We start from the raw sequence: 72,089 nt of genomic DNA, 5'->3' as shown, positions 1-72,089 counted from the left end.
CAGTTCGATTGAAATGGACTTTCGGAAGTCTTTGCTTTCTTCGAAACAGGTTGCTCCATTATTATGTTGTTGTCGTGCGCTTATCTATTTCACTGATAAACACGTTGTCTACCACCAAACGCTTCGTCGCTCTCAGCACACTACACCATCCGAGTCAAGCCGAGTTGAGGCGAAGCGTACCGATGCACAGTGCACAGAGCCTATGCACCTCGCTCTGCACGCGTGAGAGTTTGGGCGTTTGAGAGGCCCTGCCTCAGTCACTTTCACATTGTCAAAGCCAAGGTTAAGACAGACAGGGCAACGAAAGTAACAAAATTGCTCTAGCCTATACCAGCAGACATAGTGCACTGGAAACACTAGGTCCCGCCAGCAAAGGCATATTAATCGCTTATAAGAAAGATAGTTCCATTTCCCACATCTGTTTCGTCCTTGTTAAACAATTATGAAATGTATTAGTATCAAAAAATATACAAAGTTATAAGTGAAGCCAACTTAACATTGTGATACATTCAATTTCTCTAGTCCCTGTTAAAACTATCGTCACCCAGCCCAAGATCCTATATCGTGGACTACCATGACCAATACCATGACAGCCCCTATGGCGTGAAGACGTTGCTCCTTGTCCTTCCTCCTTTAATAAACGAACAGAGCTGGCAGCATGGTCTTACAGACCGAAGGTCAATGTTTTTTAAAGTAGCGTATTTCTTTTACTGAAATGAATGCATGATACTCAGTCGTATTTCAATGTTTTGTGCACGTATATAAACTTAGTGTCAGCTTAGCCAGCGCGCAGACATGATATGACGCGAATACAGAGCTGATGAAAAGTTCGTATCTCACAAGATGACCTGACGGCAATTCATTTTGTACACTACTGTCTGGCTGGAATTATTTTTAATTTACTCTAGATTACTCTACATTTTGTTTTTATATAAAGTGGAACAACAATTCCAATGAATTAGTTTTTCGAGCTGTCAGTATTTTACTGAAAACTAATTTTAAGGAGTAGAAGAAACTTTTATTACAATATCATTGTCATATATCACCTAAAACTGTCATTGTCAGACTCATTCTGACTTCATCATACCCCACTGAACGACTCACTTGTCTAACAATTTTTTTTATTTGCTTTACGTCGCACCGACACAGATAGGTCTTACGGCGACGATGGGATAGAAAAGACCTAGGTATGGGAAGGAAGCGGCCGTGGCCTTAATTAAGGTACAGCCCCAGGCTTTTGCGCTCCTAACCACACGGCCAACTCGCCCGGTCTAATAATGTTTTAGCACGCTTCTATTTTGTCTTAAAGTTTATCATGTGGTTGTAAACTTTACTCATATTTTGCAATTTTCAATACATACATTTTAAGTCAATGTTATTTATATGCAGCTGAAGATGACCTAATGAGGCCGAAACATGTACTGTTATTTTAATCTGATGTTTTTTTCAATTTTGAATTGTTAATAAATTTGAATGTATTGACTAGGTGATACAATTATGCTATTTTTTTAAAACTTACACAACACAATCGTCAATACGAAGCCAAAAATGAAATTTATTGCATGTAAATGCCTGGTAAACAAGGATAATATTCAAATTTCAAGTTCACTTAGAATAAAAGGAAATATTTGAGTGATTCTGTTGTAAAACATTAATACAGTACATTAATGTTAAGCCAATGTTATTTCTATGCAGCTGAAGATGGCCTAATGAAGCCGAAACATGTACTGTTATTTTAATCTGATGTTTTTTCAATTTTGAATTGTTAATAAATTTGAATGCATTGACTAGGTGAAACAATTATACTAGTTTTTTTAACTTATATAACATAATCGTCAATACGGAACCAAAAATGAAATTTATTGCATATAAATACCTGGTAACCAGAAATTAGGGAATGGTGAGAAATTAGTGTTTGACAGCTATTAGATCAGGTGGGGTCTTCCGTTTGGGCCTCAAGAGAAAGGGCCGGGCATGTTATCCCTGGGAAGGTGGCTCCTTTCCTCACCAGGGGTGGATAACACGACCGGGTAGTAGTTATGCATAATCCCATCCATGCATTTATTCTGCGAACTGAATGCTCTCTCCTCAGTTGGTGGCTATCCGTGACTGGGAGAGATGCGTTCATTCATTTATTCATGCATGCATGGCAATTTAATTCGGTCATGGAATCATTCACTAAAAAAACTCATTCAGGCATTTATATACACATATGTATAGTGTCTGTGAAAATGGAGGAGAACTCTGTACAGACTTATGACAAATACCTGGTAAACAAGGATAAAATTCACAATTGAAGTTCACTTAGAATGGTAGGAAATATTTGAGTGATTATGTTGTAAAACATTAATACAATACATTAATTTTAATCCAATGCCATTTCTATTAAGCTGAAGATGGCCTAATGACGCCGAAACATGTAGGCCTACTGTTATTTCAATCTCATGTTTTTTTTCAATTTTGAATTGTGAATAAATTTGAATGTATTGACTAGGTGGAACAACTGTACTAGTTTTTTCAACTTATATAACATTATCGTCAATACGGAACTAAAAATTAAATTTATGGCATATAAATACCTGGTAAACAAGGATAATATTCACAATAAAATTTCACTTAGGATGAAAGGAAATATTTGAGTGATTCTGTTGTGAAACACGATTGCTTATATTCCATCTTAAAAAGAGGTTTATGAAAATAAGTGTGTAAAATACTATTGAGAATGAAACTACACAAACATGTAATTTAAATTTTATCATCCGACATTACTCACTCGCTTTTAAAGGAACTTTCACTTATTCCAAGTATCAGTTTCTAAGGAATTAAGCTCAGACGTTATTGATTGATTATCATTAATTACAGTGAACCTGCCAAAGTGATCACCTCTAATCGGCGGTCACCTAACGAAACTGTCATTTATGTTTTTTTCTATAAAAGCATTGTGTACAAATGCTTTCATTTAGCGGTCTGCAGCCACACACACACATCGTACACTGAACTATAATTTTGTACTGAACGCTATTGGGAACTGTACACCCCTTTGCTCATCTCTAGAAGCGGGCCTCCTTCACGGCTAACCACCGAATTCATGCAGAAGAACTTTCACTTTTGCGGGGTGCAATAAACGCATTTTCCTCAACCTCACTATAATTCTGTCACCTACCAGCAAAGAAAGTTGTAAAATATATCGACAAAGAATGTAGTGGCATTATTGATCTGAACTGGGTTTGTTTTAAATACAGAGCGAGTTGGCCGTGCGGCCCTGGTGACCCGTATGAGCCACCTATCTTCGGAGAGATAGGTGGTATATGATGTACCGATACCGGTGCGCTTAATTGCGCTCCTCTGTCGGTCTGTTATGAGTGTATTCAGGCTATAATTTTAAATAGTTGAAGTTACCCATTAAATTGTTTAAAAACATCGTGTATTTTTTGTACTGTGACTCTGTGTAATATGTATGTGTGTGTGTTGTTTACCAGGGAACAGCGGTACCCTACTTGCTTTTTTTTGCTAGTTGCTTTACGTCGCACCGACACAGAGAGGTCTTATGGCGACGATGGGGCAGGAAAGGCCTAGGAATGGGAAGGAAGCGGCCTGGTGTGAAAATGGGAAACCACGGAAAACCATTTTCAGGGTTGCCGACATTGGGGTTCGAACCCAGTATCTCCCGGATGTACCCTATTTGTGATGGCTGACACGTTGAATTACAATGACATCTATATATACAGGGTCTTTATTTATGCTTGGAAGGGACTTTCTCGCTCGACCTCGGCCGACAGTGACGGTTCAGTTGCCGGCAACCGCGCGTGCGTATGTACGGCAGAATACGGTGCTCAAAATCATTATCATGCATTTTACTCACGATGTTTACAGTTTATGCTGAAAAAGTTCCCCATGCGCTGCCAAAATAATCGGCATCTCTAATGAAGTTTTCGGTTACTCTACCAAGTTCTTCAGCACTGATGGATGCAATTGCAACTCGTATATTGTCTTTAAGTTCATCTAGTGTGTGAGGGTTGTTCCCACAAACTACATTTTTTAACATTCCCCACAAATAAAAATCACATGCCGTTAAATGTAGGCTACGAGGGGGCTACAGATTTTTACTTATGATCCTCGTACCAAACACGCTTCAGTAAGGAGGTAACGACCTTTACGTCTATTTTTATTGTTTACCGAACCTGTAGGTTTGAATCTCTTGGCCAGTTGTTTTATTGTCCGATTGACAGGAATGAGTCTCCCTGGAAATTTCGCTCGAAACTTTTGTCTTGTCCTAACGTACGATTTTCTGCACTTAATGTAAGCATTATGGAGATATACATGTTCACGTAACGAATATTTCACATACATTACAGCACTGTACACGATCACAATAAAACACTATACAATACGACATACAGTACGCAGTAGCTTCATTGAACACCTTACTATCTCGGAGTTCAGCTCTCAACAACTGCAGAGTGCCGGAAACTGCGCGCGCCAGCGGCCGGTAGCGACCTGTCATCGGCGGCCAAGTTCGAGCGATAAACTCCCTTCCAAGCATAAATAAAGACCATGTATAAGATAACATGTCCTGACTGATTGACTGACTGACTGATTCATCGTCGCCGAGCCAAAACTACTGGGCATAAAGAAATGAAATTTTGAGGATACATATTTATTACAATGTAGGTGCTCGCTAAGAGAGGATTTTAGGATATCGGTCGCTAAGCGGGTGAATTTTTAAAATGAGTGTATCTATATCTCAAAAACTTAATGGTGTAAAGACGTGAAAACTGGTATTTGGAATCTCCTTTAAATATAAAGAAAACGTACTTTTTTGTTTTCGGAAGTTTCACTTAAGGGGTTGTAACAAAGACTGAAAAACTCATTGAATTCCTTTTATAATGATACGTATACCTCAAAAACTGAAGATGTTACAGACCTGAACATTTGTATTTGGAATATTCCTTAAAAACAAAGAAAAAAATATTTTTTTTCTTTCGGAAAATCCACTTAATGTTGGTGAAAAGAAGCGAAGAATGTGTTAAACTCCTTTTATGAGGATACTTATACCTATGTCAAACACGGAAGACGTTACAGACGTGAAAATTAGTATTTGGAATCTCCTGTAAAAATAAAGGAACATGCACACATTGTTTTCTGAAAATCGACTTAAGGGGAAATGTCAAAGGGGGTGAATTTTTAAAATGAGCACTTCTACAGTATATCTCAAAAATCTAACACATTACAGGCGTGAAAATTGGTATTTTTAATATCTTTTAAAGATAAAGTAACACGTCTTTTTTGTTTCGGAAAACGTTTAAGGGGTGGGGGTTGTAAAAAGTACTGAAAGATTGGTTGAATTCTTTTTATGAGGATACTTATATTCTCAAAAACTGGATATGTTACAGACATGAATATTTGTATTTTTAATCTCCTTTAGAAATAAAGAAACACATATTCCTTTGTTTTCGAAAAATCCAATTAAGAGGGGGGGGAATAAACTAAAAAATTACTTGAATTATTTGTTTAAGGATACTTATATTTCGAAAACGAAGGATGTTACGGACGGGAAAATTGGTATTTGGAATCTCCTTTATTAGAAACAAAGATAGACGTATTTTTTTGGCGGGGGACGGGGGGTGGAATCAACTTAAGGGGGCGTAAAAAGAGTTGAATTCTCTTTATGATACAAATAAGAACTGGACTTTAAACAATACATCCCTAAGGGGGTTTTGACGGGGGAGGGGGTGAGGAATGGTGACAAAAATATGCATTTATATAAATCCGTTTGAATTATGAAATTAAAATTCCAAATGCTTGAAACAAATTTAACCGCTCGGAGAGTGAAATGGGGGTTAAGATCGTCCTCCGAAGCGGTTTATCGTACGACGACAAAATTCCAAATAGAGATGTATATTTTAAATCCTACGTCTGAAATAGGAAATATTTTTTAACGTTCAGCCCCTAAAGTGTTAAATGAGGTTAGCTCCGTAAACGAAATTATTCATCCCTCCAAAACCGTTAGACGTACAAAGTTGTAATTTTACGAGAAGGGTCTTCTATTTTCTAGGTATAGAATATCGTGTACTTCAAAATCAATCAATCAATCAATACTGATCTGCATTTAGGGCAGTCGCCCAGGTGGCAGATTCCCTATCTGTTGCTTTCCTAGCCTTTTCCTAAATGATTTCAAAGAAATTGGAAATTTATTGAACGTCTCCCTTGGTAAGTTATTCCAATCCCTAACTCCCCTTCCTATAAATGAATATTTGCCCCAGTTTGTCCTCTTGAATTCCAACTTTATCTTCGTATTGTGATCTTTCCTACTTTTATAAACGCCATTCAAACTTATTCGTCTACTAATGTCATTCCACGCCAACTCTCCGCTGACAGCTCGGAACATACCCCTTAGTCAAGCAGCTCTTCTTCTTTCTCTCAATTCTTCCCAACCCAAACATTGCAATATTTTTGTAACGCTACTCTTTTGTCGGAAATCACCCAGAACAAATCGAGCTGCTTTTCTTTGGATTTTTTTCCAGTTCTTGAATCAGGTAATCATGGTGAGGGTCCCATACACTGGAACCATACTCTAGTTGGGGTCTTAACCTCTCCTTTACATCCTTACTACAACCCCTAAACACCCTCATAACCATGTGCAGAGATCTGTACCCTTTATTTTCCTTATATTAACACCTAGATACTTACAATGATCCCCAAAAGGAACTTTAACCCCATCAACGCAGTAATTAAAACTGAGAGGACTTTTCCTATTTTTCCTATTTCTCCCCTAAGGGGTTTAGATGATGGTTGACTCTTAAAAACACAATATCCATTCTTCCGAACCCGTTTCAGACACGAACTTAATTTTCTTATGAAGGGTGGTCTTCTATATCCTAGATGTTAATAGATATTTAAAAACATTCACCCCTTAAAAAGTATTCATTCCTCCATTACTATTCGAGGTAAAAAAATCAAAATTTCATAGGTTGGTCGCTTTTACATCCTAGGTGTTGGATAAGATAGGGTTTAAAACGTTCAAATTCTTCCGTATGGTGTTCGAATGAGTGTTAGATCAGAAAATAAACAATCATTCCCCCAAAACGATTTGACGTACGAACTGAGGGCCTATTTTACAGGCTCAGCTGACAGTGGACTCTCCAAATTGTAAAACTTGAATTACGTAATAACTTTCAGTGTAAATCCGTAGCGAAGCACTTGTATCTTAGTAGTACAGCGTATGATTGGACACGCGTGGTTGCCCATCCGTGTACCAACCACGCCGGGTATGCTTTTAAGAATGTAATGGCATATGCCGTATATTTTGCGCTCATTTATTTGTGAATAAATTTTATTGCAGATGTTGGGATTTGACGTTTGCAGCATTTAATTCGCCTTATAGCGATGTACCTGCCTCGGTTTTAGTTCCAGTGGTTTAGAAGGCTTAGGTTTTTAAGAAGAAATGAGAACCTTTTATGTAAGCTTGGCGGGTATTTGTGGTAGTAGTATGAAAGAAAAGGGGCGAGGGGGGAGGGAAAGGTCTGTTTCGGTCTTATATTAGTAGGCCTATATGGTGGTGTTTGGGACTGGGGGTGTTCTGTTCGGGGTCGTGAGGAGATTCAGCGATAGCAATATTGTAGCAGATTGTATGGATCTTGAATTGGTGGATGGGTATGGGACGGTGGCGGGAGGGTGGTGTAATTTTAAGGTTTAGGGGGGTAAGCGGGGGTGTGTTCGTGTGGTTAAGGTGGCGTTGTTGTCTGTAGTGTTTCTTTATTGCCTGTTTTAAATATGGGCAGCCAGGGAACGAAGCGGCATGGCTGCCCTGGCAGTTGGCACACTTCGCCTGGTCCCGAAGTACCTTACAAACAGAGTGGTGGTGAGAACCACTGCATCTGTTGCAGTGGGTGGATTCTGAGAAGTTAGCTGCAGAATGATATAGTTTGAGGCAACTAAAACATTGCGTGACAAGGATGGGACGTTGTAGGGTACGGGTTCGAGTCTCTGTGTTGGCTTTTTAGTGTTGGGCGTGTTTGTGACTTAGGGGCGGGATTTTTACGCCTGCTCCTAGTCTGTGTGCTTGAGTCCTGTGTGGCCGGATTTGGGGCTGATTTCGAAGGTAGTTCAACCTCAGTCCTGTCTGCTGTTTGTGTTGTTTGGCTGGAGACGGGGGGGGGGGGTGTGGAAGTTTGTGGAAGGGGCTTGGATGGGATTGGTAGTACTGGGTATGGGTCTGTTTCGATTTCTGATTCTATGGTGGTTGGTATGGCTTCTGTGGCTTCGTGACGAATTTTGATTGTTTCGGTTTGAGTTTCCGTATTTTTTGTTTTGGTTGGATTTTTGAAGGGAGTGTTATGAGTGCCGGTTTCAGTGGTTGGATGTGGGGAGGGAGTAAAAGTAGGCGTGCGATCACGTAGATTTGATGGATTTATTTCTGGGTTAATTTGGATTGGGTTGGGGATACCTGTGTGTTGTAGTTTATTAAGGATGTTGGGAACAGATCTAGTTCTTATGGGGGGTAATGATTAGGTGACTGTTGTGGGTTTCTTCAATGACAGCAATATGGCTGATTATAGGTTGAATTGCTTCGATAATGGTTTGGCGAGTGAGTGGTATGGGTCCTGGGTTCGTGAGTGGAAGTATGAGGAAATTGCCTTTGTCAGCTAAGGGAAAAGGAAGGTTTCGTTTGGTGTATTGAAAGGAATGTTCGAAGTTGTGTTCTTCTTCTTCTTCTTCTTCTTCTTCATCATCATCATCATCATCATCTTGAGTTCCTTCTTTTCCTTCTTCCACTTCTTGAGTTACTGTTACGTAGTGGGTTGAAAGGGATGGGGTAGTTGGGCTAAGAGTATTATCGGTTGGATTGGTGGTTTGGCGAAGATTATAGATTGTCTGGGCGACTTTTAGAATTTCTATGAATTTTTGATTGTCTGAATAGTGGTTGTGAATGAGGTAGAGAAAATAATTTGGATGTTGATCTATGCTGTAGATAAGGTGAGTGATAGGATGCAGGACAGCGGGAGTTAGGTGCCTGTACTCAATTTTTGTGGGGTCTTGTTTCGTGGTCCGGGAATAACAAAGTAATTATTGACGTCACGAGGTTGAGCTTGGTTGAATGTGATGGTGAGAGGTTGGGTGAAGTATGAATATGGGCCCCAGCTACTCAATACACCGGGGTTGATAATATTCTTGGGTAGGTGCTTATTAATGGTATGGGTGGGGGTTCCTTGATTTGGTATGGGAAGAAGAACTGGAACGGTCAAACTCCTCGGAGGACCAGCTTCAGTGTTTCTTGGCGCTACTTAGTGAGTAACTGTCGGGGCTGGTATAGTTATCGGATCTCGCCGTGACAAGACCCGAACGAGTTATTTCACTAAGAGCTAGAAAAATTACTTTCTTCTGTTGCCCGGATTCTTGGTGGGTAGTTGGCGATTGTTTACTTAAACAAGCTGTGTTTTGCGGGTGGCTTGTGTTGGCGAGCTAGGAGTTCGCGGCTGGCTGGATCTTCACTGTAGCTGGATCTTCGTCTGGGCGCTCTATGCGACTGAGTTCGGTACTAATGTACCGAGAAGCTGAATAATGTCGGTAATGTGGCTAGCGGTCTGGGAGCTAGTCTCTTGGCTGTCGGACTTGATTACTGGCGATGTGCTCTGGACGATCGCTGGGTGCATAATGCTGTGTGTGTTGCAGTCGGCCGTGCGGTTAGCAGCGCGCAGCTGAGCTTACATTCGGGAGATAGTGGGTTCGTATCCCATTGTTGGTAGACCTAATATGGTTTTCTGTAGTTTCCCATGTTCACACTTATCCACAGTATTGAAGAACACCCAAAGCATTTTCTTTATCTCGTACCCACTCACCTAACAGACAACCCAAAATTTATAGAAACCCTAAAGAACGCCCAAGCATACTCTAAACATCACCAAACCACCAACCCAACCGACAATACCCCCAACCCAACTACTCCGCCTTCAATCCACCCCACAACAGTAACCAAATACGTGGAAGGAAGAGGAATAAAAAGAATAAGAAGAGAAAGAAGAAAAGGAAGAACATCCCTTCCACTACACTAAACGAAACACCCCATTCCCAATAGCCGACAAATGCAATTTCCTCATACTACCACTCACGAACCCAGGACCAACACCACTCGCCCGCCAAACCATTATCCAGGCGATCCAACCCATGATCAGCCAACATATAGCCATATCGAAGAAACTCACAATAGCCACCTAATCATTACCCCAATAAGAAACAGATCTATTCCCATCACCCTCAATAAGCTACAGCACACAGGCATTCCCACCCCAATCCAAACTAATCCACTACTAAATACATCAAACCAGCGCGACCACTCATCTACATCCACACCCGCATACCTAAGCACAGAAACCGGGACTCAAACCGCTCCCAAAAAGCCAATCAAAACCAAAAACAAGGAAACTAGACCGAAATAATCAAAATCCGTCACGAAGCCATCGAAGCCGTACCTACCACCATAGACTCAGAAATCCAAACCGGCCTAACTCCACCCCCGCTACTACCAACCCCACCTTCCAATCGTCCCCCCCCCCCCTCCACGCCCCAACCAACCAAACAACACACACAGCAGCCAGGATAGAGGCTGAACTATCTCCGAAATCAGCCCTCGTCACACAGTGTTTCAATCTCCTCAAGCTGTATCATTCTGCAGCTAAATGCTCAGAATCTACCCCTGCAAAAGATGTGGTCGTTCTCAACGTACCTCGGGACCCGGCGAAGTAGAAATGGCTAAAAAATAACGTAGCAGTTACTTTGTCACAGTTACATGCCTGTCACTCTTACAAATGTAACGAGGACAAAAAAGAACAGGTTACCGAGTAACTGAGAAGTGGTAACTGTCACTAGTAGCAGCTTACAGACACAGAATGTGACCTTCAGAGTTCAGATAGTCCGCATGTTTTTCAAGTGAAATCGCTTTCGTAGAAGATTGCTTTAGGTCAAATATAGTGTTCCCATTGTTGCTTTCACGGCCTGTACTTTTAGATATGATACTGTATAGGCTTTCGGGCTTATGCCGTGTCAAGAAAATAAGGTGAAATTCTTTACGTTTCGCAGAGAACTGTGCTCTGCGTCATCAGATGCGTTGATACGGCATAAGCCCGAAAGCCTATACAGTATCATGTCTACTCTATGCTGTATTGAAGTTGCTGTTCCCATCTGGTAACTAAAGTATAAACTGGTATGACATATTCAACTGCTCAGGGGTAATCGTTGACTCAGACATTGCGCAGGGCTACCTACATTTTAATATTATTGTAAGTTTCACCCGTATAGTTTTTCTTGTACTATAAATAAATTAGTAAGCTAACTTTACATATTGATATTATAGATAACATTACTTCATTTTTTGTGTCGAGGTTTGGCAGACAGATCATCATGTTTTCTTGTCTTCTATCCTTGATCGGGGCATTATCAAATTCACTCCTCTAGATTTCAGAAGAGACGCTATGTTGTCTTAGATTTCAGAAGAGACGCTATGTTGTCTTCTCATTTCATCCGTTGTCTGCCTCTCGTTAACTTTATAGCAAATAGGAATGCGTGTTTTGCTGCACCGACTTTCAACAGTATAGTGGTGCGTGCGTGCATGTGCGAGTGAATGAATAGGACTTCTCAACACAGCTGTAAGGAGACAAGCTTCAAGCCGTGACCAGGCTGTGACCAATAACAGGTGAGTAACGTTGGACGTTATTTTTAACTGTTACTTTTCACAGTTACTTTATTGTATCAGTGACAGATGAAGCAGTTACACAAAAATAACCCTTTGTCACACGTCTACGGCGAAATGTGCCAACTGCCAAGGCAGCCATGCCGCTTCGTTTCCTAGCTGCCCATATCTTATACAAACAATTAAGAACCACTACAGACAACAACCCCACCTTACCCACACAAACACATACCCCTCCCTCCTAAACATTAAAATCACCCCACCCCCCGTCACCCCCATTCAAGATCCATACAATCTTCTACAACAACTACTGTTAAATCTTCTCATGACTCAGAGCAGACCACCCCCAACCCACAATCACCACCATAAATACTAATGTAAGGCCAAACCAGTCCGGCCCCGCGGTGTAGGGGGCAACGCGTTCGCCTGTCACCCGGCGGCCCTGGGTTCCATTCCCGGCCGGGTCAGGTGCTTTTAATTGTAATGATTAATATCCTTGGCCTGGGGACTGGGTGTTTTGACGTCCTTAATCTTCCTTTCCTCACACACAACATTCCACACTACCGCCATTCCAATTACACGCGGGTTCATACAATATGGTGCCAGTAGGTGCAAAAGATCCACATTGGTCGACACCCCCAACAAATAGCATTTCAAAAAAATGGCCAAACCAGACCCTCGCCGCCCCACCCCCCCCCTCCTTCACACTAACACTATCCGCCAAGTCTCCACAAAAGTTCTCACGTACTATAAAACCTAAGACTTCTAAAAGCACTGGAACCAACTAAACCGAGGCAGGCACACCGCTTAAGTCAGAACTAAATGCTGCAAAAATTGAAACCCAACATCCGCAATTAAATTTATTCATAATAAATTAGCGCAATATATACAGCATAAGCCATTGCATTCTCGAAATCATACCCGACGTGGTTAGTACACGGACGGGCAACCACCCATGTCTAACCATATGCTGTACTAGCTGATGTGCCCGTGCTTCGCTACGGAATCCTACATTGTATACAGAATTGTAGGTTAGGCAGAGTACACGTTGTGAGCAAGACTGTATTAAATTGCATAGCTCTTAACGTTATCCTGGAAACGCGACGGAGAAATCACCAAACGTCTTTTCTCATATTATGAAGACTGCGTTAGGGAATTTTCATTGTAATGGTAGGCAAGTGGGCCTACCATCAGTCACAATCAAGTTGGGGAGTTTTCATTATAATGGCAGACACACACTCTCCACTTGCCTTTTTACATCGTCAGAAAGACTGTATTAGTGGTTTTCCGAACTGAAATGAACATAGGTCATTACAATGACGTCAGCAGGAATGGCGCCAGTAAAAGCAATGATTTCCCATGAAATACCCGATCAAATGAAATATCACACATTTTCTCACTTTTAACCAACAGTACTACGCGGCCAATCTAACAGTCCAAAGTTCCAGAGCTGGAATGACCAGGCCGCAGACAGCCGTAATCCATGAACACTCTCAGTCTTTTTTCGGAGGGGAAGGGGGGTCGAATAGTGGAGAGTCCCAGGGCAAAAACCATGCCCTTTTACTAACCTGTTTCCTAGGAGTACCCGATGAGTCGGAAAATCTCAGTTCACTACACTGGCGGCGGAAAAATCTATCTGACTTGGAGGCAATTTTTTCCTCCAAGCCAGAGGAGAAACCCCCCCTTCACTGCCAATTTTGAATAAAATGAATGTAGAATTTAATGAAAGTGAAGAGGAGGAAGCTCTTTTTAAGAAACGGCTCTTTTCAGGGTTGAATTTTGAGTTATTTAGTGAATTGTGGTGCTATAATTTGGAATATAACAATTGTCATTCTAGACCAGGCCATACTACTACTACTACTACTAAGTGAGCCTCTGCCTTAAAAGTGCACCTTGTTCATTCAAAACAGCGCGTCAGAGTAGGGATGGAATAGCTGTTATACTATGATGATCCAGTGAGTTACGTACCAACAATACGGTATCAGAAAATGTATGAACCAGAGGAATGGCATGTTAAAGAAGAAAGTTTTCTAACTCCCCAGCTATTCCCCGCCAATATTCAGTCAGGCTTATACTCGGTACGAAGCAGTAATCCCATCTATCTGAGTTGAGCGGCAGCATAAGTGACAAAGAGCATCACCACAAACAAGGGTCAATGTAATGTTATTGTTGATCAATGTTATACGCTTTCAGTATTGTAGGCCTTCACATTCAGTTTTCTTCCGACTCTTAAATACCACTCTTAACATGGTCGGTACGGTAAAACTGAATAAAACATAAATGATCGGAAATTGTATTCTCTATAAATTTTGTTATGTAGTACTTTTCGATAGGACCAATAACATAGCTATTTAAAAATTAAATTTTAGGCACCTTCCCCTAAGCTACAATTTCACACAGGGCGAATAAAATGGTTTATAACTTAGATTACAGTTTCTTATTCCCCGACTCTATATACCGACATTCATTAAATTCTGTTAACCCGTTTTCTAGTGGCTCGATGTTGATATGGACTTGGCAAAAAAAAAAAAAAAAAAAAAAAAAAAATGAAAATCTGTGTTATCAAAGCCAGTACGGTAACAATGTATTACATCAATGATCGGAAATTTCATTCTATGTAACTTAAGTTATGTAGGCCTAGTATTTATCGATAGGACCACTAATAATATAAATATTTGAGAATTATATGTTAGCCCTTCCCCTAAACTACCATTTCACTCAGCGTGAGTAAAATAAAGTATTGCCTGGATTATAGTGGCTCATCCCCCGACTTCACATACCGATTTTCATTAAATTCTTTCCAGCCGATTTCTCGTGATGCGTGTACATGCATACATACATACATACATACATACATACAGACAGACAGACAGACATTTCGGAAACGTAAAAAGTGCATTTCCTTGTTACTATGGGCGTGACCGATACATAAATATCATTCTTTTCAAATTCTGAGCAATGTACAGACAAAACTCTTATTATATATATAGATTATTAATAAATCACTGTGTCAGCACTGTCAGGATACGAGCCGAGAAACCTGGCAAAATTTCATAAAAATTAAAATAAACTAATATTATATCGACCGTGCGAGTTGGCCGTGCGCGTAGAGGCGCGCGGCTGTGAGCTTGCATCCGGGAGATAGTAGGTTCGAATCCCACTATCGGCAGCCCTGAAAATGGTTTTCCGTGGTTTCCCATTTTCACACCAGGCAAATGCTGGGGCTGTACCTTAATTAAGGCCACGGCCGCTTCCTTCCAACTCCTAGGCCGTTCCTATCCCATCGTCGCCATAAGACCTATCTGTGTCGGTGCGACGTAAAGCCCATAGCAAAAAAAATATATATATCGGAACCTAGAACTAATATAAGTATCATTAACAAAAATAAAACTATTTCTTCGAAATCAATACAACTTTTTTCAAATAATGACCGACAGAGGAGCGCAACGAAGCGCACCGGTATCGGTACTTCTCAAACCACCAGAGATAGGTGGCTCATACGAATGACCCGTGTTCACACCAGGCAAATGCTGGGGCTGTAGCTTAATTAAGGCCACGGCCGCTTCCTTCCCACCCCTAGGCCTTTCCTTTCCCATCGTCGCCAAAGACCTGTGTCGGTGCGGCGTAAGGCAACCTGTAGAAAAAAGGACCACGCTCTTTAACTCACAGAAAAATACCTTCAGCTTGGTCATAACAACTCCGGAAACCGTAAAAGTAGTAAATGGGACGTAAAATCATTATTATTATTATTATTATTATTATTATTATTATTATTATTATTATTATTATTATTTATTAAGTTTTTTGCAAGCTGCTTTACGTCGCACCGACACAGAAAGGTCTTATGGTGACGATGGGATAGGAAAGCGCTAGGAGTGGGAAGGAAGCGTCTGTGGCCTTAGTTAAGGTACAGCCCCAGCATTTGCCTGGTGTGAAAATGGGAAACCATGGAAAACCATCTTCAGGGCCGCCGACAGTGGGGTTCGAACTCACTATCTCCCGAATACTGGATACTGACCGCACTTAAGCGACTGCAGCTATCGAGCTCGGTATTTTTTATTTATTTACTCTATAACAATTAGAGATGCGTTCTTGATTCTTTTGATACCTCGATACCCAACAGGCATCGATATCGAACGATACTACCACAGACTAGCTCGATGCGTTTCGATACTTTTTGTTAATAGAATATCAACATTTTAACGAATATTGTGAACTTGCGAGAAGTAGCAGATTTTAAAGTGGTCGCAATGAACACTCATGTTTCACAATAGCAGGTATAGCAAGAAACTGGACTCGTTTTTAGTTCTACTGATCCAGTAATAAAAAGGGCCTTCCTCCAATTTCTGCAGATGTTCTGGTGCCAGTATGTATGAAGTACTAATTTCTTTAAAAGTCACGTATCAGGGCAATAAAACATGCCGAATTGTAGCTTGAGAAGGATGTTTTCGAACGTGATATTGCACTAATTTGTAGCGTTATTTATTTTCACACTGGCTAGCTCTGTCTACAAAATAACATAGATCTGAGTGCAACCAATTACAGAGACTTTCAGTAAACGAACGCTGTGGTCTGTTTAGACTATCAAATGACAAGCAACTTATCGCAAAAATATCAGCGCTTTTCAGCATGAAACCTGATTTTGATTTTAGATTACTACTTCAAAATTTTAAGTCAGTTGTTGAAATGGCGCATGGCTTTTAGTGCCGGGAGTGTCCGAGGACAAGTTCGGCCCGCCAGATGCAGGTCTTTTGATTTGACACCCATAGGCGACCCGCGCGTCGTGATGAGGATGAAATGATGATGAAGACGACACATACACCCAGCCCCGTGCCAGCGGAATTAACCAATTATGGTTAAAATTCCCGACCCTGACGGGAATCGAACCCGGGACCCTTGTGACCAAAGGCCAGCACGCTAACAATTTAGCCATGGAGCCGAACAAGTCAGTAAGTGACGGAAGCCGGTACGTTTCATAATCTACCAATTTGGTTAATGAGAGTGATTTGTGGAACTATTCCCAATTTAATTCTGTCTGTGATAACTATGCCCTTTGTCGCATTTGTAAAACGAGTTTCTCGCGAAGAGGAAAATTTCACAACACAAGCAACGTGGAGAAGCATGTCTCCTCAATTCAAAAAAATGTTTTTACTGAACACGAAAATTCCGACAACAACAAAATTCGAAAGAGTGAAAGTATAACGGAAGGAATTGCAATGGAAAAGCCTGTGCCCGTTCATTCCCTTTTCCCATTTCGAAGCCACTGCGCTCCTTATCACTGTCATCATTCATCATCATAATCATCATTAGAGTACTCATAATACTAAACGACCTATTTTCACATCTATTCTGGACGGTAAATCCAAATTTAAACCGGGAGATAATCGAACGAAGGTATCGTAATTGCCAGGAAAATAGCTTGCATGATATGAAGAGACAACCAGCCATTTAGCATTATAGAAGATCAAGGATTTAAGCAGTTGATTCAGCAGCTTGAACCTAGATATACTTTGCCTACTCGTAAGCACATATAAAATGATATCCTCCCAGAACTGTATTATGCCGGGCTGAGGTGGCTCAGGCGGTTGAGGCGCTGGCCTTCTGACCCCAGCTTGGCAGGTTCGGTCCTGGCTCAGTCCGGTAGTATTTGAAGGTGCTCAAGTACGTCAGCCTCGTGTCGGCAAATACAGTAGAGACAATACGCGACACTTCCGGATTTAGCCTTGTTAAAATGGGAGACAATTCGCAAGTGGCGCTCCTAGTGGCGTGACCTGGAAATTCGCGCTAAATTCAAATATCAATGGAAATGTATATACGGAAATGGAAAAATAAGTTACGTCTGGAAAGAAAGTGCTACTAAAATATTAACTTCAAAGTTGCTAAAGCAATTCTGGATAAATGAATGAAGAATTATTTAACAGGTTATTATTTAAAGACTGAAATTAGACATATAAACAAGATGTGAAATGGACTGCTGTGAAAGAGCTTGGTCTTTCATTTATGCAGTACTTTTTTAGCTTTAGCATAACCTGCCTGAACTTTCATGGCTAGATTTGTCTTTTTTCTCATTTAAATCATTGTATCATCACATTAGGACACCGGTTAATAAAAATATCGGCTTACACACATGATTCAATGAATTTACACTTAACAGCTGGACAATTATCTTTTTAACTTGAAGCCTACTAACAGTAAGAAAATCTATAAATTTAGCCTCAAAAACATTCAAAATTTTCCTATAAGCAATACTTGCCATTACATTAGGGTAAAGCAAATATGCATAATCATATTGTTTCAACAAAATATGTATATTTCTTAAATCACCCATATTTTCTTCAGTGCTTGACAACGCGTTACGGCATTCCAATTGAGGTATCTCGGAACACAACCATCCACACACATATGCACATGCATTTTTCTGAATTAAACCAAAACCCACAGATCACACCTACAACAACACATCGGTATTGAAGGTTAACTTCTGCACTATGCAATAAAATAAGCGTATTATATTTTAAGGCAGTTAAAATATGGATCGCGCGGGTCAGAAGTTTAGGAAATACTCTAAAAATCTCTTTGTAACTGGAAGAATATATATGCAAACACAGTATTTACTTACATTTTCTTGTCACGGGGGAAACGGAAGAAAGACCGCGAATCCTTCTGCACTTCATAGTTATTGCAGCCAAACGTGGCACATATCCTTCCACTCATATTGACAGGAGATATAAAGGAATGACTCACGCTACTATTTACTTATATAAACGCATAAATAACGCCAAAAACTTCACAAACAAATACACGTGCTCTTATGACAGAATCAGTAACTCCGCCAGACAGAGCTCTAACCGCTGTCCCTCGATATCTAGCAGTGTCGCGTATTGTCTCTAATGTATTTGGTGTCGGTAGATTTACTGGCACGTAAAACAACTCCTGTGGAACTAAATTCTGGAACCTTGGTGTGTCTGATAACTGCAAACATTTAGTTAGTGGGACGTAAAGCCAGTATTATTATTATTATTATTATTATTATTATAACTGTATTAAGAAGTAGAAACAAGAGTAAACGACGAGTTCCGAGATGCAGATCCAGATAGCATAGCTACAATCAATAGCAACCGACGACTGCTTAGGCATCACCCTTCACTTTGTAGACCAGGATTACAAACTTCAGCATTTATGCACCGAAGTGATACCATTTCAAAAAGTGAGACAAACTGATGAAAATATTGCAAATTTCTTGAAGAATACATTTGAAACTTGGGGTTTAATGGATAAAATAGTAGCTGCGATTCACGACTAAGGTCGTAACGTAGTGTCACAACTTTGCAAAATATTCCCCATTAGCCGTGTAGGCCCTATAGCTCATTACTTGTTCTGAAAGATACTTTTCAGTTTAAGGAATAAAGAGAATCCCATTGCGGTATGTAGAAAATTAGCAGGAAGTTTCAAATATTCCTCAAAATTCACAAGGATTCTTGAAGTAGAACAGAAATACGATTTCTCTTCCACAACACCACCTGATTCAAGATGAACATACAAGATGGGATTCAACCCTTCATATGCTATTTAGACTTCAAGAACAGAAGATAGTCATCTCACCCTTTTAATAAACTTGCAGTATCGCATCGGAAACATGTCGATTTATTGGTCAGTACATTAAACATTTTTGTTGAAGCTACACTCGCCTCAAGCGGTTCGACAGTGACAGTGTCCGAGACAATCCCCATTGTGAACAGCGAATCAGGAATTGTGACAGTAAGACGGTCATTGTTGGATGCTAATAATATGCGGTAAAAGAATCCATTCAAGAGAACGAAATATGGCAACGCTGTTGGACATCCGCTTAAAAAGGACAAGTTTTTCGTAGTTCGAGTGCTCTTACTGCTGCTACAGACAAATTGCTGCAACTTGCTAATCAACATGACGGTCCTGAATCTACAACGGAAGAGGTAAGCGTTTTATCCCATTCTAATATGGTGTGTATTCAAATCTTTGGCGAAATTATAGGTTGCACTTAAATAATCTCTAAAAGTAATACAGTAAAGATTTTTTTAAATTTTATTTCAGATGGCCCATTCTTCGGAGCGAGTAAAATGGTATGTGGTGCTTGTACGGCAACATTATACAAAGCAAAAAGCAAAGTCACCTCCGTACAGGCCATGAAGGCCCCTGGAGGAGTAGAAGGTAAAGTCTTCTACCACTGTTAACCTCGGCACCTGATGGGGTAGAATGGTTAGCTCTACGCCCGGCCGCCTTTGCCCCCAGGAATTAACCTGGTACTCATTTTTGGTGTAGGCTGAGTGAACCTCAGGGCCATATGCACCTCCGGAAGTAGAAATCTCATTTCTTAAATTTTATGATTTCCTGACGGGAATTCGAACCCACGTCCTTCCGGGCGAACCGAGCACGCCTTTACCGCCTCGGCCAGGCAGCCCCAGGCAACATTATACACAACACAAAAAAAGTACCGAGCTCGATAGCTGCAGTCGTTTAAGTGCGGCCAGTATCCAGTATTCGGGAGATAGTAGGTTCGAACCCCACTATCGGCAGCCCTGAAGATGGTTTTCCGTGGTTTCCCATTTTCACACCAGGCAGCCCTTTCCTGTCCCATCGTCGCCGTAAGACCTATCTGTGTCGGTGCGACGTAAAACAACTAGCAAAAAAAAAAAAGTGACAGAACAAATTCATTGTCAGTTGACACTTTTGAAGATAAAATCACCACATAGGCTTAACTGAAAGACGATCCGTTTCAAGTGTTTACGATTATTGGAAAACATATACTGTAATCTTCACAAAGCTGTGAAACACTTATGCAGTATAGACCTACCACCAGCAACAGCATTTTCTGAGATACTGTTTAGCATAGCAGGACTCGTATGGTAGAAAAAGAGGTAGGTTGTTATTTTTAACAAAACTTATAACTGTTACTGTTTAATCATTCATTTGATGTTTTAATAGTGTAGAATACGGGCTAGGAGTGGGAAGGAAGCGACCGTGGCCTTAATTAATTTGCCTGGTGTGCAAATGGGAAACCAGGAAAATCAGCTCCAGGGCTGCTGACAGTGAGGTTCGAACTCACTATCTCCCAAATGTAAGCAGAAGCTACGTGAACCAAACCGCGCAGCCACTTGTTCGGCGAAAGACGAAAATTGGAGGAGAGTAAAAGACGAATCGAAGTTCCACCTCCGCGTTCGAGTTACTACCTCTTAACACGTGTAATAATCTGCAACGAAACTATAAATCCACTCTGCGTCGTAAATACCTTAATTAAAACAAATAAAGATATTACTGCTGTACTCAACTCAAGTACAGCGATCTGCGAACTCTCAGCCTCAAATTATTGCTCATTTCTGGTTTGGAACCCTGCTGACTCCCACTTCAAGTGAATCACCCGCCCATTAAGTCATTGCTATGGTTACGAGACTCTCTTAGTGTTTCACGTGATTTTCTACTTAGCTCTTGAATGTGTCTCCTTCCCCAATAAACTCTGTGCTTTATTTTTTTTTCAAAAAGGGCGTAACCTCCTCCTGAAACGAGAACGTAGTAGTAATCTAGCACACAGGTGGCTCTTTCCAACGTCCGCTGTATTCACCACTAAAAATGATGTCCGACTCGTTGACTGAATGGTCAGCGTACTGGCCTTCGGTTCAGAGGGTCTCGGGTTCGATTCCCAGCTAGGTCAGGGATTTTAACCTTCATTGGTTAATTCCAATGGCTCAGGGGCTGGGTGTTTGTGCTGTCCCCAACATCCCTGCAACTCACACACCACACATAACACTATCCTCCACCACAATAACACGCAGTTACATACACATGCCAGATGCCGCCCACTCTCATCGGAGGTCTGCCTTACAAGGGCTGCACCCTGCTAGGGACAGGCACACGAAATTAAATTAAATTACCATTAAAATGATTAACAGTCTTCCTCATTATCCCAATAACCTGTGTCATTAATATAATATTTCTTTTAATTAAGCAACTATACATGCTACTTGAGCAAATTTTTGTATATTTAATGCATTTATGGAATAATGTTCAGACTTTTATAAAGCCTAGAAATTACCTCTAAAAAGTCCGGCTCCATGGCTAAATGGTTAGCATGCTGGCCTTTGGTCACAGGGGTCCCGGGTTCGATTCCCGGCAGGGTCGGGAATTTTAACCAATATTGGTTAATTTCCCTGGCACGGGGACTGGGTGCATGTGTTGTCTTCATCATCATTTCATCCTCATCACGACGCGCAGGTCACCTACGGTAGTCAAATCAAAAGACCTGCACCTGGCGAGCCGAACCCGTCCTGGGATATTCCAGCACTAAAAGCCATACGCCATTTTTTTACCCCTAAAACTTGTTAAATTTTCATAGACATGTTTTGGCTTTTATCCTATATATATATACTGCACATCCCTCTACATAGGGTTGGCGTCCGAAAGGGCATCTACCGTAAAACTGGGCTAACTATCTACCAATTGCCCATCCCAACAAACTGGGAAAAGGGCCAGGAATCATAATAAGAACTATTACTTCGACTACTAACTGAATATTTACACAGACACTCTCCAATTTCCTGATCTTTCCCCAATTACTTGGGGTCGCACTATATACGGATTCAGCCAAGTTTTACGGTCAGATGCCTTGCCAGACGTCAACCCTATGCGGAAGGAAGTATGCACTCACTATTGCGTGTTTCTGTAACAGTTTGTAGTGTAATGTATTGTATGTAAATGAAGATGTGTATGAAGACGAGTACAAGCACCCAGCCTTCGAGCCAGAGGAATTACCTAGATCCCTGGCCGGGGCGGGAGTCGAACCCGGGACCTCCGAACCGATGATCACTACGTTGATTACTCGGCCAAGGATCCAGGCTGAATATTTCTAGGATTCTTTTGATGAAATTATTTAAAGTACAATGTCCTCCGAATAACTATTCGTTCAGGAAATACACTGCCGAAATAAATGCAAGATCCTCAAGGACAAAGTCATTTTATTACCAAGCGATGTCACAGGTAGTTCATCATTGCAGGAGTATTTGATTACAAATTCAGACCAAATGAAACACTCCTCGCAGTAAAGGGTGCGCAAACAGTCTCATCAATACACAGTGTACCTCCCTCTGGCGGCAATGCGGGCATGAATTCGCGCATGCAAACGATTATAAAGGTGCCAAATGACATCTGACCGGGCGAGTTGGCCGTGCGGTTAGGATCGCGCAACTGTGAGCTCGCATCCGGGAGATCGTGGCTTCGAACCCCACTGTCGGCAGCCCTGAAGATGGTTTTCCGTGGTTTCCCCATTTTCACACCAGGCAAATGCTGGGGCTGTACCTTAATTAAGGCCACGGCCGCTTCCTTCCAACTCCTAGGGCCTTTCCTATCCCATCGTCGCCATAAGACCTATCTGTGTCGATGCGACGTAAAGCCAAGAGCATTCCTTTCTTGTAGTATATGCATTCCCGAAGTTCCCGCGCGAAATGGTGCGTTTTCTCAATCTGTAATCTGCAGCTTACGGTTGTCAGATGAAGTTTGTTAAAACGCGGACTTTAGCTTTTCTTTGATAATTTCGGAGTGAAATTACTAATTAATTTAGTGCATAATTTAATTCTAAGGCAGTCATTAATAGCTTTCCGTGGGCTCAGTGTGTTCTACATGCTTTAATTATAGACAACTGAATCATCATTTGATTTGATTAGTTTCAAAAGCAGATAGGTCACAAGTACAAAAATGTTTAGGAGACATAAAAACACCCTAACTCTACTGCATGAAAGACGTAAACCTTGCAACTCTGGCAAGATATTTGCACAAGATAAGTGCATACATACCTCAGATATTAAAGATCATTAGTTTATAATTTTTTAAATAATTGGGAATTTTATTTTGGATGTATCTGGTTCAGAAGCAAGCTGTATGGATGTTTTTTTTTGCTAGGGGCTTTACGTCGCACCAACACAGATAGGTCTTATGGCGACGATGGGATAGGAAACGCCTAGGAGTTGGAAGGAAGCAGCCGTGGCCTTAATTAAGGTACAGCCTCAGCATTTGCCTGGTGGGAAAATGGGAAACCACGGAAAACCATCTTCAGGGCTGCCGATAGTGGGATTCGAACCTACTATCTCCCGGATGCAAGCTCACAGCCGCGCACGGCCAACTCGCCCGGTCTGTATGGATGTATCCCATTTTGAAACTATAAATATAAATACTTCTTAATAGTTACCATTGTCGAAACATGAACAAAAGATTAACGTTTAGGCAGTAATGTAAAATATAAGTTGCAGAACAGTCAAGCTGAAAGTTATAAGCATGGAAATGCTATGTTTATTCACATTTCTTGGCCATAGCTGCTTACCCAACCAAATCAGTAAGTTGACACGCATTTGTGCACATAGAATCTTGCTGAGTAGCATCTTCAGCAGCTTCTATATCTGTTGTCTGGACTATGATATTGTAGTACGACAATGAGTCCCGTGACAACCAATCAGGACCAAAACGTCTTTCGAGTAATTCTGAAACATCGCAGCATTTCAGCTGAAGACATCTTAACACCTGTTGGTATCAGAGTAGAAGAAAGTTCAGACTGAACAGCTGACAACGGTCTGCGTATATGGTCTTACAAGTGAAATAGTGACTTCGCTGGTTTTGAAACTAACTCCCAAATTCACCTGCTTGTAACAGCATGATGTAGGTATCTAAATATGAACTGTTGTGCACTTACAGGATTATAGAGGACTATTTGGAGGGAACAAACCCAGCAACACCACAATTTTACAAAAGTGATATAGCTGCCTTTGCAACTAAACGACTCATTTCATGATGATACACTGAAACAGTGATATTTATATGTGACTTCTACATCTAAAATAATATATAGGATTCCATCATAACGAGATATGATAATATGAATATTTTGTAAGTAGGTGTATGTTTTTCATAATAATATTAGCCATTCATTTTCTCTTTAAGATGTTAGAAATAATGAAAGTGTACCAAGTAGCATTAGAACCGATTGTAAACTGGGCACGCAATAGCATTATAAGAGTTCAATTACATCACTGAGCATATAATTATGTTCAAAATACACTGAGCTCGAGGAAAGTGAAAATCCTCAGTTTTGAAAAGGTCAAGCAGAGAGAGGTTGTGGGTAAATAACCTGCCACGACGAATATGCACGAACTTAGCCGACGACGGCTCCTCAAGTGTGAGGTGCTAGAAGAAAGTACTGCAATCAAGGTCAGCCCTAGAATGATCTTGACCTCTCTCCACGCTGCTCTCCCGAAGGGATGTCCAGCCGCACTACATTGCTTGTGCCATCAAAGATTCTAACTTCGTGTTTGGGCTGTTGTACCGGAAAAGGGCAGCTTACTTTTGTTGTATGTGGTCTTCTTACACCATGCGGAATCAACCGTCAAATGAGAGGTGGGTTTCAACACAATAATTGTCAATATTTCCCTCGTCAATCTCACGGAGAAAACTAAGAGGGTATGTGAGTTCAAGGTCCACCCTTCATCAAGTCTGGACGTGGTTTTCTGTGATTTTTTTGCTCTTCACCTCCAGGTGAACAACAGAACAGTATCAGCTACTAGGTCATCACGCAGACCTTTTCAAATCTAAACACAATAAATTATATATAACTGTTATGTTCTTCAGTCTGTCAGATCTAATTTATGAATATACCTGTATAATTCTATTATCATATGTGTGCGTGCATATGAAAAGGGACCACATGTCAGTTTAAAAATTTGGTTACTTTGTGACACAAATAACTACTAAACTATTAGGAAGTTACGCTGGCGTTTAAATTTTCATGTTCACCGGTATTCTGACATAGACATTTTTTAACAAAAATTACCAACAGATATTATTTACGGTCTAAATTTTTCGTGGAGATCTATCCATCGATGCTAAGACTCTGAGGTTTTATGACTTGCAGAAGGTCACTGAAGACAGCTAACTGCAACACTACTGCACTTTACACAAATTATCACATACCTTAATGATCGTTAATCACAGCCAGCGTAAGAAAGGGATATCAGTTATTCATGCTGAAGCCTGCGTTTTGGACCGTCTGGTCCCGATGTCCTGCCTCTCCACAGTAGCTGCAGGTTGGTCGAGACCTCTTCTTTGGGGAGAATTTTCTCCGAGTTGGGGGTTTTCTCTTCTCAGCCTTACTTGTATTTCTAGGTGTTACACTTTTTGAAGAAGATGATGATGGTGGTGTAATTATTGGCAAAGGAGGAGAAACAGAAGCCGGCTCCGTAAGATTTTCACTTGAGGTGGTTGGTGGCGGCGTTTTTGGAGCAGGGAAAGATGTTACAGCGGTGGCGTGCCAGATGCGACCGTGCCGCATGCGACCCGTGCCACTAGCGACCGCATAATCTGTAACCGTGCCGGATGCGACTGGCGTTGACAAGCAAATTGTCATTTGATAAGCTTTATCATCGCCCAAGATAAGGTAAGCTAAATCAGAGGTTACATGCCAGATGCGACCGTGCCGGATGCGACCCGGCCATTATCGTGCCAATAGCGACCGAGAGGAAAAGCATCGTGCCGCATGCGACCCATCAATCACTTACAATTGATCTGCATTAAGGGCTGTCACCAAGTGGCAGATTGCTTATAAGTAGCTAACTTGGTCTTTTCTAAAATAAAGGTCTGACACCGTTGTTAGCAGGTTCGAGTGCCATTGGTCGAAAGAAAAATATAATAATGTTGCTGGCTTTACGTCCTAGTAACTACTTTTATGGTTAAAGGAGACGCCGAGGTGCCGGAATTTAGTCCCGCAGGTCTTATTTTACGTGCCAGTAAATCCACCGACACAAAGCTGACGAGCACGTTCAAATACCACCGGACTGAGCCAGGATCGAACCTGCCAAGTTGGAGTCGGCAGACCAGCATCTCAACCGTCTGAGCCGTCTGAACCACTTAGCCTAGATGAAAAAAATCACCATCAGAATGTTGGCCGACAGCGTAGGAAAGTTGGTGGTAGACAGTTTCTAATCACCAGATTGCATGCCAAAAGCCGGGATTAAAATCCAAACCTTTTCGCAGTGTTCAAATGGAGTGAGGGGATATGATGCTGTTGATGGTGATTCGGCCGTCGGATGGCGACGTAAAGCATTGAGCAGACCCCTTGGTATTATTCGAGAGGAGTAGGCTAAATGCCGAAACCGGGTTTCATCTTTCCCTACTTCATTATCATAATCCCACAACCAGGCGCGCGGGCCGCCCAAGGGCGTCAGGTAGAAAGACCTGCATCAGGCAAGCCGAACACGCCCTAGGACACTCCTGGTACTAATAGGACACGATAAGTACATAGGCCTAAGTCGTAAATAATTTCAGAGAATTAGGATCTTTTTAATTGCTAGTGGCATTACGTCGCACCGACACAGACAGGTCTTAAGGCCACGATGGGATAGTGAACCATACAGTTCATGGACCAATAGTATAGATTTTAGTATTAGATATTGGGATTACCTGAGACCACCAAGGAAGTCATTGTCTTATAGTTTATTTCATAAAAGATTCCAGAAGAAGCGTTCTCGTGGGAAGAGAGCTAGAGCATCATTATGAAAATTTCCAGATACTCATTAAAGGGATTTATGGCCCAAGCCAAGCCTCTTAATGGAGATTGGGGACGCTCCCCGGATCGCGGCAAACTAACCTTCGGAGGGAAGAAGGAATTAATTTAATCTCTCTGGTTACGAAAGAGATGCATTGGATCTGATACAAGAATTGCAACCTGCATAATTGATGCTAAATTTTGATATGCAACATGGCTGTAATCATAAATGCATTCGTTAAGTAGGGTACTTGACGTGCTTTGTGCGGGAAAACTTCCAGTCGCGGGCGCGCGTATCCTACACGCGATCAAGCGGCGTGGCTACGCCAACCTGATTATAAATGCAGGTCCGCCTGGGACGTCAGGCTCATTCTCTGACCGTAAGGCTGCTTGAACGAAGTCGTCATGCTGCGAGGCGGCACCGAGAACAACGTTTTATCTTCGAGCTGCACATACAACTAGCACTACTGAATCTGGAAGAAAGTAAGTAATTAACCCGCATATTCAGCTGAATTCTTGATATTACCTGTGTTGATCTGTTGTGGTGAGATGAAGTACTGCTATAATAGACTGATGAACTAGTAGCTTCATATTTCTGTGAGGTCAAGTTGTAACTGACGTAATGCTAGAATAAATGTAGGCTCAGGGTAGTTCTGGTACAACGACATGTTGTCCGAGTGATAGAATAAAATAACAGTGTTACCAAGTTTGATGAAGAAAACTATAGTGTACCAGGTTTAAAATTCAGAACAAGACTTGGTCAATGTAACGTGTGAGGCACGATATTAGTGGAAACAGGCATCGAGTCTGGACAGTCTGTAATAAGTAATGTTTTTCAGTTACCCCTGCATCAAGCCAGTAAGAGCTTCTACATAATCATTGCGAGGAAGCCACAACGGGAGCTGAAGCCGGCACGACATCGGGAATCGATCCAGGAACTTGGGGCGTACCTGATCAGCGCGACGTCGAAGGGGACATCTTTCAACCATCTAAGGAGCGGCAAGAAAGATTCATGCTAGATAGAATGTCTCCAGTCGTCCGCCGGTATCTGCTGCAAGCGTCGCAGTTTGTCATGATGTGGTAAATTCAGTGGTCCACAGGAAGGGCCGCTCCGTCATGTCATCAATCATATAAGGTCAGAGCTTTCCAATTCTGTTTCAAGCATGTCATTTAAATTTAGATAGGAACAGGGGGGGCCGTCAGCCAACAGGTTAGTTTATGGTAGGAAAATTCTTGGTAATAAATAGCTAGGCTCGAACCCCGTACATTAGTGTAGGTAGTAGGTTGTATATTTCTTGTTGGTGTGATTATATTTCATTTCGATAGTATTATATTAGTGTACGTGTAATCTTCAAGGGGTCAGGTCGAACTCCCTTGGTCATGTTAGGTAAGTCTGACCGACAGCCACTGTTTATAGTGTAGCGTTTAGGCTTATGTCTCTGCAGACGTAGGTTGTGTATTTGAGATCAGGATTTACCCCGTAACTCACCTAGCTTATCCGACAGGGTGGGCATGTCCGTGTGTTTGAGAGATTTGGGCATTATGCCTGTAGCTGACTGTATGAATTGATATGAGAGAGCCCCAGCACAGATTAAGAGTGTATTAGATGCATATGAGGTGCCTTATTATGGCTATGTGGTGATAGCTTACTGAATTGTGCCTTTGTATTATTAAGGATGAGCCCATTGGAGGTTGAAATGAGATTTGTAGTATTGCTTGTGGCATTGAGATGAGGGCGTGTAGCCCATGGGTATTTAAGAGAGCGCTTTAGCAGCCAGATTATGCGAGACACATTGAGTAGCGATGTTTCCTTGCACTCAGCCTACAAGTCAGTCAGCTGAGCTCATAAGTGTGTGGGCAGCCGCCTGTCTAGTGCACCGCTGGTGAGGGTTGTTGTGTCTGACGTCACAGTCTTGAAACTCGGTTATATTGCTGTCTGCAGCTTGTCGAGTGTGTAGAGGGAAAGGACGACCTTGATGCTTTAACGCAGGGAGAGATTTTAGTTCTGTTTGTTCTGCTTTATTTTAACGCTTTGCCCGTTTTATGTTAACCCCTGGACAAGATGGTTGTGTTCCTTTTTATATTGTTTTCTTTTTTTGTATATGATTATTCAACGCCTTGCTCTTCATTGGACCAGGGATCGAGACCGGGTCAGGGCACTGTACATCATGTGTTTATATTTGTTTGTACCGGGGTTCGATGATACGAGGCATAGTAATATTTTATGATGTGGAGATTACTGTTAGATGTGTATTTCAGCAGATATCCATTTTCTCTTTATTTCAATACTTACACAATTGTACCATGCTTCTTACAGCAAAGCTGTTTCGTGAAGGCAGTGAACTGGTAACCATCGGCTCGACATTATCTTTACCCCAGTCACATTTGAAAGCTCTTATATTTGTAAATATTATTTTTATGTAATAAATCCCTGATTGTAAAACTTTGAATGCAGCGATGTTTTCTGTTAGATATTTTTTTGGTAGGATTTATCTCTTACCCTGCATCATTTCGTATCCACCTAAGTTATCTTTTATGCCCTCATTTTCTACCCAGATACCCTGATTCATGTTCTACTGAGCTGCGGATTGTGGATACGCCTGTAAGGTAAGACATGTGCCGTACATACATCTTTTCTTGGACGTATTGGTCACTATAATGTTCTTGGTTCGAATTCGGCATTTGCCTGACGGGAATCAAAAACAGTATAGGGCACAATAGGAAAGGGCTAGGAATGGGAAGGAAGCGGCCCTGGTCTTAATTAAAGTACAGCCCCAGCATTTGCCTGGTGTAAAAATGGGAAAACACGGAAAGCCATCTTCAGGGCTGCCGACAGTGGGATTCGAACCCAGCAAGCTCAGGGCCGCGCGCCTCTAACCACATGGCCAACTCGCCCGGTGGGAAAAGACGTAAACGAATCACCATGTTTCGTGTTGTAAAACGAGTTTCCCCCAGAAGTGTTATGTAAATTAGGGGCAGTAGCTGCTTATAGGACTCATTGAAATGACATTGCACTTCGTTTAGCTTACCTTATCTTGGATGATGACACAACTTATCAAATGACAATTTGCTTGTCAACGCCGTTCGCATCCGGCACGGTTACAGAATATGCGGTCGCTAGTGGCACGGTCGCATCTGGCACGCCACCAAATCGGAACCAGAAAAGTTATAAAAATGGCAAAAAATTGAGAACACTGCTTACGGGGTAGGGAATTAAATTGTCTTTGTTCTGTTCAACTACTAAACCGCAAATTGTGCACAACATTAATGTACACTGAATTAGTTATCGGGAAATACAACGTATACAGCTCTTTACGGAGAACAATTCGAACGATTGCATGAAAGGCTCACAAATAATAATGAATGAGTACATTTTTTACGAAAGTTTAAATAAACCATACATTACTTCACACACACACACACACACACACACACACACACACACACACACACACACACACACACACACACACACACACTATCTAAACCCAATTCAAGAACTCGTTGAAATATGTCAGTGTTATGTATAATTTGGAATGCCACAAACCGAGGTATTCCTTCCCCAAAGAAAACACAGATAGGTCATAAATAGGCATAACGAAAAAGATATTTCAAGGACAAAATCCTAAAAATTTGGGGGAAATGTACAACCAGGTAATCTTCTGCTGAATACTAGAATAACACCAGTGCGGTTATATTTTAACAAGGATTATTTGTTTTACAGTTAACTGATCTGTAAGTACATCTCTGGGGGATCATCAGGACTCCCTGGATTTTCGGGAAACAGATATGACAGAGCAGCATCTTCTTCAGTTGCTTTTCAAGAACCTTCCTGTGAAGTACCAGTACGGAGTGTAATGTCATTTCAACATCAGCCACTGCCCCTACTTTACGTAACAATTCTGGGGGAAACCCGTTGTCTTACAACACGAAATATGGTGATGCGTTTACGTCTTTTCCTAAAATATGTCCATATATGGAGCTGCGTTTCCATGTCTGGGAGAAGGTACCAAGCAGGTTAGGTCAGTACGTTGCACCACGACTAGTTACAGCTACTTCGGTAGGCTGCTGGTGTTCGAATACCCCGTTGGCCATCCTCGAAAATGGTTTCTCGTGGTTTCCCATTTACATCTTCAGGAAAATGCCTTGATGACAACTTCTTCCAGTTTCTAGCCCGTGCAATTACACTCACAGGCAACACCCTCACACAGCATACATTCTCGGAAACTCCTGGCACTAAAAGCCAGATGCTAAAAAATAAAATGTTAATCAATCAATGATTTGTTGTGTCTTCTAGTGAGGAGTGTTGTAGCAGGTATAGGCCCTACAGAGAATAGCTGACATTAGAAACGTCATGCCCATGCGTGAAGCTGGTAGGTATAAGCCTGATCTTCCTACAGAGGACCGCATATTATAATTTACTGCAGAGGACCCCCAGAAGGAATACTCGCCAAATCGCGGCAGTGGTAGGAGTGGACCGTTCTACGAACATAACGAGAAGACCGGCAACATCAGTATCATTTGCAGTGTGTTCATCACTACTGGAAAGAAATTATGCACCGCAGATAGCCTTCTGTGAATAGGTCCATCTTCAACTCAAAGACTTCATGAATCATATTTTGTTCACAAATGAGGTCTCCTTTACGAAGAATGGCAGCTTCAATTTTGACAACACGCATGTGTAGTCGGAGAATAAGCCCCATGCTATGAGATGTTCCCACCACAGGTTCGGTTTTCCCATTAATGTTTGGACAGGGATTTTGGGGAGCATTATCAGAGGATCTGCGATATTATCTCATAGAATGGCTAGCGTATCTTATCTACAGTTTCTAGAAGGCACTCTACCACTACTACTACTACTACTACTAGTAGAGGATGTTCCACTCCATACGCGACGGCATCTGTGGTTGCAACATGATGGAGCACCCCGCACATTACCAACGCAGTGTGCCGTCACCTAGACGCCGCCTATCCGCAACGATGGATTGGCCGACAAGAAGTCCCGATCAAAACCCCTTAGATTACTTTTTTGGGGGGTTCATGAAATCTAAGGTTTATCGCAGATAAGTGGAAACTCTGCAAGAGTTCCGAGAATTTGTCTTGGAAGCTGCTCAGGGCATCAGTCAAAACAACGAGGTACTGAGGCGGGTTCAAGAGAATTTTCTCCGAAGGTGCCGAGCATGTATTACCGCCAATGGTGTTTTCGAACACTGCTGTAGCAATGAAAACCATTTCCCACGGCCAATCGGGTCAAGTGTGGTATTCTCTAAAAGGTACATGAACGCTTTGTCGTTGTTTTAATGTTTTTCTATTAGAAAGTAAATACGCTTAGAGTTTTACGTGACTTTTACTTTTGTGATCATAAGCCACAGGACCTCCATTTTTATGTAGAATCCGACCCATAGGACGTGGCATTTCATTTCGTAAATCCCACACGTATTGGCCGGGAATCAAACCCAGACTGCCTTGGTTGGAAGCGAGCAGTGATGCCACTGGGCTCGTTCCTATTACTCCCCACTTTATCCAGTTTATACTGCGGGTCAGGGTTTGTAGCAGATTTGGAAGAATTTTCCGGCTGGATGTTTTTCTTGACACCAACTATTAGAGGAGAAATGCTATGTGTTAATGTGGTGGTGGTGATTATCAGAGAGAAAAATGGAAGGCATCCGACACTGCGAAAAATGAAGATATCAGCGAAAGAAAGACAAGGGCCACGAAGGGCGTGAAAGTGAAAAACTCCCTAGGCCTAGAAAGTTGTAATACCGTTGGGGTCGGAAAATAACAAGAGTTGATCAAGGGGATGGAATAGGATAGATGAAAGTGAGGAGCCTGGTACAAGTAAGTCGGAGCAGTGCCAGGACTCAACTCAGTGCCCATTGGTCGCTAACCCACGCTCCCAAGTTGAGAGCCTCTTATGACAGGCAGGGAATACCCTGGATGTTATTCTACTGCCCCCACCCACAGCGGGATGTGGAGTTAGGTAACTTTCTTCTTTAGCATGACATTCCTCTGGTTCATCGATTGTCTGATACTACTGGTGCGTAACGCACCGGTTTATCATAGTATTCCACGCATTTGATCCCTACTCTGAGGCACTGATTGGAATGAGCAGTGTGCACACTTAAAGGAATAATGGCAGAGGAGTGTTCACGGCCGTCTGCGGCCTGGTCATTCCAGGTCGGGAACTTTGGAATGTTAGATCGGCAGCATAGCACTGTTCGTTAAAAATGAAAAAAATGTGCGGTTTTATATTTGACTGAGGATTTCATATGACAATATTGCTTGTAATCGCGACATTCCTACTGACTTCATTGTAATTGACCTATGCTGATTTAAGTTGGGAAAACCACAAAGACAGCCTTTCTGAGGATGTAAACAGACAGGTGGAGAGTGAGTGCCATTATAATCAAACTATCCAACTCGACTGACTGGCTGTAGGAAGTGGGTCTGCCATCATAATGAAAACTCCCCAAGTTCATTGTGACTGATAGTAGGCAAGAGGACCTGCCATTATAATTCCCTAACCCAGTCTTCACATGAGAAAAGACGTATGGTGACTTTCCCGTCGCTTTTCTGGGTAACCTTAAGAACTATGCAATTTAATATAATCTTACAACGTATAGAGTACTTAATCTAGAATTCTGAATACAATGTAGGATTCCGTAGCGAAGCACGGGCACATCAGCTAGTCATATCTAAATTTGTTTCAGAATCTTACTGCGCTGTATCGGGAACTCCGAAATTAAGGTTGAAACCCTTTCAGAAAACAATCAACAATGTTTGGTAACAAAACACATGAGTAGCGTTACGAAAATGTTGCACTTCTTGGGCTGGGAAGACTTAGAATACGAGCTGCTCGACTAAGAGGGATGTTGCGAGGTGTCAGTGGAGAGATGGCGTAGAATGGCATTAGTAGACGAATGAATTTGAGTGGTGTTTTTAAAAGTAGGAAAGATTACAATATGAAGATAAAATTGGAATTCAAGACGACAAATTGGGGAATTTCTTTTTATAGGACGAGGAGTCAGGGATTGGAATCATTTACCAAGGGAGATGTTCAATATATTTCCTAATTCTCTGAAATTATTTATGACTTATGCCTACTTATCGTGTCCTATTAGTGCCGGGAGTGTCCGAGGACGTGTTCGGCTTGCCTGGTGCAGGTCGTTATACCTGACACCCATGGGAGTCCTGCGCTTCTACATGTGAGATTATGATAATGAGGTAGGGAGAGGGTGAAACCCGGTGTCGGCACGTAGCCTACTGCTCTCGAATAACACCAAGGGGTCCGCTCAAAGCTGTACGTCGTCAGCCAATGGACGAATCATAATCAACAGCATCATATTCCTTCACTCCATTTGAACAATGCGAAGAGGTTTGGATTTGAATCCAGGCTTTTGGCACGCAATCTAGTGATTAAAAATTGTATACCACAAAATTTCCTACCCTGCCGGCCTACATTCTGAGGGTGACATTTTTTTCATCCAGGCTAAGTGGTTCAGACGGTTGAGGTGCTGGTCTTCCGACTCCAACTTGGCAGGTTCGATCCTGGCTCAGTCCGGTTGATGTTTAAAAGTGCTCAAATAGGTCAGCTTCGTGTCGGTGGATTCACTGGCACGTAAAATAACTCCTGCGGGACTAAATTCCGGCACCTCGGCGTCTCCTTAAACCAGAAATATAGTTACTGGGACGCAAAGCTAGCAACATTATCACAAATATGTTTTCGTCCAACGACACTCGAACCGGTTACGTGCCAGATGCGACCGTGCCTTATGCGACCAGGCCATTATCGTGCCAATAGCGATCGAGTAGATAAGCATCGTGCCGCATGCGACCCATCAATCACAATTGATCTGCATTAAGGGCTGTCACCAAGTGGCAGATTGCCTATAAGTAGCTAACTTGGTCTATTCTAAAATAATGGTCTGACACCGTTGTTAGCAGGTTCGAGTGCCGTTGGTTGAAAGAAAAATATGATAATGTTGCTGGCTTAACGTCCCAGTAACTACTTTATGGTTTAAGGAGACGCCGAGCTGCCGGAATTTAGTCCCGCAGAACTTATTTTACTTGCCAGTAAATCCACCGACAGAAAGCTGACGAGCACGTTCAAATACCACCAGACTGAGCCAGGATCGAACCTGCCAAGTTGGAGTCGGATGACCAGCATCGCAACCGTCTGAGCCGTCTGAGCCACTTATCCTGGATGAAAAAAAAAATCACCATCAGAATGTTGGCCAGCAGGGCAGGAAAGTTGGTGGTAGACAGTTTCTAATCAGTAGATTGCGTGCCAAAAGCCTGGATTCAAATCCAAACCTTTTTGCAGTGTTAAAATGGAGTGAGGGGATATGATGCTGTTGATGGTGATTCGGCCGTCGGATGGAGACGTAAAGCATTGAGCAGACCAAACCAAACCAAACCCCATGGCACTACAGCCCTTGAAGGGCCTTGGCCTACCAAGCGACCGCTGCTCAGCCCGAAGGCCTGCAGATTACGAGGTGTCGTGTGGTCAGCACGACGAATCCTCTCGGCCGTTATTCTTGGCTTCCTAGACCGGGATTGAGCAGACCCCTTGGTATTATTCGAGAGGAGTAGGCTACGTGCCGAAACCGGGTTTCTTTTCTCCCTACTTCATTATCATAATCCCACATCCAGAAGCTCAGGCCGCCCACGGGAGTCAGATAGAAAGACCTGCACCAGGCAACACGTCCTCGGACACTCCTGGTACTAATAGGACACGATAAGTAAGTAGGCCTAAGTCGTAAATAATTTCAGAGAATTAGGATCTGTTTTTTGTTTTGCTAGTGGCATTACGTCGCACGGACACACACAGGACTTAAGGCAACGATGGGATAGGAAAAGGCTAGGAATGGGAAGGAAGCAGCCCTGGTCTTAATTAAAGTACAGCCCCAGCATTTTCTTGGTGTGAAAATGGTAAACCACGGAAAACCATCTTCAGAGTTGTCGACAGTGAGATACGAACCCACTATCTCCCGGATGCAAGCTCAGGGCCGCTCGCCTCTAACCGCATGGCCAACTCGCCCGGTGGGAAAAGACGTAAACGCATCACCATGTTTCGTGTTGTAAAACGAGTTTCCCCCAGAAGTGTTATGTAAAGTAGGGGCAGTAGCTGCTTATAGGACTTACTGAAATGGCATTGCACTTCGTTTAGCTTACCTTATCTTGGGTGATGACACAACTTATCAAATGACAATTTGCTTGTCAACGCCGGTCGCATCCGGCACGGTTACAGATGATGCGGTCGCTAGTGCCACGGGTCGCATGCGGCACGGTCGCATCTGGCACGCCACCCTCGAACCGGCTAACCACAGCGTCAGACATTTTTTTTACAAAAGACTAATAAGACTGATAAGCAATCTTCCACTTGGTGACAGCCCAAAATGCAGATCAATTGTAAGTGATTGATTGGTCGCATGATGCACGATGCTTAACCACTCGGTCGCTAGAGGCACGATAATGGCCGGGTCGCATCTGGCACGGTCGCTTCTGGCACGTAACCGTTACAGCAGGACATAGTGCATCTTCCTTATCTTGTGATACGAAGGATTTAATTTTTTCATGGAGATACATCTGTCTATCGCTGCCAAGTCCTTGAGGTTTGATGACTTGCGGAAGGTCACTGAAGGATCTTCTGAAAGGATGGTGTAGGGTACTTCGTCAGAAACTATGGATTTCTTAGTCAACACTACACCAGGATGCTCTTTCATATACACAGAGTGATGTATCTGGGTTATTTGTGGAATGTTTTCATTCCAGCACGGAACTTGTTTTGCCAGTCATAAGTAGGAATTGTTACATTTCCGGATTCTGTGCCAACAGCGACAGAAATAATAGAGCTAGAAACCTGACAACTTTTACGGGCGACATTAATTACATCTTCAATAACTTCACTTTCATTTTTCCGGAATGCTCTCTTGAAACAACCAAAATACAAATCAGGTTGAAATTTCTTGTGTCCCACTGGCAAAAATGAAATTTTACAACTGCTGTTCTTTCCTGTCATAACTGCATTGATATCGGAAATGTTTGGAGCAGAGAGGATGTTTCTTTTATTCATAAATTAACTGGCTTCAAACATCAAAAACAATAAAGAATATACAGAGTCCGAGTCGTTTGCTGAATGGTCAGCGTACTACCCTTCGGTTCAGAAGGTCCCCGGTTCGATTCCCGACCGGTTCGGAGATTTTAATCGCTTCTGATTATTAATTCTTCTGGCTGTTTATATACAGTCACTCCCATAAATATTCGGCCATTGATAAAATCCGCGAAAAAGTGATGACAATAACGCAACCATGAGCCGAATGTGAAACCAAATGTGTCTAAGTAATGGTCCTACATGTGGTTGCTTATGCCGAAGAGGAATCACGGAGCATTGATTTACAGTATGCTGTAAATGAAAGGACATTGCTCACGTGGCTGAAATGACACGCCTCAAATATATATTCGGTCACCCGGAAAGGCCGGGATTGCCGTTGTGTTCATTGACAGAAACAGGGCAGAAAGCGTTGCAAAACCTTCAGTTCAGTAGCGTGGTGCCGCAAGACACGTCGTGCCGAAGTCATTTGCTGCAGTGTTGCGGAGTTGTGTCAAATGGGGTCCAAAAGACAACACAATACCAAGTTTGAAGAACGCCAGCTCATGATATTACATCATCCTCGAGGTAAATCGTATAGAAAGATATCGCAGATGCTTAACACAGCAGAATAATAGTTGAAGATATAATCAGACGATTCAAAAATGAAGACAGACTTGATTCAGTTTCCCAGACAGGTAGACCAAGACGGCTGACAGAACGAGAGGAGCGGTTTGTGCTTCGCTATGTGAAACGAAATCCGAAAATTAGTGCCTCGAAATTGGCAGGAACTGTTTCAGAGGAGTGTGAAAAGAAAGTGGGTACTGAAACCGTGCGAAGAGCACTGCGAAGGGATGAGTTCTTTGGGAGAAGAGCTAGGAGGAAACCATTCATTAGCGCGGTAAATAAAAAGAAACGGCTAGAGCTCGCAAAAACCTACGTAAGCAAACCCAGTGCTTGGTGGGGATGTGTTGTTTGTTAATGAGCCAAAGTTCAACATCTTTGGATCCGATGGAATGCAATTGATGTGGCGGAAACGTCACGAGGAACTGAAGACAAACAATTTACAAGCAACGGCAAAACATGGTGGAGGAAGTGCAATGGTGTGAGGATGTGTTGCTTCGAACAGGGTTGGTGCACTGAGTTTCACTGAACATATTTTGAAAAAAAGACAGGGCTATTTGGTTATCCTCAAAAATAATTTGCGACAATCTGTGGAACAACTTGGTATACAGCGTACTTTCAAGTTCTACCAAGATAACGACCCCAAGGACAAGTCGTAACTTGTCATGGAGTGGCTGCTCTACAACTGCTCGAAGGTTTTGGAGACTCCACCTGAACCCCGTTGAGAATGTGTGGAGTCAAATGAAAGCAGCTCTGCAATTCTGACCGCCAGTTCCCTCACAGATTTGAAGAGGAGACTACTACAAGAATGAGCGGCATTAAACCCTGATTGTATCAAGAATGTTATCGCCAATAAGTCGAATCGACTGGAAGAGGTCATAAAACATCAAGGTGGACTTACAAAGCACTGAATGTGTAACAGGGTTGTGAATTGTGCGAGTTTATGTTGCTTTTTTGTATAGTGGCCGAATATTTTTGAGACGGCACTGGAATAATTGCTTTTATTTAATGTATGACAGATGGCATACTAATGACTGTCAGAAGAGTTTGACTTACATCACAAAATTTCTAGAACGTGTTATTATGTTTTCCTACATGTTTCTTTGTATTATACATTATCAATATACGTAATGTAAGAATAATTACCCAATAAAAGTGTGTCAAAATCAGAGTGACCGAATATTTATGGGAGTATCTGTATGTCCCAACACTTTCTTCTCCATATTCAGACAACACACCACGCTACCAACCACCACAGAAACACGCAATAGTGATTTCATCCCTCCATGTAGGGCTGGCGTCAGGAAGGGATGTTTAGACCCTTCCTATGTTTATGAATAGACCTTTATTTAAAAGTGCCCAGCTAGGGTTTATTTATCATAAGATAAGATATCCAAATCATCTTAACTTATGCTCGCGCAGCTATGAGTGCGAGCGAGGGTGTGGACCCTCCCTTACGATGCGAAAAGTGGTCCCTTTTCTTAGTATTAAATAATTATGATTATTGTGATTATTGTCAGAGGGCTTTTAACTTCACGCAGTGAGTAGATGAAGGTCTAAGCAATACATAGGCATAAAAAATGAAAATTCGACATTTTACTCCCTTCAATGGTTTTTGACTATTATTTCGTGAACTTTTGACCGAGAAGTCACGCACACATATGTTTTCCTTTTCAGGTAGTTTCTAAATTCTTTTATTCATAAATTAACTGGCTTCAAACATCAAAAACAATAAAGAATATAAATATAGAGTCCGAGTCGTTTGCTGAATGGTCAGCGTACTACCCTTCGGTTCAGAGGGTCCCCGGTTTGATTCCCGGCCGGCTCGGAGATTTTAATCGCTTCTGATTATTAATTCTTCTGTGTGTTTATGTATGTCCCAACACTCTCTTCTCCATATTCAGACAACACACCACACTACCAACCACCAGAGAAACACGCAATAGTTATTACATCCCTGTCTGAATATGAAGAGGACAGTGTTGGGACAAACACAAACTCCCAGTCTCCGAGCCAGAATAATTAATCAGATGCGATTAAAATCCCCGACCCGGTCGGGAATCGATCCCAGGTCCCTCTGAACCAAAGGGAAGCACGTTGATCATTCAGTCAACGAGTCGGACAATAATAATAATAATAAGAAGAAGAAAGAAAAAAGAAACAAAGAAACATAGTGAAAATGAAGGAATGTTTGAAGAAAAGGAAGGAACAACAACAAAGGATGAAGAATTGAAATTGGAACGTGGTCCCTAGTAGGCCCTAACGCAGGAATAATAATAATAATAATAATAATAATAATAATAATAATAATAATAATAATCTTAAATTTGTTGAGCAGTAACGCGGTTAGCCTTATGCTTAGGACTTTTCTATCTTGTGCTCTTCAAATAAAACAGACAAACAAATTAACTCATTGTCGTTGCGCCTGCGAAAATCGCTACGTGAAATATTTCAGCTCAGAACTTTGCCTGGTAAGGTGCCGTCATCCAAGATTCAATATTGTGTGTCCAGTTTCACAGAATTCTCTCTCTGTAATTATATTGTATATGTGCTGCGCGTCACTATTTCTCCCACAATATTAGCACATAGCGGCTTTCACAGGCGCAAAGACGATACACTGTATCAGATTATTTACAGATAAGCAAACTCTAAGAAACTGTCTCCTCATGTTAACTACGGATCTCTTTAAACATATCATCCATTAGTTCAGTGCAAATGTGCGATGATCTGGTTATATTCCAACGATAGACGTTCAAATGTATTATTATTATTATTATTATTATTATTATTATTATAATATTTTGCGAATGAGCCCATTAGGACTACGCAAAGTACTTAGAGACAGGCATTTGCCTTTCTTTGTGCCCACACTTCCTTCATTCGTTTGCTGTGTGCTTCTTTTCTCTCTTGAGACCATGTTGTTCCGGTCTTCTCCTTTGGTTTTTCCTCTTGGTCAACTTGCCACTGGGCCGATGACCTTCGATGTTAGGCCCCTTAAAACAACAAGCAAGCAACTTGCCACTTACGAACTTTATTATTATTATTATTATTATTATTATTATTATTATTATTATTATTATTCCTATTATTGTTTCGCTTTGTGCTTAATATTCCACTAACTCGTTAGATTTTTGTGAGTGATGGGAAGGCAAGGTCTGAAAATATATTGGCCATGGCCTTAATTAAGGTCCATCATTTACTGATGATGATGATGATGCTTGTTGTTTAAAGGGGCCTAACATCGAGGTCATCGGCCCCTAATGGTATGAAATGATACGAAATGAAAGGACAAATTAAAAGCCCAAAATTCTCCACTGACCAGAATTCAAAACATGAGGACGAAGAATGAATGGATGGATATGAATTTAAAACAATCAGTGGACGCGACCCGCAATGCCTTACATTCATAGAAACTGACGGAAAAACAATAGGATTACTGACCAAGGGACTGCTGCTAGAGCATAATACTGAATCGAGGATGCTTGCAGTCTAAAGGGGGTCCAAAATCCAAGTTATCGGCCCCTCATAACGGTACTTATCGCTAGGAAAGTAGAACCATGGTATTTGTCATGTTGCGGTACTAATCAAAAGTAGCAGAGACTCGCGGTATTCCACACATTATGGTACTACTCACAGGTTATGAAATTCGACATATAATACAGACCTATGGTTTTTCTCACATTGCGGCACCATTTACAGGCAACGCAACCCTATTGTGTTCATCACATAAGAGTACTAACCACAGGGACCTTCCGCTATCCCGTGGTGTTCCTCATATAGTGGGTACTAATCATAGGCAAGGCAGAACCATGGTAGCTATCATCCCATGGTCCTGCTCATATGGTGGTACTAATCACAGGTACTGCAAAAGCCGACCGCACGGTGCTCCTGTGTGCTGTTAAACAAAAACCTATTTGGTAACTAATATTTTTTTTTGCTAGGGGCTTTACGTCGCACCGACACAGGTAGGTCTTATGGCGACGATGGGATAGGAAAGGCCTAGGAGTTGGAAGGAAGCGGCCGTGGCCTTAATTAAGGTACAGCCCCAGCATTTGCCTGGTGTGAAAATGGGAAACCACGGAAAACCATCTTCAGGGCTGCCGATAGTGGGATTCGAACCTACTATCTCCCGGATGCAAGCTCACGGTAACTAATATAGTGGTACTACGCGCAAGTAGAAGCGACCTTTGGTGTTCTCCGCGTGGTGGTATTGCTCACAAGTAATTTCATAGTTCTAATACAATCATCCCTTGGTCGCTCCTTTTAGTCGCCTCTCACGACAGGCAGGGCATACCGTGGGTGTATTATTCGTCTGCCTCCCCCACCCACAGGGGGTCATCATTTACTCGGTGTTAAAATGGGAAAAAAGTAAAACTAATTTTAAGGCTTCGACGGTGAGGTGAGCCCATCACCTCCACATAATAAGCTTCCAACTATGTGACTAACTTGCATTATTATTATTATTATTATTATTATTATTATTATTAGAGTGCCGGATGGTCTTCTTTCAAATCCACCATCTCCCGAATGCTAGCTTACAGCTGTGGAGCAGGTAACTCGGTCGGTGATCCATTTTTTTAAAAATCTGCTTTACGCCGCATCGACACAGATAGGTCTTATAAAGACGATGGGAAGGGCAAGGGCCATGAATGGGAACGAAGCGACCGCGACCTTAATTAGGGTACAGCCCCAGCATTTGCCTGGTGCGAAAATGGGAAACCACTGAAAACCATCTTCAGGGCTGCCGACAGTGGGGTTCGAACCCACTATCACCCGAATGCAAGCTGATAGCTACGTGACCCAAACCACACAGCTACTTGCTCGGTATCCATCTTTTCATTCACAGAAATAGCATTGTCATTGTCATTTTACCGAGCTCGATAGCTGCAGTCGCTTAAATGCGGCCAGTATCCAGTATTCGGGAGATAGTAGGTTCGAACCCCACTGTCGGCAGCCCTGAAAATTGTTTTCCGTGGTTTCCCATTTTCACACCAGGCAAATGCTGGGGCTGTACCTTAATTAAGGCCACGGCCGCTTCCTTCCCACTCCTAGCCCTTCCCTGTCCCATCGTCGCCATAAGACCTATCTGTGTCGGTGCGACGTAAAGAAACTAGCAAAGAAAAAAAAACATTGTCATTTTGTCTGTAAACTTCAATTTTTTTTCCTTAATACTTCTTTATTCCTCCGTTTCAATTGGCTGCGTTGTCCGACTCGTTGGCTCCCCGGCCGGGTCGGGGATTTTAACCTTCATTGGTTAATTCCAATGGCCCGGGGGCTGGGTGTTTGTGCTGTCCCCAACATCCCTGCAACACACACACCACACATAACACTATCCTTCACCACAATAACACGCAGTTACCTACACATGGCAGATGCCGCCCACCTTCATCGGAGGGTCTGCCTTACAAGGGCTGCACTCGGCTAGAAATAGCCACACGAAATTATAATTATTATAATTGGCTGCGTTGACAAAAATGCGTGTCGTCTCAGAACTCATGAGGATCAAAATTCATGAATTCCAAAGAAGAGGATTAGTACGAGTAGATTTCTCTACCTGGGCCTACTAGTGATGGCATAATCGAATACTTTTAATAATCGAATGACGTCCATCCGAAGATTTAAATAATCAAATAAAATTATCGAACGAGTTTCAAATATGATTCAGTTATATCGCGTAGAATAATCGAATGCGTCATGAATAAATTTTTCAGTTCAAGTATGTCTCATAGATAATCGATTGAAATAAGCGAATAGATGAACTATTACGAAAAATAGAAATACGCCTATTTTCCAATCCATGAAGTATAATGCTAAAGACGAAATAAACACCCAGTCTCCGAGCCATAGGAATTAATAAATGAAAGTTAAAATCCCGGCCGGAAATAGAACACGGGACCCCCTGGACCACGCTAACCATGTATCCATGGAGCCGGACGACATAAAATTAAATTAAGTCTATTGCCTGCTGCTAGTTAAGAAAATATTGTCATTGTCAATTGGTAGTACTGGAGCTTAGTTACATTATGTGACCAGAAGACGGAATGTACTTAAATAAGGAACTTTATTTTACAGGCATTAAAGATAAAGACTGTTAATTCACTCATTTAGTTTCAACATGTAGGGTGGCGTGCACCATCTTGGAGTAAATTACTACGGAAGTAGCGTTTACTAAAGAAGTCCATACTACAGAAGTAAATTACTACGGGAGTTATTTACTCCGGAAGTGACGTCGAAGAGTTTAAGTACAATTTGCTCTTTTAGTTACTACTACAGAAGTAGCGTTCGTTACTCGCGGAGTAGTGTTGTGTTTGTGTATCTTCTTTAAAGAAATCTAAATGGATAAGGTTATGTGCGATAGGAAACGGGGGGAAAACGTAAGCGAAAAAGATAAATGCTTGTTAATAGATATAATGACGATCTATGCAAATGATGTAGGGTGTACGAAACACAACATAAAGATGCTGGATAAGAAAATAAATTCGTGGAAAGTCGTGACAGAAGAATTCAATGGTTCGAATGACGGAAAACGCAGTGAAGAGCAAGTTAAGATTCTGTGGAAGGACTTAAAAGCGAAGGCGGAAGCAAAGCAGAAAGTCATGGACACGCGGGAAAAATTAAAACTGATGGTGGATTCTTCATACAGATCGCCTACATCCACAGCGAAATTTTCCCATTTTCACACAAGGCAAATGCTGGGTCTGTACCTTAAGGCCACGGCCGCTTCCCAATCCCTAGGCCTTTCCTACCCTATCGTTGTCATAAGACCTATCTGTGCCGGTGCGACGTTAAGCAAATTGAAAGAAAGAAAGAAAAGATGAATACCTCTTCCGATTTCTGAAAAGGCTAGTGTTTAACCACAGTTGTGCGGTAAACGTTAATTAGATCACCGGCAACTGTACTGAAATATTCCGGTACGGAACACTCGTAGGGCACACAGCAACTGTAATTTGAGAGATACAATAAAATTAAGACAGGAATTCAGCTATAAGTGATTTCCAAGTAGATTTAGAAGGAAATTAAAGGATTCCTTCCTAAGACCAAAAACGTTCCTGAAACTCTCCGTGTGCACATTATACGGCTCTCGCCTTTCACGCACTGTATGCACTATTACATTTCCCATCGTCAATATAATCTAAGTAATCCATAAACACGTTTGAAACGTCTTTCCTCTCATATACGGCATGATATTATCATTAGTCAACAAGTCTAAACTTAGCTTACTCCATGCACGACGTGAGAGTAAATTCTAACCTATATTCGTGCGTTATTTACTTCTTTAGTAATATACTACAAGATTGTGCTCTTCAACATTTTACTCTTGTAATAATTTAGTCCAGGAGTATCTGAAAGGACTAAAATACTTCGGAAGTAATTTACTCTCGTATGGAAGTCGCCGAATGCTGACTTCAAGAGTACTTTACTACGGAAGTAGAACTTACTCTTGGTTGGTGCACGCCACCCGTAGAGATTCATTTGATAGGATAAACAAATAGAAAGTAATCGCTTATTTCATTTTTTCTATTATTCAATTTTTTTTCCATTTTTCATTTGAAATTCCATTAGAAATACTGGGGCTATTGAATAGTAAACGCTTTCGAAATAATTGAATGAAAATACCGGTAATCCTTGTCATCAACACATCACACATCTGTCTCCATCTCCTTACAGGAAGTGGGCTGGTGGGAACGAACGGCCTCCGATAAGCTTTCTGAAAATAATATGAACTCATGCTCCGCACGTATGAATGAGTCGTTCACTCTCAGATGCCGTTACTTATCTTATAATGTATAGATTAGTATATTGCATTACGCACCCACGTGGTTACACGAAGCGTAATGCTATATAGTAGCTGGCTACTTGGCTCACCAGTTGATCAAATCATAAATAAAAATTCGTGAGAATTTTATCTAAAATAGGGTGAAGTCGCTAGCTTTGAAATTCTATCGCTAAATGACTTCAAGAACACTCCAGATCGCTAATGATGATGATGATGATGATAATGATGATGATGATGATGATGAAGACGACGATATATTGTGATAATGGTTCTTTCCCCAATCAAGAAAATGTGGAAATGGTCAATACAAGTCAACAAGGGTTGAAACAATGAAGAAAAAGTGGTGGTGATGGCGATTACTGATTTAAAAGGGAGTACAACTGGGCAGCCATCCTCTATCAATTCTAATAAGAGGGAAAAAGTGGAAGGTGTCCCACACTTCGAAGGAACACGAACGGCGTGAAAATACGATTTTCTGCACTTAATGCAAGTATTGTGCAGATATGCACGTTCACGTAAAGGCGGGTACCCACTAGGAGGCTGCAACATCCAACGCAACGGTTACTGCAACCTTGCATAATGTGTACGTTCGTGAAACCTCAATGTGAACACCAGTAGCTCCGCAGCGTTCGTTGTGACACATGCAACAATGCCGTCCAGTCTACTCGTCATAATTGCTGTGTATATTCTGCTGCAATACCTAATTGAAGACTATAAACAACCCCGTCGATGGTGGCAAGGTGACTTTTACAAAGGTAAAGCTAATTCCAATTTCCTTCTGCATTTGAAATCGCAAGAAATATGAGGATATTTTAAGAATTTCACTCGTATATCATCGACCGAATTCGAGTATTTATTAAATTTGGTTGAACCGTAAAAAAAAAAAAAAAAACAGGGAGACGAAATTTAGGAAAGCTATATCTGTTCAAGATAAATTGGCACTTACTTTCAGACTTTTAGCCACCAGTGAGAGCTTCACCGGCTTGCAGTATCTCTTCAGAATATCCAAGCAAGTCATGTTTTTTTTTTTTTTTTTTTCTTTACGTCGCACCGACACAGATAGGTCTTATGGCGACGATGGGATAGGAAAGGGCTAGAACTGGGAAGGAAGCGGCCGTGACCCTAATTCAGGTTCATTTTCATGGTGTGAAAATGGGAAACCACGGAAAACCATCTTCAGGGCTGCCGACAGTGGGGTTCGAACCCGCTATCTCCCGGTAGCAAGTTCACAGCTGCGCGTTCCTAAGCGCACAGCCAACTCGCCCGGTAGTCATAAGTAAATTTGTACCACAAGTGTGTCAAGCAATCATCAGCGAATTAAAAGATCACATAGAGGTAAGGTTCATTTAATTTTATTTCATTTCATTAAACTTTTTTTTTTTTGTACGAGATGTCATTTATATTGAAATCATTTGGCACTTCACTGAAGGGTCCCATAATAATGTACAATTGCGATATAATACGATTCAATTTAGACAGGATTCCTCAGTCCACTCCATGACCTCTGCGCGTCCCGACTACGAAATGTGCCTGCAACACGTCAACGAACATACTGCGCGCCGCTTTGTGTTCGCCGGAATACCGACAACCAGATGGATCACAGCGCGCCTCACTGCGAACGGTTGCAGCAACGAAGCTCAAGGCGTACTCATTAGAAAAATATAGTTACAGCAACCGTTGCGTTGCATGTTGCAGCCTCCTAGTGAGTACCCGCCTTAACGAATAGTTCACATACATTACAGCACTATACACAATCACAATAAAACACTATACAATACGCAGTAGCTACCTTGAATACCCTACTATCTCGGAGCTCAGCTCTCAGCACTGTAGGAAGTGCCGGAAACCGCGTGCACCAGCGGGCGGTAGCGGCCTGTCATCGGCGGCCACGGTCGAGCGAGAAGGTCCTTGCCAAGCATAAATAAAGACCCTGTATAAGACTCCCTAGGCCTTGGAAACCTAATACCGTCGGGTTTCGCAAAAAGAACAAGAGTTGACTAAGGAAAGTCGGTTAGGATAGATGAAAGCAAGGAGCCTGTCAGAAGAAAGTGGAAGCAATGCTTGGGCTCAGCTAAGGACCCCGCGGTCCCCAACCCTAGTTCAATCACTACTGATGTGCATTTAGGGCAGTCACCGAGGTGGCAGATTGCCTATCAGTTGCTTATCTAACCTCTTCTTAAATAATTCAAGAGCTCCTGGGTCCCTTTTTGTCACCTCTTTTTTTTCTGCTATTTGCTTTACATTGCACCGACACAAATATGTCTTATGGCGACGATGGGATAGGAAAGGGCTAGAAGTGGGAAGGAAGCGGTCGTGGCCTTAATTGAGGTACAGCCCCAGCATTTGCCTGGTGTGAAAATGGGAAACCACGGAAAACCATTTTCAGGGCTGCCGACAGTGGGGTTCGAACCTACTATCTTCCGAATACTGGCCGCACTTAAGCGACTGCAGCTATCGAGCTCGATTTAGTCACCTCTTATGACAGGCAGGGGATACTGTGGATGTTATTCCACCACCCCAACACTCAGGGGAAAATTAGGGTTGGTGAATGAAAAAGACAGAATTATTATTATTATTATTATTATTATTATCATCATCAAGATTGCTGTGGTCTGAGAGCTAATATAACGTATTTTTCCCTTTGACATAAATTTATAATAATGGCACGTGGCTCCGGAGAGGCCCGGTGCGTGAGTCACCGCCACCTCATCCCTCCTGCCGTCATCGAAGGCACCTGCTGTCCGGAATCGTGAATTTCGAGACTCATTAGAATGTTAATTTAGCTACTAGTTTGTAGTCGCCAGTTTTGATACTATTCGGTACTAATTTTGGCCCGTGAATTTTGTGACTCGTGAGTTGTGAGACGTAACCAACAATTGTGCATAATGAAAGTTGTGAATAATAGGATGTTATTCAATGCGTTTTTACCGTATGAGGAATAATAACGGAGATATTTCCGATTATTACTTATTTCACAAAAGTCTAAATATCGATGGATACATTAGGCCTAGTTGTATCTAAAATGTGTGTATAACAAAAAGTATATAAGATCAAATTTCTAACCTTTTATGTCTTACACGTTTGTGCTGAACGAGCTATGAGAATGCTGATATTCTCGACTTTTCATTTAAGTCCATCGATCGCTGATGTAGAAATATTGTTCAGTCATGATGGTTACAAACTAACTGTCGATGGTGTTGATAGGTTTTTTTGCTAGTTGCTTTACGTCGCACCGACATAGATACGTCTTATGGCGACGATGGGATAGGAAAGGGCTAGAAGTGGGAAGGAAGCGGTCGTGGCCTTAATTGAGGTACAGCCCCAGCATTTGCCTGGTGTGAAAATGGGAAACCACGGAAAACCATTTTCAGGGCTGCCGACAGTGGGGTTCGAACCTACTATCTTCCGAATACTGGCCGCACTTAAGCGACTGCAGCTATCGAGCTCGGTTTGATAGTTTTTATTATAATAATGTTATTTCTTTAGGTCCCACTAATTACTTTTGCGGTTTTCGAAGACACCGAGGTGCGGGAATTTTGTCCCGCAGGAGTTCTTTTACGTGCCAGTAAATCTACCGACACGGGGCTGACGTATCTGAGCACCTTCAAATTCCACCGGGCTGAACCAGGATCGAACCTGCCAAGTTGGGGTCAGAAGGCCAGCGCTTCTACCCTTTTGAGCCACTCAGTCCGGCGTTTTTATCATAATGTGTAAATTCGCGTGATTATTAGCTCCTGTTGATCAGGAAGATAAAGATATCTGACGAAATGAGATACTTGAAGGAACGGCCACTAGAAGAATGAGGGGAGAAAAGATTTCATTAAGAGCGTATGTGTGTGGTGGCGGGGAGTTGAATGCTTGTCTCAACGTCCTTATGTCGCACAGCCGGAAGAAAACAAAAATAGTTTAGTCAACTGAGTCCCTAAAACGTATCAGCAATAACTGACTGCTTTTGTAGATAGTTGAAGGGTGCTCTCTCTTCCGCTGCCACTCTATTCCACTAGATGGCAACACTGCCGTACTGCTGCACTTACAAGAAATTAATCGAGCACCTACGGGTGCACAAAGAACTTGCCGACATATCTGTGGCTTGGTTCTAAAAGGGCCAATGTCAATAAACCTGTTTTTGAGCTATGAGCATTTGAAGTTGTGCTTATACTGTAGTTTTCCAATTATTTTTTTCAACAACTAACTTTAAATAACTTTATACTTTCTTTGTGGAAGTCACCTTATTAAACGCTAATCTTTTCTATCGTATTCTTTAAAACTTGCCAGGTCTCTAATCTTTATTGGTAATCTAACATTATTGGCAAGGGCTTATTTAATTAAACGTTAACTGTTCGTTTAGTACTTAACAGAGACATTGGCCCTTTTAACATGTTACAAGCCAGGATAAAACGCGTTTGTATCAGTTAATATCTCAATTTCGATAAAAAAAAATGACATTGGCCCTTTTAGAACCAAGCCACAGATATTTTATGAAGATCTCGTTGACAATTTGCGATGTACTGTACTGTAAATCGTAATCAGGTACGAGTCTAACCTTAATTTTCTCAGGTCATATAATATTAACAACATATTTCGAACAAGTAACAGCGTTTTAGGAAAATGGACAGTGTTAAACAAACCTCCTTAACGTGCTGATGCATGACCCCGAAGCGGGAAATGCAGGCATGATCCTTTGCATATGATAATGTAGTTTAATTGGGATATGTGTAGACTAGATCCCAGTACACGCTGCATATGGGACATGCAATTGCGTTACACTAATTGTATTAAACTAGTTTGAGATGTAGTACTCAGCTACAATTATTACAAATAAGTGCGTTTATTTTACACTATTAACAAAACCTATCATTTCATTTAATTTCTAGTTTAATGTTAAAGTGAAATGTACCATACTGCCTCGTGGAGTCATTAACTCTTCCCGATAAATTCTGGGAATTTTCACTTAGGCCTACACTCGCATAATCAGAATGAATTCAATACTCATTTTTAACTGCCCAGATTAAACAGGACTAGTCATGTTTATTATGTGTTATGAAATTACAAAGACGCTGTCAAATAGGAAGCGGACTGTCCGCGCTGACGAAATGACCGCAGACCGTCGCGGACTGGGGTAGTCACATAGAATGCGGATAAGTCAGGGCGAACCAGTGTGACAGCAGTCGCAATCAAGTGCGTAACGACTCACTTAAAAAAAAAATTGAGGAACATTAGGAAAATGGACAGTGTTAGAAAACCTGGTGTTATCATTTTGTTGTTTTAATCAAATGCCCAGCCCCCCCTGTCGGTGGGGGTCGCAGACGAATAATACACACACGGTATCCCCTGACTGTCGTAAAAGGCGACTAAAAGAGGTGACCAGGGGATTGTGACATTAGAACCATGAGCCTACTTGTGATCTTTGTAATCGACGTGCCGTGTGTCGTACAGATGTTCATGACCACGCACTACATCAATTAATTACTCCGTATCTTCTGGAGACAAATAATGTCCAGTGTTGGCCGCGCGAACTCAGTGAAAATTTACAACTGTCCGCCAGTCCGCTGCGGTAGGCCACCTTCTGTTTGGCCAGGATGATGTAACATCACAGCTACACATTCTCTTTGCATCACAGTAAATAGAGTCCGCGCGGACGAAAGCGGCCAGTTCGCGTCCTGTTTGACGGAGCCTTTAAACCCGGTAACCCCGCCCCACCACTTTCCTGAACATACGAACACGTGGTGCCGGAAAACTGGCATGTATGGGTTCGTTTACGTACCGGTAAATCCACCGATACGAAGCTGACGTACCGTATCTAAAATCTTCAAATACCACCGGCCTAAATCGGGACCAAACATGCCAACGTCTGAGCTACTCAGCCCATCTTTATAATAAAAAATATTGTTAATCGAATCTCTGTCAATTTCTCGCATTACCGAGTAAGTGGCTGCGCGGTTTGGGTTAGTAGCAATCAGTTTGAATTCAGGAGATGAAATTAAATGGCGTATGGCTTTTCGTGCCGGGAGTGTCTGAGGACATGTTCGGCTCGCCAGGTGCAGGTCTTTTGATTTGAATTCCGTATTCGACCTGCTCGTCGTGATGAGGATGAAATGATGATGAAGACGACACATACACCCAGCCCCCGTACCAGCGAAATTAACCAATGGTGGTTAAAATTCCCGACCCTGCCGGGAATCGAACCCGGGATCCCTGTGACCAAAGGCCAGCACGCTAACCATTTAGCCATGAAGCCGGACATTCAGGAGATAATGGATTCGAACTCCACTGTCGGCAGCTCTGAGGATGGTTTTCCGTGGTTTCCCATCTTCACACCAGGCAAATGCCGGGACTGTACCTTAATTACGGCCACGGTCGCTTCATTCCCACGCCTAGCCCATCGTCGCCATTAGACCTATCTGTGTCGGAGTGTCGTAAAGCACATTGTTAAAAAAGGAATTTTCACATTCAATGTTAACACCTGCGAACAGAAATCGTAATAACCTAATAAAGATGATGATGATGATGATGGTGATGATGATATTATTAATAATAATAATAATAATAATAATAATAATAATAATAATAATAATAATAATAATAATAATAATAATAATAATAATAATAACAGACAACCGTCACACAGCCAAGAAGCAAGTGGAAGGATTTAAAATGTTGCAGGCAAAACAGTCTTACGAATTTCCTTTGAAAAAACAGCATTCATAGTCTCCAGTTAAAGCAGGCGGCATGGCAGAATTGTAACACAATTTCGGGACATTTTTTGCTATTTGTTTTACGTCGCACCGACACAGATATGTCTTATGGCGACGATGGGACAGGAAAGGCCTAGGAAGGAAGAGGAAGCGTCCGTGGCCTTAGTTAAGGTACAGCCTTAACTTTGCCTGGTGCGAAAATGGGAAACCACGCAAAACCATCTTCAGGGCTGCCGACAGTGGGGTTCGAACTCACTATCTCCCGAATATTGGATACTGGCCTCACTTAAGCGACTGCAGCTATCGAGCCCGGTATTCATAAGTTTTAAATACCTGGGAATTCTCACTTCCAAATGAAAATTGAACAGCGGCATTAAAAGAGAGGGCGAGGAGAATGTAGACTTCGAACTATGTCATGATACCTACAAAAGTCCCTGTCCATCTCCATTCAAGCCAAGTTGAAACATTACTGCACAGTGGTCAGAACGCGGTGCCTTCATGGAGCCGAAACTGCCAAGGGTGGCAGAAGTAGTCCTTGAAAAGGGAGAAGGGAGATTCCTTCGAAAATCTTGGGTCCAAGAAAGTCACAAAAAACGAACATATTTTTCGGCTGATATCAGACCACAAACTCTAAAAAAAACATCGAAAAAATTACGACAGTAACGAAAAGGGGACTGGCCTTTTATGGACACATCAAAAGGATGAATCAAGAGTGGTTGACCTAATTTTCACTCCAGCACAACAATGTAGGTCTGACAACAGTCCGATGTAAAGATAGTTTCGTCCGATAGCTGGCTTCTTTCTTACAGAATACCATTGATCACAACTGTGAGCTTACTGCATTATCTTTGCTACACCTGGACATACACATCGTAAGTAGGCCTACTCGAACTGACCCCTCAACTCAACAAACTAGAGACAACAGATAGCATACAGCTGGCGCCAACAAGTAAACAAGGAGAAACACTCACTACATAAGCATTTATTAATATTAGTTATCCCATTGGGTTGTGAGATCCCTCGATGACGGTAATTGCCACCCACTGTTCAGGGAATACAAAAAAATTCGTGACCTACCTGGCTCGAAGAGGATTATGCCCCGTTGCATCTAATATCCAGTAGTCAACAGCAAAATTCCTGCTTTCAATTATCACTTCACTTCACTTCACTTCGCGAAGTGGCATGCGAATTTATCGTTTACGTAGCACTTCACAATACACAAGGAAATAAATTATTTTCACGCACTGTTAGAAACGTGATGTTCTTACTGAAAAGAGCCCCATTTGTCACTGTCGGCCGGACATAAACACGTGTTTAAAACTACAGTACATCAGGGAATAGTTGTATTCCACATGCACTTAATGTACTTCAGATCAAATTACTCTGCACATAAAGGAAAAACTTCGGAGACAAAGTCGCAGTGCGCGCGCGTGTGATCACTGCTAGCCCAGCACTGAAACAAATAGCCCGCGCGTAGCGACCGTTTATCCAGTGTTGCCAACTTCACGAAGCGCGACACCGCCATGCGATGTTAAAATGGGCAGTATAGGAGAATTTGTTATGTAAACAGATTGAGAAAAAGAAGCATAACACCAAAAGGTGCGTCTGGTGAGGACATTTTTAAGTCCTTATGGTTTAATACTGTACATAAAAATAATTTTCAAACACATAGTGTGTTTTTTAATAATTCCATACATCAAAAAGTCCGTTTGTTCGTTCGTTATCTGTTTTACCTCCAGGGTCGGTTTTTCCCTCGGACTCAGCGAGGGATCCCACCTCTACCGCCTCGAGGGCAGTGTCCTGGAGCTTCAGACTCTGGGTCTTGGGATACAACTGGGGAGGATGACCAGTACCTCGCCCAGGCGGACTCACCTGCTATGCTGAACAGGGGCCTTGCGGGGGGATGGGAATACTGAAAGGGATAGACAAGGAAGAGGGAAGGAAGCGGCCGTGGCCTTAAGTTAGGTACCGGTACCATCCCGGCATTTGCCTGGTGGAGAAGTGGGAAACCACGGAAAACCACTTCCAGGATGGCTGAGGTGGGAATCGAACCCACCTCTACTCAGTTGACCTCCCGAGGCTGAGTGGACCCCGTTCCAGCCCTCTTACCACTGTTCAAATTTCGTGGCAGAGCCGGGAATCGAACCCGGGCCTCCGGGGGTGGCAGCTAATCACACTAATTACTACACCACATAGGCGGACAGAGAACTCTTGCTCAGGTATTTTACTATTTTCATTTAAACGTCCTTTCAGCCAGCTGGCTGTTCTGCCCTGTTGTGTGACAAGGTGTTATTTTATTACCAGTCCTTCACAGTGGCGTGTCTGATGATCAATATTTTTAGTGTTAATTCTGCGCTCTTTTTAAAAACGTTTTAACTTGAATGTTTAATAAATCACAGTGAACTATCGAAGACCAAGTGAGCTGGCTGCGTGGTACGGGCTGCTTATCTGTGAGCTTCCGATTTCACACCAGAAAAATGCTGGGGCTGTAACCTTTTTTAACCTGCCATCGCCGTAAACCTATCTGAGTTAGTGCGCCGTTAAACTACTATAAACCTAGCTCGATAGCTGCAGTCGCTTACGTGCTGCCAGTATCCAGTATTCGGGAGATAGTGGGTTCATACCCCACTGTCGGCAGTCCTGAAGATGGTTTTCCGTGGTTTCCCATTTTCACACCAGGCAAATGCTGGGGCTGTACCTTAATTAAGGCCATGGCCGCTTCCTTCCCAGTCCTAGCCCTTTCCTGTCCTATCGTCGCCATAAGACCTATCTGTGTCGGTGTGACGTAAAGCCAATAGCAAGTAAAAACTACTATACAATTTGCTTTACGTCGTATCGACACAGATAGGTCTTATGGCGACGATGGACTAGGAGTGGGAAGAAGGCGACCGGGGTCTTCATTAAGGTACATCTAAGGAATTTGCCTGGTGTGAAAATGAGAAATCGTGGAAAACATCTTCAGGGCTGCCTGCAGTGGGGTTCGAACCCATTATATCCGGAATTCAAACTGTTAGCTAAGACTCAGTGGTCCTCAATTTGGGCGTGCGCCCCCCTGGGGAGGCGCAGAGGGTGATGCTAGGGGTTTTACGTCGCACCGACACAGATAGGTCTTAAAGCGACGATGGGATAGGAAAGGCCTAGGAGTTGGAAGGAAGCGGCCGTGGCCTGAATTAAGGTACAGCCCCAGCATTTGCCTGGTGTGAAAATGGGAAACCACGGAAAACCATCTTCAGGGCTGCCGATAGTGGGATTCGAACCTACTATCTCCCGGATGCAAGCTCACAGCCGCGCGCCTCTACGCGCACGGCCAACTCGCCCGGTCAGAGGGTGATGAATGGGGGCGCCGTCTCTGATTTAAATGTTTATATTTCATATTCTGTAACAAATATTCCTATCCTCAGATTCTCACATCCATGAACCAAGGCATGAAGCTCTTCCACCGCCATTCAAGACTAATTAACTCGCAAATTTGCTGTCTTATTTCACAAGAACTGACCATTAGATCCTGCCAGTACGTATTCTGCGAAAGGGTGCGAGTAACATTTCCCACAGAGCACACTTTCACCCCCCACCCGCAGCGGTATCAACTTACCAAACACTTAACAACCACTAATGACAATAAGCCGCTTGACAATGTGACCGCCAATTCCTTACAATAATAGATTTCTCTATTTCTGTCATTGTCGACTCGATTTCAGCCAGGCCTCTTTGCTTTCCAGTCAGCAAAGACAGTGTGTGAACAGGTGAATTCTATAGTTCATTCCATGTTAAGAAAACAGTATTGCTCTTATGACAGCAGGGTTGCCATATCGGACGGCTCTGCTCAACATCATTACGGGTAAATGGCGGCACATAAATTTGTGAAATTCAGTAGTTAGGTTCAAGATTAAAAAAAACGGAAGAAATTAAGCTGCACATTATTTTTACGAACTTAAGGGGGCAGGGGTTTTCAGGGGATATTTTCCGTTTGTACGGATTCAGATGTAAACTACGGCAGATAAAAAACCTCAGCATTGGAGTGTAAGGCAAGTTGGGGGAGAAAATAGATATATAATACTTTTTATGGCCTGAGCGCTAAGGGATGCATTTAATTGCATTTATTCAATTTCCCCAGGCAACGCGGGGTACTGATATGCTGTCGTATCGCTCACAAAACAATCGTAAAAATTACATGCGCTCGTGAAAAAGCCGTAAAATTAAAATGCGCTTAAGAAATGTGAGTTAAATAACAAAACCAAGCACAAACAAAACACACGATAATTTTTTATCAGTTCTAGTTATTCCTTGACGTATCGCTGCACACCACAACACCAAGATCTTCAGTAACAACTTCTGTACAGTACGAAACTGATAGAACACACAAATACTATGCAATATACAACGAACTCTAACTCAACACAAGACAAGTACGCACTGATTTAAAGCCTAAAAACAGACACGCAACAAATAAATAGTGCACATGACTTCACTACAAAAGTGAGCTGCCGGCGGTTCACAGAGTTGGGACTACACGAGGCTTGTACCAGAGCAACACGGAAGAAGGAAAATGAAGTAAGGCAACGAAGCAATGGCTGCTCCTGCAATTGTGCTTCCCCCTACGAATATATTTATGAAAAATAAAATGTTATGTAATTATTTTAATAACTCACGGGCAAAAATGCCTCATTCTTTTTATCTATCTTTCATAATACATTACAGAGTACAGTATAATATCCCTTAATCACGAGGAATGATGGGTGTCTCAGAGTGGGTGTGTTCACTCCTTGTAGGTCCATAAGAACAATACTGTTTTCTTAACGTGTTTAGTGGAAGTGGTTAGCCCAATTTACAATAAACTGACGCAATACAAGTATCGCCATACACATGGATAAGTGGCGTATTAGCAGTGGTAAAAAGAAACCGTATGGATTTATCGAGTGCTTGCCCGCATTCGAAAATATTCAGTCGCAATAAAGAACAAGATTCGAATTGAATCAAAGTATATTGTTCTTCCGTTTCAACTTCTGCTCCCACCAGCAACATTAATTCTACACCCAATAGCAAAGTGCGTAAATATCAAGACGATTATCTGACCAGCATTCTTTTGAGTAATAGACAGACGCAGACAGATCTCCTGATCCATTTTTGTACGAAGTAGCCTTTAGGAAGTGCTAAGAAAGGAAAGAAGAATGGTGGAGGGGTGGGGGGCGCTACATATTTCATGTTTCAGAAGGCGGAGTGACCGAAAACGTCTGAGAACCCCTGAGCTAAGTGACCGAAACCGCTAAGCTCCTTGCTCGCTCGTTTAACTGCCAACGAAGAACAAATGAAAGGTGAAAAACGCAATGCTGTTAGGCTGCAAGGAAAGGTAAGGTAATAGTGTTAATTTCTTTAAAACCATGAATACGGGTAACGCAATGAAGGAATCATCCACAGCAGCAGGGTGTTCTCAAAGAACCATTTCAAAAGATCAGGAATGATAGAACAAAAAGGGGGGGAAAGGAAAGGAAAGGAAAGGAAAGGGAAACTGAAGATCAAGTTATGAATCCGACTCATTGGCTGAATGTCAGCGTAGTAGTCTTCGGTTTAGATGGCCCAGGGTTCGATTCATGACACGGTCAGGGATTTTAACCGTACCTAGTTAATTAATCTATTTCGGGGGCTGGATGATCGTGTTCGTCCTAATACACATCTCCATTTACATACAACACATCACGGTACAAACCACCTCAGCATCATGCAATAGGGAATACATCCCTCCTCGTAGAGTTGGCGTCAGGAAGGGCATCCAGCCGTAGAACTGGACTAAATACTAACTACATACATACATAGGCTACATACATACAACGTGCCGACCCTAGATAATGTAGGAAAGTCCCAGGAAGAAGAAAATAATAATAATAATAATAATAATAATAATAATAATAATAATAATAATAATAATAATAATAATAATAATAATAATAATAATAATAATAATAATAATTGTTACCGTATTTTAGTGGTAGGTAGAGGAGAAAGAAGGTGCGGGCGTGAACGGGTCTCAAGCTACGGAAGAGAAACTAAGTAAAATTTAACCAGGTTATATTTTCTTTTCAAAATTAAGTAATAACAAAGAACAGGTACTTAGTAGCCGAAACACAATTTGAAATGTACAATTACAGGGATTACAGAGTTTGGGCTTCGAGCCCTGAGTTCACAATTTTTGAGCAACTAGCCCAACTTTCCGATATACAAATTTTAACAACGGGGCAGAAGACCCCAATCAAACCCTGGAGCACTTGCTCCAAATTACACAGTAAAGCCTTCTCGAGGCATACAACACTCCGTTTCCAAAAGAGCCACACGCTCTTTAATTTAAGCCTCTCCCAGGCCACACCAAACTCCACCTTCAAGTTGTCCTCAACGGACATAAACACAGGGGTAAAATACCCAATCTACTGAGGTTTATTAAATGAAAAGCAGGTTAATTAAATGACCTCTAAAACAATTTGAGGGGAGGCGAACTTGCACTCCTAATACACTTTGATTTTAAAACCTACTTTGGCACTAGGCCGTTATTACAAGGGCTAATCCCATACTACAGAGGTGACTTAATAGCAATTTACATTACATTACGGAAGAATAGGTTGAGAGAATAAGTTCACCTCAAGACGATGTGAGTGGGAGCTCGAGAGGGTTAAGCACTCTCTATCCCGATATGTCGTTTTAAAATAGAATAGATACCAGTTGTTTTTACATTTTAGGAAAAGGTTACATGGTTGAACGCTTAGAACCCGCCCCGAAAGTTAAACTGCTGAGCAAGAAAAGAAAGAATTTATTAATCGGCCATTACCTTATTGTTGACCGCTGCCGAAGAAAGAGGCGCTTCCCGCCTCCTGCTATGTACTTAATACACTGAAAGATGGAACAGAAGTGGCCCGGAGACCCTAAAATCAGCAGTTTATATACTCTCGCGGAAGTTTCTAGGCGTTAGGGGAATGAAAACACCCGCCCACAATGTTTTTATTGGATAGGACCCCGCAACAGATACAAGTTGGGGGAAGATACACTAGATTGGTCAGAAATTACTAAAAGAAATTCGGGATTGGATAAATCTAAAACAAGGGGAAAAAGAGGGGTATACAGCCAACTTAAACAATAACAGAAAGAAATTTAACAAAACACAAACTTTTGAAATAAAAATTTCTCCAACAAAATAGTTCTTTGACTCCGCACTAGGGTGCACTATTGTTGATCTTCAGTAGTGTCCTCTAGAAGAGAAAGTTCACACTTCTTACTTCAAGCGAAACAAAAACACATCAAAAGTGACACAGTTCAAAACTCAAAATTTTCCACGTGGTGACATCTTCTGAGAAAGTAGAGAATTAATAGAGTAGATAAAGTTCAACCTTCCTCCAGAAGAGGAGTTTCAACTGGCGCAACTTTTAAATAAACGGTGTAGAGGTGTACCGCCCGGTACAGACCTCCCCCCCCCCCAAAAGTTCCTCCAGGGGTGACACAGGAAATCAGTTTGAAACAAAGTCCAAGTAATTATGTTGATAGATAGCAGAAGCATTTACAAGATTTCTTAATTCAGTTTCAAAATGTTATTGTTGCAGGTGAATGAAAGTCTTTAAGTTTGTAAAATTTGAATTTCTGAAGATAACTTTTAATACTTAGAAGTGAAGAAAATTTTTTTGCACGGTCCACCAAATATTGCTGTTGAATTCCCAAATGTAGTTATCTCTTATAGTAACTGTCCATGTAGTTGATGTTGATGAAGTTGGATGGCCGGACCGGCCGTTGCAGCTTGCGTCCAAAAGGAGGCCACTCGGACCCCTCAAGTACCCTGAGATACCGCTCGCCCGCACTATGAGGGGAGCAGAGGTGTTGAAGCACGCCGCGCCCGCGGTGAACATATACAGGCTGCGGGCAAGTAGCAGGTCGTGCGCCGCACATCAGCCTTAGCCGGGAGGAGAGCTCCGGCTCGCCGTGCACATGTCGTCCTCGCTGGGGCCGAGGGGGCCCGACCTTGGCTCCAGTTGCTGCACGGCGCCGCGCGGCTGCGGGGGCACTGAAACATTAAGCTAGGCGGCAGAATTGTGTTGGACCATCATGTTTCTTTTAAGGGCACAGGCATGTAAAGAGATTGAGGGGCCAGCGGCGTGCAGATATCCATGGCATTTCATCTAAGCCAGCCACTGAGTGTGGTGGAGCAGGAGACGGGAGCGTGGTAATGGCCGTGACAAGGACAGGATGGCAGTTTAACGATCGGGGGAGGTTTACAAGAAATGCTTGCATATAAAATAAAATAGAAGGAGCAGAATGCCTTAAGAGTTGAACTCAAAAAAAAATATAACCTTCATATCCTTTCAAATTATATGAAGCAAGTTGAAACTAAATTTACACCGGTTTCACCTGGGACAGGTGAACCCTAAATATCCTCTCGGTAGCTGGATTGCTTAGTAACAATGTAACCGGTGTGAGAAAATCGAGAATGATGCATGGCCCATGAAATCTGGGGGCAAGCTTGCCCGCGGGAACAAAATTTTTGACCATAACCTGGTCACCTACCTTCAAAGGGGTGGGTCTCCGTCCACGATCATACCTTTCCCTAACCTTTTCATGAGACACTTTAAGATTGGCTTTAGCCTTCTTCCAAAGATCTTTAATATTGTCCGGATCTATTGTCTCGGGTAGAATGTCACTCAGAGACCAGAGGTTAGAGAGCGGCGTGTTGGGAACAAACTTGAACATCAAAGAAGCTGGAGTGAACTTATGAGATTCATGAACCGCCGAATTCAAAGCAAAAGCTAACCAATGCAGGGACGTGTCCCACCTAGAAGGATCTTCATGATGATAGGCGATAAGTGCGGACCTGAGATTACGATTAACCCGTTCAGCCAGAGATGGTTGAGGGTAATAAGCAGAAGTGGTTACATGAGAGATGGACAAGTCAAAACAGAATTTACGAAAAAGATTTGATGTGAACGCCTTAGCATTATCAGATACAATATATTGGCACGGACCAAAAGAAGCAAAAATAGAATTTAGACAGGTAATGGTGGACTGAGCGGTAGCCAGCTTAGTCGGAAATAACCAAGAAAATCTGGTAAAACCATCTACACATACAAAGATGAATTTGTTAGCATTACCCTTTGACTGGGGGAAGGGTCCTACATAATCGATATACAGACGTTCCATGGGGCGCGACGCTTGATGCGAAGACAAAAGGCCTACTTTAGTGGACATGGTGGGTTTACTGATCAAACAAGATTTACAAGCTTTTACAAGTTCCCGAATTTCACCGTCCATACCTTTCCATATGAACATGTCACGAATCTTTTCACGAGTTTTAAAAATACCCAGATGCCCCCCCAATGGGGTCTCATGATAATACTTGAAAATCATAGGTACAAAAACTGCTGGAACAACAACTTTCATCATCTTATCATGCCTCGAAGGGCAACATAGAACACCATTCCTCAGAACATAAGGGACAACATGTTCCCCAGAAGAAAGGGTTTCCATTATCGGAGCCAGCGTCGGATCTTCACGTTGGTATTTCTCAATATCCCTAAAAAGCATGGGAGCATCTGTTAAGATGGCATTAACACCAGATAGTATGGACTCGGAAGGTGATGAACTGTCGACCGGTTCGTGGGTCTCTACGTCGTTATGAAACATACGGCTGAGTCCATCAGCAACAACATTTTCGGTACCTCTGATATGTCTAACATCAAACTGGAAGGCGGAAATACGAATAGCCCAGCGGGCTATACGACCAGTACGACGCGGCCTACCTAAGACCCAGCTTAAGGCTTGATTATCTGTCTCCAGGTCGAATTTAACGTGTTCCAGATAGAGACGGAACTTTTCTAAGGCAAATAAGACTGCCAAACCTTCGAGCTCATAGATGGAATACTTGGATTCTTGAGCCGACAATGTCCTAGACGCATAGGCGATGGGTCGCCTCCCTAGTTCAGTCTCTTGAAGAAGGACTGCAGCTACTGCTGACGACGACGCGTCGGTTTGGACGATGAATTTCTTCGAGAAATCAGGCATAGCAAGTACAGGGGCATTACAAAGAGCTAATTTAAGGTCTTCAAAAGCGGCTTGTTGAGAAGGTCCCCACTCGAATTTGATGCCTTTCCTACGAAGAAGGTTTAAGGGCGCCGCTCTATTAGCAAAGTTAGGAATGAACTTTCTGAAGAAATTCACCATACCAATGAACCTGGCGATACCTTTAATGTCCTTGGGAGGTTTAAAATCACGGATGGCCTGTGTTCTAGAATGATCAACTGCTACACCATCGGGTGACACAATATGCCCTAGGAAAGACATAGAGGGCTTAGCGAAGGCAACCTTGGACAACTTAACAGTTAACCCAGCCTTACGAAGGCGATCGAGAACTTCTCGCAGATGATCTAGGTGTTCTTCAAAAGTCTCTGAAAATACTACGACATCATCTAAGTAGTGATATAAGTACTCGAATTTGATGTCGGAGAAGACCCTATCTAGTAGCCTAGTGAGCACAGCTGCTCCCGTAGGGAGCCCGAAAGGCACGCGGTTGTATTCATATAAATTCCAGTCCGTGGCAAACGCTGTAAGGTGTTTAGACTCTTCGGCAAGGGGAATTTGATTATAGGCCTGATTTAAGTCCAAGATGGTGAAGAACTTGGCCTTACGAAACCATGAAAAACAAGAATGAAGGTCGGGAAGGGGCACAGATTGTAACACCACCTTCCGATTGAGAGCCCTGTAATCAATGACAGGCCTGAAGCCTCCTTGGGGTTTCGGTACTAGAAAAATAGGCGAAGAATACGCTGACTTAGAGGGCCTAATAATACCGTCCTTCAACATCTGATCGATGATTTCCTTCAGAGCCTTCATTTTAGGTGGAGATAGCCTATACGGTGGAAAACGGACAGGAATCGAATCCGTAACCTCAATTTTGTATTCAATAAGGTCAGTAACATCAAGAGTATCAGAGAACACCTCGGGAAACGACTGACACAGTTTGCGAATACTATCAGCCTGCTCCTCAGGTAGATGTCTAAGGTCTAACAACATCTCATCCTGGGTAGGCGAAATAGAAGAACATGACACAGAATTACACTTTAATAGTGGGATTTTACAACTAGAAGCAAATTTGAATGTGCACGACCTAGACTGCAGATCGAGCACAAGACCAGTGTGAGAAATAAAGTCAGCTCCCAATATAATGGGGCAAGACAATTGCTTGGCCACAAACAATTTAACTTTCCATGTAAACTTAAAAACACGAATTTTGACCAGTAAGGAACCTAGAATTTCTAATGGAGATGAATTAGCCGAAACGTATTGAACAGGAGAAGAGACATAGTCAGGAAGTTTACAAACCGATTTCAATTTAGAATACCATTCAGCCGAAATAATCGAACAAACACTGCCTGAATCTAAGAGAGCTGTTATAGGCTCGTTATTTACCTCAATCTTAAGAAAAGGAACAGGTGCGGGGGTATCCGCCGCAATCCTAAGACATTCTTTAGGGCATTCAAAAAATGAACTTGAAGGCTGATCGTTCTCTGCATTTACAATCTGTTTACTAGGGGCTGAGTCTCGGGAAGATGGATTAGTCGACTCAGCCGAAGCCACTAGTCACTTTTTATTATTGGCATAGGTGGAATTTGCACCAGAAGTTGAGCAGGAGGGGGTGCTATTTGAGTTGGGACAATTCTTGGCAATATGTGAGAAAGCCCCACATTTAAAACAGCCTTGTGATGACCCGGCTCCATTCCTCGTCCCACTTGACTTGATCAGCGGACACTTGTTGCGCAGATGGTCAGGCGACCCGCAAGCATAACATTTACGGGGCGTGACTGGTCGGCGAGGTGGAGGCCGAGTGTTACTAAAGGAAGGCGGGGGTTCTTTCGCTACACGCAAAGAATCGGCGTATCTAACTCCTTCCGCTGAGACGGCCAACGCTTCAAGTTCAGAGAAAGTTTGCGGGCACGCCGCAAAACACAAGTATGACCTATAAGATGGTGAAATGCCTTCCACAATAGCTTGTACAATTTGATCCTCAGGGAAGTGAAGAGCAAACACCCCGGTATAAAACTTAATGTCTTGTATGAAATCAGCCAAGTTTTCATCCAACCTCTGTACTCGATAATAGTATTTCTGAATCAGAGATGACCTTGCGCGGGCAGGAATAAAATTAGCAAGTAGATGTGCATGAAAATCTTCGATGGATGACTGTTCAGCTATGGCTCTTACTATTTTGTCGGAGAGAATACCAATAGCATACGGATAGATAATTTGCAAGATTTGACATGGAGACAGAGAAAAAACAAGGGCATGATCCTGAAATTCCACTAGAAATCTTAAAAATGAAATTACGTCACTGGTGGTATTAACAGAAAACTTGGATATACCTCTGAGCAACATTGCCAATGGATGAGGCAAGCTACTAAATCCGGGTGACATAGTAGGTAAAGGTTTCAATGGCAAGGAAGTCAATTCAGAACGGATGTTACTCAATGATGCACGACGTTCAGATTCGTTGTCCAATGGGGCAGGGATAGTTTGAGCAGCAACGGTTATCCTATTAACTTCTCCCTTGGGAGGCGCTTCCTCACTACCTGGATTCACTATGGTGGGTTGATCAGATTTGGGAGGAACTTCCCCAGTTAACAATTGAGTGACCTTACTAGATAACTCGGAAATATTTTCCAGGAGCGTACTAGCTTCCTTCCTCTGAACGTCATTCAGTTTTAGAGACAACAGATCGTTAACCCTATTCGAAAAATGATATAGCCTGCCTTGCACACGCTTAATTTGGTTAGGAGACGGATCATTTTCGTCAAAAAAACTAACTACAGAAGCTAGCCCAGTAATATTCTCCGTGATCGTGGAAAGAGAGTCGTCAATTTCTTTCTCTCCCAAATTGGGGATGGAAATGGGCAAATCAAGGGACTCTCTAAGTTTGTTAGTGTCTACTGCAACCGTGCCTCCAGATTGTACATTTCTAATAGTCAATTCATAGATCAACTCCTCCTTGCGCAAATAGTTAAGAAGGAGAACATCGCGAGGGCCGGGCATGATGACAGAACAATTTGGAAAAAATCAAAAAATTCCAGCAACTGAGAAAATGGTTAGAGTTCGGATCAAAACAATGTCTAGCTGTCAAAAGGGGCTAAATTGAGACCCATTCAACCACGCTCTGCCACCACTTGTTACCGTATTTTAGTGGTAGGTAGAGGAGAAAGAAGGTGCGGGCGTGAACGGGTCTCAAGCTACGGAAGAGAAACTAAGTAAAATTTAACCAGGTTATATTTTCTTTTCAAAATTAAGTAATAACAAAGAACAGGTACTTAGTAGCCGAAACACAATTTGAAATGTACAATTACAGGGATTACAGAGTTTGGGCTTCGAGCCCTGAGTTCACAATTTTTGAGCAACTAGCCCAACTTTCCGATATACAAATTTTAACAACGGGGCAGAAGACCCCAATCAAACCCTGGAGCACTTGCTGCAAATTACACAGTAAAGCCTTCTCGAGGCATACAACACTCCGTTTCCAAAAGAGCCACACGCTCTTTAATTTAAGCCTCTCCCAGGCCACACCAAACTCCACCTTCAAGTTGTCCTCAACGGACATAAACACAAGGGTAAAATACCCAATCTACTGAGGCTTATTAAATGAAAAGCAGGTTAATTAAATGACCTCTAAAACAATTTGAGGGGAGGCGAACTTGCACTCCTAATACACTTTGATTTTAAAACCTACTTTGGCACTAGGCCGTTATTACAAGGGCTAATCCCATACTACAGAGGTGACTTAATAGCAATTTACATTACATTACGGAAGAATAGGTTGAGAGAATAAGTTCACCTCAAGACGATGTGAGTGGGAGCTCGAGAGGGTTAAGCACTCTCTATCCCGATATGTCGTTTTAAAATAGAATAGATACCAGTTGTTTTTACATTTTAGGAAAAGGTTACATGGTTGAACGCTTAGAACCCGCCCCGAAAGTTAAACTGCTGAGCAAGAAAAGAAAGAATTTATTAATCGGCCATTACCTTATTGTTGACCGCTGCCGAAGAAAGAGGCGCTTCCCGCCTCCTGCTATGTACTTAATACACTGAAAGATGGAACAGAAGTGGCCCGGAGACCCTAAAATCAGCAGTTTATATACTCTCGCGGAAGTTTCTAGGCGTTAGGGGAATGAAAACACCCGCCCACAATGTTTTTATTGGATAGGACCCCGCAACAGATACAAGTTGGGGGAAGATACACTAGATTGGTCAGAAATTACTAAAAGAAATTCGGGATTGGATAAATCTAAAACAAGGGGAAAAAGAGGGGTATACAGCCAACTTAAACAATAACAGAAAGAAATTTAACAAAACACAAACTTTTGAAATAAAAATTTCTCCAACAAAATAGTTCTTTGACTCCGCACTAGGGTGCACTATTGTTGATCTTCAGTAGTGTCCTCTAGAAGAGAAAGTTCACACTTCTTACTTCAAGCGAAACAAAAACACATCAAAAGTGACACAGTTCAAAACTCAAAATTTTCCACGTGGTGACATCTTCTGAGAAAGTAGAGAATTAATAGAGTAGATAAAGTTCAACCTTCCTCCAGAAGAGGAGTTTCAACTGGCGCAACTTTTAAATAAACGGTGTAGAGGTGTACCGCCCGGTACAATAATAATAATAATAATAATAATAATAATAATAATAATAATAATAATAATAATAATATATCTTCATTGTTGTTGTTGTTTGAGTCATCAGTCCATAGACTGGTTTGATACAGCCCACCACGCCACCCTATCTTGGGCTTAATTTTTCATTTCTGCAGAAATCCTACATCTGCCCTAATCTCTTTGTCATATTCGTACCTTGGTCTACCCCTATTGTTCTTACCACCTACACTTCTCTCAAAAACCAACTGAAGGGGCCGATGACCTAGATGTTGGGCCCCTTTAAACAACAAGCATCATCATCATCATCATCATCAAAACCAACTGAACAAATCCTGGTTGTCTTAAGATGTGTCCTATCGTTCAAATTTAGCCAAATCGATCTCCTCTCATCAATTCGATTCAGTATCGCTTCATTCGTGACTCTATCCACCTCCTCACCTTCAGCATTCTTCTGTAACACATCATTTCAAAAGCTTATATAATCTTTCTTTCTGACTTAGTTATCGTCCATGTTTCACTTCCATACAATGCCACGCTAGAGACTATAGTATTCAAAAACATATTTCTAATTCTTATATCAATGTTCGAGGTAAACAAATTTCTTTTCTTAAGAAAGACCTTCTTTGCTTGTGCTAGTCTGCATTTTATGTCCTCCTTACTTCTGCCATCGTTAGTTATTTTACTACCCAAGTAACAATATTCATCTACTTCCTTTAAAACTCCATTTCCTAATCTAATATTTCCTGCATCACCTATGTTCGACCGCACTCATTTACTTTCGTTTTGGACTTATTTATTTTCATCTTGTATTCCTTTCCCAAGACTCTGTCCATACCACTCAGCAAGTAACCCAGTTCTTTTGCAGAGTCAGATACAACACAAATGTCATCGACAAAGCTCTGGGTTTTGATTTCCTCTCCTTGGACTTTGATTCCGTTTCCAAATTCCTCTTTGATTTCCTTTATAGCCTGCTCTATGTAACATAGTAAAGGAGAGAGAGGACGCACTGCAGCCTTGCCTCACTCCTTTCTGGATGGCTGCCTCTTTTTCAAATCCCTCGATTCTTGTTACTGCAGACTGAGTTTTGTAAAGATTGTAGATAATTCTCTTTTCTCAGTATCTGATTCCGATCACCTTCAGAATCTCAAACAGCTTGGTCCAATCAGCATTATCGAATGCCTTTTCTAGATCTACGAACGCCATGTACAGTAATTGGGCTTGCCTTTCTTAATTCTGTCCTCTAAGATCACACGTAAAGTCAGGCTTGCTTCAAGTGTTCCCATATTCATTTTGAAGTCAAAGTGATCTTCTCCCAACTCAGTTTCAGCTTGTCTTTCCATTCTTCGGTAAATAATACGTGTTAAAATTTTGCAGGCGTGAGATACTAAACTAATAGTGCGGTAATCTTCACATTTGTCAACACCGGCTTTCTTGGGAATAGGTATAACAACATTCTGCCGAAATCGGATGGCACTTCTCCTGTATCATTCATCTTACACACTCAACGGAATAACCTCTCCATATTGGTTTCTCCTAAGGCAGTCAGTAATTCTGAGGGTATGTCATCAATTTCAGGTGCCTTGTTCCTACTTAGGTCTCTCGAATTTCTGTCGAATGGGTTTCCCATGTTATCAACATCAACAGCCTCTTCTTTTACCAGAACCCTATCATCTACTTCTTTACCTTGATACAGCTGTTGGATATGTTCCTGCCATCTTTCTGACTTGTCTTCTTTCCCTAGAAGTGGCTTTACATCTGAGCTTTTAGTATTCATACACCTAGTTTTCCTTTCTCCAAAGGTTTCCTTGATTTTCCTGTATGAAGCATCTACCCTTCCTGGGAACATGCAACATTCAACATCCTTGCGTTTCTCTTTCAGCCATTCTTCCTTATCTGTCCTGCACTTTCTATCTACTTCATTCTTTATTTGGCTCCATTCTTTTCTGCTCTCCTCATTTTTTGCATTCCTGTACTTTCGTCGTTCGTCAGTCAGGACTAGTATCTCTTGAGTTATCCATTCTTTCATAGTTCATCTTTACTTTCTTCCTAATTTTTTTCAGCAGCCTTACTGACCTCATTCTTCACGACTGTCCATTCTTCCTCTACTGTGTTTGCTTCAGACTTTTCATTTCGTCCTTGTGTTACATGTTCTTTGAAACAATCCCACACACTCTTTTCTTTCAGCTTGTCTAGATCCCATCTCCTTGCATTCCTTTCTTTCTTCAATTTCTTGTCCGGCTCCATGGCTAAATGGTTAGCGCGCTGGCCTTTGGTCACAGAGGTCCCGGATTCGATTCCCGGCAGGCTCGGGAATTTTAACCATCATTGGTTAATTTCGCTGGCACTGGGGCTGGGTGTATGTGTCGTCTTCATCACCATTTCATCCTCATCACGACGCGCAGGTCGTCTACGGGAGTCAAATCAAAAGACCTGCACCTGGCGAGCCGAACATGTCCTCGGACACTCCCGGCACTGAAAGCCATACGCCATTTCATTTTCATTTCAGTTCAATTTCTTCAACTTAAGATGGTATTTCATGACCAGCAGGTAGTGGTCAGAGTTCACGTCTTCTCCCGGGAAAATCTTGCAAACCAACACCTTGTTTCTGAATCTCTGCCTAATCATAATAATGTCTATTTGATACCTTCCAATATCTTCAGGTCTCGTCCATGTATACAAGTACAGCCTTCGTTTGTGGCGTTTGAACCAAAGTGTTAGCAAGGACTAAAATATGATCGGTGCAGAATTCTACCAGCCAACTTCCTCTTTCTTTCCTTTGTCCGAATCCGAATTCTCCTGCTGTATTACCTTCTCTTCCTTGGCCTCACACTGCATTCCAGTCTTACATCACAATTAGATTCTCATCACATTTTACATATTGTATTAAATCTTCTATCTCTTCATATATCCGCTGAACTGGTAAGCAATTAGACATGCACCATTGTGGTAGGCTTTGGCTTGATGTCTATCTTGACAACAATAATCCTTACACTATGCTGGTCGTAGTAGCTTCTCCGCTGTCCTGTTTTCTTATTCATTATTAAACCAACTCCTGCATTTCCCCTGTTTGTTTTTGTGTTGATAATTCTGTAGTCGCCTGAGCGAAAATCCTGGTCTTCCTGCCAACGTACTTCACTTGTACCAACTACATCTAACTTTAGTCTATCCATCTCCCTTTTTAGATTCTCTAACCTACCACAACGATTCAAACTTCAAACATTCCACTCTCCGACTCTCAGAATGTCATTATCCATCTTCCTTATGATTGCCCCCATCCCCACCCCTCGTGTAGTCCCCCCCCCCGAAGATCTGAATGGGGGACTATTTTACCTCCGCAATATTTTACCCGGGAGGAAGCCATCAGCAGTACATCACTCATGCAGAGCAGCATGTCCTCGGGAGATAGCTACGGCTTTAGTTTCCCGTTGCTTTCAGCCGTGTAGCAGTATCAACACACTAAGCCATGTTATGTTTTATTAGAAGACCATATCAGTCAATCGTCTGGACTGCCGCCCTTGCAACTTCCGAAAGGCTGCTACCCCTCTTTCGATGAACCATTCGTTAGTCTGGTCTCTCAACAGATAGGCCTACCCATCCGATATTGTTGCACCTACGGCTCGGCTACCTGCTTCATTGGAACACGCAAGCCTCCCCACCGCGGCAAGGTCACATGGTTCGCAGGGGAGGACATCTTCATTATAGACTGTTATGCCTTTCAGCGTTCAGTCTGCAAGCCTTTCTGAATGTACTAATCGCCCCCACAATAGTTCTGTGACCTCGTTTAGTTCTATATCTCTTATCTTTAAGTCGTTTGAAACTGGGTCTAACCAACGTCGTCTTGGTCTCCCTGTTCCCCTCTTATCCTCCATAACAGATTCTCTTATTCTCCTAGGTAATCTATCCTCCTCCATTCATTTCACATGACCCCAACACCGAAGCCGGTTTACCAGGTGTATGCATAAGTTTTTGCCGGTTTGTGTGGAAAAGAAAACACGTAATTTTCAATTGAAATTCATTTTTTGTTTTTTCAAATGATTGACCATCGGCTTCTACACACTTCGCACATCTTCCATGTAAGTTATGAACTTATGAATACCATGCCAGAAAAACTGCTTGTATTTTGCGGTAAACCATTCGTCGAGCCATTTTCCAACTTCCTCGAAATTGCTGAAGTGCTGTTCTGCGAGCGCGTGGCCCATTGATGCAAAGAGGTGATGGTCAGATGGGGCCAGGTCGGGAAAGTACGGCGAGTGCGGAAGGATGTCCCATCCAAGCGATTTCAAGGTGTCTTTCACTGGTTTTGCTGTGTGAGACGGCGCATTGTCGTGTAACAAAATCACTTTGCCATGTCTTCTGGCCCATTCCGGTGCGGTAGTCTTTCGATCAATGCGTGATTTAAATGAATCATTTGTTGGCGACAGCGTTGTGAATTAACGGTTTCGCCGGGCTTCAAGAGTTCATAATACACAATACCGCTCTGGTCCCACGAGACACAAAGCATGGTCTTCTTGCCGAAGCGATCTGGCCTTGGTGTTGAAGGACCAGCTTCGCAAGATGACAGCCACGATTTTCTCCGCTTCGGGTTTGCATAATAAATCCATTTTTCGTCACCCGTCACAATTCGGTGCAGAAATGATTTTATTTCGTGGCGTTGAAGCAGCATTTCACAAGTGACTTTGCGATTTTCCATTTGCCGTTCATTTAAACCGTGTGGGACCCATTTACCGAGTTTATTGACCTTTCCCATTGCTCGCAAACGTCTGCTGATTGTTTCTTGTGACGCATTAAATTCTTGTGCCAATTGCTGTTAAGTTTTAGTTGGGTCATCATCCAGTAACGCCTTCAATGGCTCGTCTTCGCGCTTTTGTGGTTTACCAGAGCGCGCACTGCCTTTCACATTGAACTCACCACGTTTAAATTATCGAAACCATGTCTCACATGTTCTAATCGATGGAGCGTGTTCACCATATGTTTCTACCGGCAAACGATGACTTTCCACAGCCTTTTTC

Source organism: Anabrus simplex, chromosome 2, assembly GCF_040414725.1.
Source record: "Anabrus simplex isolate iqAnaSimp1 chromosome 2, ASM4041472v1, whole genome shotgun sequence".
Classification (NCBI taxonomy): domain Eukaryota; kingdom Metazoa; phylum Arthropoda; class Insecta; order Orthoptera; family Tettigoniidae; genus Anabrus; species Anabrus simplex.
The sequence above is the reverse complement of the archived record's forward strand: the minus strand, read 5'-3'. Positions refer to the sequence as shown.